Genomic DNA, 72,089 nt, shown 5'->3' on the forward strand with positions numbered 1-72,089 from the left:
TTTCATGTCTCAATTTTTTCCTACATTTTCTGAGAACACATTCTAGCTGCCTATGCTGTGTGTGTGTGTGTGTGTGTGTGTGTGCGTGCGCATACACAGGCCAGGCACTGGGAAAGTGGGGAGAAGAGGGTTGATCTGTACTACCATTTTATAAACAGTCCTTCAATTGTATCCTGTTTTTGTTTTTATTAACCTCATTCTAAGTTGTAACTTCTAACACAGCTGCTGACCTGAGTCCCTTTGCAGTTCCCTGAAAAGACTGACTTGCATTTCTTCAGAGGATTCCCTATGAGATACATAGGCTAGGGCTTTCCAACCTGTCTCATCTTTAAAATCAACCCTACATTCCCAGAAAGTTCTAATATCTTGCTTGTTTGACTCTTCCCAACCCCCTACTTTTTGCTAGTTATTAGTCTTATTATCTTCTCTCTCTCTCTCTCTTTCTCTCTCCTCTCTCTCTCTCACACACACACACACACAAAAAAAAAAAAAATCCATGCAGGAGGCAAATGACAATGTCCAGTGCTTAATCTGCTGTCTTTCCCATACCCTTAAATGATTTTGATGGAAAGACTATCATGGAAAGAAACAATCACACAAAAGTCCAGAGGAGACCATAATGAAATGTCATGTACTGATGCCTAAACTTCAAAAATAATTTTAAGCAAATAAAGTTTGTGGCCTCTATATTAATAAACTGAGCAAAGACCTCTATGACTGGCTTGTATGAATAAGAATTACAAAATATGGACACCCATTTATAAGATTTCACAGAACAACTGCCCTGAAGGGGCCACCAGGGCTCAAAGAGTGCAATCCTTTTCTTTAACACATGAAAGAGCTCAAGAGTGTTCACCGAGGACTAGCATTACTAAAAACAGTACTCAAAGCCACAGGCTCAGGCAATCCTACTCTGCCCAATAATTGAGCAGCAACTGTCCCTACCTTATTGACATCTTAATCACAAGTAACAATACAAGGTATGTTTAGCTGAATAGAAACATGCTGTCTAGGCCCGACTGTAAACTTTACAAAAAAAGTATAAAACACAATGACATTTTATAGAAACTATAATCATGCAGCAGAATGTATGCACACTCTGCATGTATTTCACTTTATGTGCACTTTGGTGGATTAGCACAAAGCTAATCAGGTTCAAACTTAATCTCCAGCACCATGATCCAGGTCTCCTGGTTTTCAGTCCAGAGAGCAGAAAAGGGAGTCTTAACTTCACCAACTGCAGCATTGCCCAAATTTACCATTGACAAGACACACTAAAAAGGTACCCTAGCTACAAATGCAAAACTCCGAGGGATAACTAGCATACATACAGTGCTCTATGAATTATAAAGCAGTTTTAAAATGTAGCAAGTACAATAAATCTTCAATAACTTTATAATAAAGGCATTATCACTTTCATTTTGCAGACAAAGAAAAGCTTAGAGAACTTGCCATGATAAGTAACCTACAATAAAATTAATACATTATCTAAATGCATTCTCCTCAACTCCCATCCCATCACGTAAGATGAGTCCATCTTTCACACAGACCATTCACTAGCTCCTTCCTCAGGATGTCTGGTTCTTGTTGAATGGCTTTAACAGCCAAGTAGATTATCTTGAGGTTTTCAAATTTATCTTTTCAGTTTTCTGAATATGCTGATCTGCTTGTCCCCTGGGAGAAACTAGCCATGAAGCACAAATTAACAGGGAGGGAGTACCCTTCTCCCTCAGTTGTGTCTGCACAACTGGAGAGCTAAGAGCAATCCAGCCCAATGCCCCAGCCTTGCTGGTAGTGGTTTAAGGGAGTCTAGTTCTAGCATATGGGGACATTTGTTGCAGAAAGAGCAAGAAAGGACTTTGTTTCCCTTTCCTATTCTCTTTTCTCCACTCTGAGCACTGCCTTTATCCTGAGGCCCCTACCACTTTTTCTATATGAGCTCTTGGAAGAAATATAATAGTGTAAATTTGCTGATTCTGGCCCCTCCATTCACAAATACTGTACTACTGCCTAGGCTCACTCCAGGTTCACATATCTGTCCCACTGACTTCCGACCTCAGCCGTGGGATGCCCTGGTCTTGAAACATTAACTCTACAGGGATGCCTTGAAGGAAGGCAAAATGAAGACCATATTAAAAGACTTGGCATCAACCTCCTCTTAAGAGCCAAAAAACATCATCATTCGAAATTCAACTTGCTTTTTACCATTATAAGTGTCTTTGCACAGAGGTACTGTTTTCTTTTATACTTGAAAGCAAAACTAAACTTTGGGTTAAATTAGGTTCTGGCACTATCTCATAGGCCTTCTCATTCTATAAAACATTTCTATAATGGGAACATACTCTGGGAGGTTAGAATAAACTCATTCCAACATCACTCATTCATTCCTATGCTGGGAAGGCACAAAATCTAAAGTGTATGTAAACCCTGCAAATGTGAAAAGAACATACACACACTGAAGAAAACATGACACCACATAGATATATTTCTTAAAACCCCAGTTTTAATGTTAATACATCAGGTGCTATTATTTCAGTATCTTCTTTTTAAAGTAATTTGATACCTACTCAATTGGGATGCATTTAAATATATTCAAGGATATGGTGTATACTAGAACATCTAGGCATATATTTAACAGACAAGAATAAAAACAAGCTGCTGTTATGACTAATCTATCATGGCGTAACCTATTGAGGTGCTATTATTCAGATAATTAACATTTTCTAAATATCTGAGAAACCATATTTCATGCACCTTCTCATAAAAGATGGACTAATTTACAGAAATGCTCTCTAGCAGACCAAGGTGAAAAGATGTGATAAAGACAGTGATCCAAAAGAAACACAATACAGTGACAGACCTAAATACAAATCCTCGAATTTTCCTTTTAATTACTTCATACTCAAGTCTGAAAAAATGTTTATTTTCTTTTTAATACATAATTCACTCAACAAAATTTTAATTTCAATAGAAAACAAATACCTCCAATGATAAAAGTATATTTTATTCTGTATAAGTGAATTTAAAAACCATTATAATGCTTGAACTTTAGTCATCTTATATACTTCGTACCCCATCACATTAAAAACAAAAGAGAAAAGGAAGTACTTATTTAGTTTACTTTCACAATGCATTACATAAAAATCCTGTGTAGGGAATGTTTTAGTTGGTCTACCCCTTCATATAAGACACTGTATCCAGTGACCAACCATGGCTTTAAACACTAGGGCCCTGGGAATCAGTGCTGACCCAAACCTGCACAAACCACATGTTCAACACCCACTACAAAGAGAACAAAGTGCCACCTGGCTGGGTCCACAGGCCCAGTGGAAGAACCAGCACCCACAGTGGAGTATAAACAGGCATCAAACTGTATCATGTGAGCCAGCAGGGGACAGTTTTACTAAGTTTCATTTTAGATTTTAAGGCTATACTTCTAGAGCCAATTAAAGTTCTTGTGAAGTTCATAAGGAACTCAAATCAACTCTGGTTAGCATGAGGAAAAAGAGATTTTCAGAAGATTCTCAGGCAGAATCACAGGGAAGCTCTAAAAGGTAACAGCTAACACAAGTAGCCTGTCAGTGCCCAAGGGAAGGGCCATAGTGTCCCCACAGAGACATCCTCCCACAGCTCCTGCCACCTCTACCTCCTACTAGAGGAAAGCTCTTCAGAAAGTATCAGATAGAGACAAGCAGGTCCCATCCAAGGGCAGAAGAGGCAGAAGGGGCTCTGGCCCACACCCCAGTAAGAACAATCCGTGGCTTCTTCTTGTAGAAACTGGGATGTTTTCAGGAAGGGAGACAAAAGCTGGGCTGCCAAACCCCAAAAAATGTCTACTGCAGATCCTCAACAGTCCAGCAATACTGAAATAACTTTAAACCACATTCATACTTTCTTGGCTCATGTCAGACTCAAATACATAATCCTTGTAGGGCAATAAACGAATAAACAACTTCTGCTTGGCCTTCAGAACATTCATTCAATTTGTACTGCAATCAACATGAAAAAGAATCAATATTTGACAGGCTGGTACAGCCTGCTTGATGCCATATGCAGTACCTATCAGATCAAACACTGTAGTTATTCAACCACCAAAATACACTTGTGCACAATCCAAGTAAACTCACAAACTGGTATTCATCACTTTGATGGAGGCTTTAAAAAAACAACACTAATATATAAATTGGAATCCCTGTATCTAGAATGAGTTAAATATTGTCCAAGAAAGGAAGCTATATAAATATTAATTACAAACATAGATAAAAAGTGCTTCTTTAGTTCGGGCACAGTGGTACATGCCTGCAATCACAGTGGCTTGGAAGGCTAAGGCAAGAGAATCAGTGTCAGCCTCAGCAACTTAGCAAGACCCTGCCTTAAAATAAAAAATTAAAAGGGGCTTGGGATATGACTCAGTGGTTAAGCATCCCTGGGTTCAATACTTGGTATCAAAGGTGAGCATGGGGGGAGGGGGGTCTTTAAAATAGTATTGTAATCTCCCCTCCTACGAATGTTCAGTATTGTGCAATTTAGAAATATCACTGTTAAATGAATATTCAGAATATAGCTGAAAGGAGTTTATATGTGTGTGTGTGTATATATATATACACACACAAATATGTACATATATATTTGCATTTATATATATATATGTTGTAGATGGACACAATATCTTTATTCATTTATTTTTATATGGTGCTGAGAATTGAACCCAGTGCCTCACACGTGTAAGGAAGGTGCCCTACCACTGAGCCGCAGCCACAGCCCCCTAAAAGGACTTTTGTCTGCTGGAAATGAAGCAAAAATAAATCTGAACTTACAGCAGCAATCATCCAAACTCAATCACAAAATACTTTACAACAAATTAAACAGAAAGAGCAAGCTTCCAAATGGTAACTGTGGTATGTGCATTTGCTTGCAGAGACAATTAATGCATGCAGCTGGTGTCAACCTTCAGTAAATTTCAATCAAAGCTTGACAGCTATCAGTTATATTTCACACAGAGTAATTATAGCAAATGGCATTCAGGCTTAATGTCTGCCATTTCTTTTTTTTTTTTTCTTTCTTGGAATGTAATCAACATGATATTAAGATTGCTTCTGTTTAGCTTTCCTTTAATATTCACACTGACAAAAATAAATATTCAGTCATAAGGCATTTAGTGAGAAGCATAGGTGAGGAAAGACCCAACTGATGCTCTGTAGGACTTTCTCTATGGCAATTACAACAAATATATGAATAGCTTTTGCATATAATAAAATATTAGTCCTTTGATAGTGAAATACAAAAATCTCCAATATGCTTCTAATTTTCTACAAAACCTAGACTTTCCAGCATATATCACAGCAGCATTAGTGCATATCAGGTATCAAATTCTTGTATGTGTTAAATAAGAAAATACAACAGCAGCTCCCCTGGAGATTAAATTATTCTAAAATCTAGTACTCTTACACATTCTTTGTATGTGGTATCACAACAAAATAGACATTAAGATAACTAAATATGGTCCAGATTTAAAGTTTTATAGTATGTACCATGTTAATTCTTATATTCTAATGTACCTTTAAACCTCATCCTACAGCAAATGCATGTTTAATTTTACTACTGGCCCCATGTTTCTCTGGCTATAGCTGTTGTTTTAAAATGCTCCTTCTACAGGTCCAGTCAGGGTCCTGCATCAATGACCTAAGGAGTCAGTGAGTGGGAGATAGAGGCCATGAGGACACTGGGTCAGCCTTGTTCCTTCCTTGGCCCCCAGACCCACTCAGAAGAAACAGGTGCAGGGCCCAGCACTCTACCACCTCTGTCTTGAGACTATTAGATCCTTCTAGGCCACCCCCCAATCTGAGGGCCTTTTGGTCCACACTCTTTCTCCCCTCCTTTTTTATCACCACAATTAGCACCATCTAGGATATTACGTAGATTATTTATCTGTCTGCCTCCTCAAATACAAGCTCCAAGAAGGCTTTTCAAAAGTTTCTGTCACTTTTGTTCACTGCCAAGTTTCTAGCCACTACAACAAGGGTCTGGGACAAAAATAACATACCCAAGAGAGATGTATCTCCCAGACCTACAAACCCAAAAGAATTCTTCACAGAAAAAAGATCTACTAAGCACAGAACACATTCCAAAGGAAAGCAAAATTCAAGTGTGTAACACTTGCACTTGAGTATCAATGTACTCACTGATGTCGAATCAGGACAACAGTCCATGACTCAGTCAGCCACTCTTCTGAGCTGCTAGTAATGGGAACAAACTTTGGCTGATTTACACAGAAAAGGAATTAACTAAAAGGGTTTTGGGTGGCAGCAAGAATGACCATAAATGCTGAAGAAATACATTATAAAAAACAGGCAGGAATATTAGATTGTTATATTGTGTGCATGTATGAATGTGTAACAACAAATCCCACCATTATGTACAATCAGCACCAAATAAAAGCAAAAAATGAAACCAGTCAGGAACCAAGAGACACCACAAACAAGGATCGTAGCTCCAAACCACACCAGAGAGGCCAACCTCTGGTGAGAAGCTTGCTGCAGACCAGCACTGCGGCAGAGCAGCTCCCCTGGACTGGGCAAAGGCTGCCAGAACCAGTGAGCAGCCACACAAACTGTACAACAGGGACTCAGAGACGTGAAAAGAGGACTCCCGATGACGGCAAGGCCGAAAATCAAAAAGGAAAATGATATGAGGGTTCATCATACCCTTCACCAAAGAGAAAGCCCTTCCTAGCATTGCCTGTAAAGCAGCTCTCTCCTGAAGGCAGCAGGACATAAAGACTCTACTACAACTGACTAGTACCAGAGTGTTGGTTAAGTAAGTGGATACTAATAAGCACTGTTTTTAAGAATTGTTGAAAAACTAATACGCTACATTTCACATATATTCATAGCAATTTGGAATTTCTGAAATATCAACTGGGCGTGGTAGTGTGTGACTGTAATCCCAGAAACTCCAGAGGCTGAGACAGGAAGATCACAATCTTGAGGCCGGACTCAGCAACTTAGCAAGACCCTGTCACAAAATAAAAAATTTAAAAAAGGGCTGGGGACATGGCTCACTGATAAGGTGCCCCTGAGTTAAATCCCCAGTACCCAAAACAATAACATCAACAACAACAACAGATTACACTTAAACTAAGGTTACACAGAATAAAGGTATCAAACTGAAATATTTTTAAACCTCCTCTATCTTTATGTGTTCTTGAGTCATGTGTACATTCATGAGTCAAATCAGCCAAATAATATTTACACAGAGACCCAAATAACAGGCACTGGGAGGGGGGTGGCTCTAGTTCCAGAGAAATCACTCACTCATGAAAATTCAGTGGTTTGCATTTTAAAAGGGTCTGAATTCTTATGAGTAATGCTTTTTGCCCCTTTAATTTTATGCAGCCACAAAAAAACTCCTGAATATTCATCTGTTTTCTTTCCTCTGTCTCAGAGCTTGTAAAAGGGCTGGCCAGGTGTGCTTGAGCTTAAGAAAGACAATCTGCTTCTTTCTTCAGCAAGGATCAATTGAGGACCACAAATGAAGGACTCTCTCAGGGTCTATGTTACAACAGGAAAACAGTTGCTACCAAATCCTAGGTCAATAAAGGGCATAGAAACCAGGCCTACTTAAAAACAATCAAACTACAACAAAAGCAACAAAATGTGCCTGTGTAAAACATACTTATTATAAGTAAAAAGAAATCCAAACATGTAAACATAATTTTTGGGTATGCCTCCGAAAAATCCTAGAAACTACAAAATTAAAAAGTAAAATCATCTCATTCCATTTAAGAAACATTTACTAAGCACCTATCATTTAACAAGCACTAAGCTAGATATTGCTGACACCAGAGTAAGTCCCTTCTCTTACACCAAGTGCCATGACAACACATCCTTGACATCACCAGACCAGCAAAGAGATGTAATTGCAAACTGCAGAAGGACAGGATGTCATGAGGTTCTTATTTCAAAAACCAAATGACTTGTTCTTAATGCACTTACACAAAAATTCTAAAACTTTCCAGATTTTATAATATTTATTTTCCACTGAATCCCCAAAAGTTGTTGTAAAGTTTATGAAAGAAAGAACCAGCAAAATATTTATAACTGAAAAAACCAAGTGTATAAAAATTAAGAGAACAAAATAAACATTAGATTGGCACTCAAAATAAATTTCTGGATAATTCAGGACCTGATTAACATTAGATAAATCGTTACAGAGGTTAACAATAATAAGATGAAAATGAACTTTAGACAAACAAGGAAGAAAAGTATCTATTAAACAAGAAAAGGAAATCCAGAAAAGGCCCAAATCTGTAATTTCCCTTACCAAGCTTTACCCTTTACTGTTAGTTTAGAAAAGTTCCTATTAATTATGTTCAGGTAAGGCTGACTGGAATTATATCTCCTGAATAGTTAAAAATTAGGCCAAATTTCTAAAAATTTATCCTCAGGGGAATTAACAAAACTAGGTATCCTAACCACACAGAAGACAGTAACAATTTATTAGACAAGAAAGGAACAGGCATAGCCAAAGGAGTAGGAGGTTGGGTGATATCCATAAAGGACTAACATGCTCACAGCAATAATAACAAGGACTACTACTACTGCCCCCAGAGTTAGTGGTAATTATCTACCAGAATCCTTTCAAAACTTTGTGCGTCCATTCATTCCCATCATCCTCACAGTACACTATAAATTACACAAGGCCACTCACACTTACAGATTTAAGAAACAAAACTCAAGAGAGTCAAGTCACTTTCCCAAGGCTACAGAGCAAGAAATGAGACCCAGAGAGCCCAGCTCCTGGTCCTCGAAACACCAAACGAGGCTAGTGGTTTTGAGTGATTCATATTTTCTTCATCTCTCTTTGAAACACTGAACTGATACATAACTAAATTAAAACAGTTTGTTTTAGATATTAAATATTATAGGACCTATAAATAATTAATTTTAGAGAAGCATTATGGTTATTTGTGTTTTTCAGGTACTTGTTTCTGGGTGGTGAGCAGAATAGAGAATTTCCCTGAGCATAAAGTTGCCCATAGGAAAATGTAATCCAACAAAACACTCAGGTGATTAGATGAGTATCTGCAGTCACTTGAGGCAACAAATACTATCACAGTGTCAAGTAGAAAGTTGTTCCTTGGTTTTCATAAAATTTCAACCACTTGGTTTTCAAATTTCAACCTAAACTGAACAGGAACTCCATAACTCATTACCTAACTCGGTAACAATGGCCACTTCCACTCGCTTTTTCCAACTCTGAAACAACAGTGATTAAGTAATTATTAACAGGTTGAAGAATAAATTAATTCAAGGCACTGGAAATTATGTTCATGAAATGAAAAATGGCCTTGCTGACACTGCATCACTATTTCTAGACAGCACCCTTGAACATCAAATAAATCTCACATTACGGAAATGTGCCCAAAACCAGTGACCTAGTTTATTAGGGTGGGAAAAGAATAGTAATCTGTCCTTTGAGGCTAGTACTGAAATAGCTTCCTAAAGCACCGTCATGCATTAAGAGTTTTAAATAATTTTTCCATGCAAGGACAAAAATAATATCCTGAGCCAATATCAAATTATGAATTTCCTTTTCACACCCCATAAGTTAGCGCTAGCTCTCATAAGGTTATTTATGTTTTCAATATTTGAAAAAAAAATTCAAGAATCAGTAGATTTACATAAAAAAATATTTCAACATTTTATTGCTTCACTTTCAAAAAATAGTTACTACTGAATGAAAGTGAATACTGCATATGTAAACTGTTATCAATTTGAGTTCTCATTACTGGGGCCTATCCTTATCTACACAGTAATGTGACTGTAATAAATTTGTTTTTGATTTGTTTTCCAAATGATAAAAAACCAGAAACATGTAACTGCAATTCAATATCATTTTTCAGAAACTCAATAAAGATTACTGGCTGACTCTGACAGTACCACATCTAAAGAAAAATTCAAATTATGAAACACAAGATGAGGATAAACTGGATAAAACCATAATAAATATATCATCTATCAGGCACCAAAATCTATGTAATCAAAAAGAATATTCCTTTTCAAAGTCCCCAAAAATATATTTATAAAAACTAGCCAATGCAATTATACAAAAATGAAACTGCAATCACTTCCTAAAAATAGTGCTCTAGAAAGCACAATCTAACATGTTCTAGTAACATAGAAATATTAAGAGGAAATACCAAAAGCACCTAAAGGTTACAAATTAAATAAGAATAAAAATGTGAATTGAAAAATAAAAAGTATCATATAAAAATGAAAGGAAAATAGCTGAAGCTGGCTTAAAATGCAGTCAAATGCCTTCATCAAAAAATGAATATAAACTAATTAAATATTTAAATTGCTAAGTTACTAAAAGGGGAATGAAAACACCAAGAAAAGAAAAGGCAGAATATATAAGTAAAAAATCATAAACTTGAAGAGAGAGAAAGAGTGCAATTTTTTTTAAAGAGAGAGTGAGAGAGGAGAGAGAGAGAATTTTTAATATTTATTTTTTAGTTCTCGGTAGACACAACATCTTTGTTGGTATGTGATACTGAGGATCGAACCCGGGCTGCATGCATGCCAGGCGAGCGCGCTACCGCTTGAGCCACATCCCCAGCCCCAAGAGTGCAATTTTTTAAAAAGGCAATATAAGAGCTATTTCTAGGAATTAGTGAAGACAGTCAAATATGAGAGGGAATCTCTAGAAATGTAAGAAAACAACTACAAGTCAATGTTAATACTTCTGGGAAATCTGTGCAAACCATATTTCCCAAGAAATACCAGTTATTAAAGGGAATTTTTAAATGTTAAAATGTACCAACATACACAGATAAATTTAATATAAAAATTTCAAGAAATGGTGATTCCAGTATTACTTTCTAGTATGCCAGAGAGGAGATAATAAGTCTTCTAAGTACTTTTTTAGATACTAATATTTAAAGGTTATGTTGCTAAGATAACATACAAAACAAAACTTCAATCTCATCTATAAAAATTAATCCATGAAATGCCATTCCAATATAGGTACAATACAGAATGCAGAATTAGAATTTAGTATGAAAGAATAACATATCATGACTAATTAATAGTTCATTCCAGGAAAGTCAAAATCTTTCAAAAGAAAATCTAAGGAATTCAGGTATCAAAATTTTAACATTATCAATATGTCATATTTCATTAACAATTAAGGAATTAAGGAAGCATATATCAAACTGAAAACCAGAAGATTTCATGTTGAAGCACTAAAAGTTTTCCATTAGTTACAAGTAAAACAGGAAGGAGAAATTTCTAAAATGTATCATTATTATCAAAAACATCAAATTGCAGAAGGGAATTATAATATAATTGTATTTCAGGAGAAAATTCATGTTTATATGTCTTAATATACTAGTGGACAAATTTTAAAAAAATTTTAAATGACAAGTTTCAAAACATTAATAATTACTACTTATTGGGTTTAATATTTCCTTACAATATGAATCAAAATAAAGTTACATAAGGCAACACAGCCAACTGGTTTTAAGAAATCCCTCAATTACTGATTAATTAAATTTTTAAATTTTCCCAAATAATCTTCCATTTCTGATATATACTTCTATTATTTATATATTTTCATTTTAAAAGAAAATAGCAACCTTACTTGTGCATTCAAATTCTCTAGGAGTGATTTTTACAGTAGCACCATTGCTTCCTTACTAAAGTTATCATAGCTGGCAAAAGAACTTCGGCTCTAGGAGTGGGTTGCTCAATATTACCCCACTGGAGGGGACACGGTAGATGGAGTAGGTGCATTCCAAATGAAAAGATGTCAGGAAAGAGAGGAAAAGGCATAAGTCAAAGGAAGGAAGCGCAGGAAAAGAAAAGAAGCAAAAACTGGTACAGAGTGGCCACAGAAGGTTTCCACGTTTAGTAACCACAACGTCGAAGCACAATTTGCAAAGTTCCAACTTCACATGAAAATATAAACAAAAGGGAAGGTAGGATACTTGAATATAAAAATACATTCTAATTTCACAGCATAATCATATAGGTAGCAAAAAGCCCATTTTATAAAATCCAATTTACAGACATGAAACCGGAACACTGATCCATTTCCATCTCTCTATATCTCTCTGTAATTTTGACAGATTGTACTCACTTCTGAGTGACAACTGTAAAAGCTGAAAAGTCTGTTTCAAAGGAAAGGTGGTGCTTTACTCATATCAAATTCCTGTTAAGATTATCACTCTTAAATTTAATTTCACCTTTGTGACACTGAAAGTAGTACCTGGTCTTAATAATAATAATAATAACAACAACAACAATAACAATGTTACCAATTAATAGTGGTAAGTCTAAGTGGTCACTTGGGAAAGAAAATGCAACTAAAAAGTAAAGTGTCTTTATTCAGTTAAGAAACCACAGCACTTCCTCTTCTAGCGAAGATGGGGTGGCAAAGGCTGGATTCACCTTCCTGCCTGAAAAACCAGACAACAGGTTTCAGGACTGTGAGGCAACAAAGGGCAGCCGAAAGGCCCCTGAAAGGCAGAAAACAAGGTGAGCCCTGTGAGTGTCTGCCCCTCGAGATGTGGACAGGACCCAGAGAAGAAAAAACTAAGCTAAGCCAGTGGACCTTTTCACTTCAAAAGAAGCTGAGAGTCAGAAGAGATCCATGTGACAGGAGTGTGCAGGGCAGGGATGAATAAAACTCTAGAAATCCTGAGGTTTCAGCAGAGCATTGAACCATTGAGTGTGTCAGCAAGCTGCTGAGGCCAGGGGAACCAACAGAAGCAGCAGAGATTCAGGAAGCTCAATGAACACCAGGCAAAAGAAACACGGCAACACCACACCAAAGCCCACTGTGATTCAGATTGCTCAAAACCAGTGAGAACTAAAACCTTAAAAGCAGTTACATACATAGAACAAGGAAGAGGATGACAGAAGATTTCTTGTCAGGAAATACTATGCAACAAAGAAGACAACAGAACATCTTTAAAACTAAAGGAAAAACAAATGACAACCTAGAATTCCATATCTATCAAAAAGATTTTCAAATACAGATGTAAAACAAAAACTTTTTCAGACATTCAAAAGCTGAGTCTAAGCCAGGCACAGTAGTGCACACCTGTAATCCCAGCTACTCAGGAGGCTGAGGCAGGAGGATTGCAAGTTCAAGGCCAGCTTGGGCAAAGAGTATTGAGTCTTTCTCTCAAAATAAAAATGTAAAAAGGCTAGGATACAGCTCAGTGGTGAAGCACCCAGATTCAATCCCCAGTATCAAAAAAAAAAGAAAGAAAGAAAGAAAGAACACTAAGTTTATCACCAGAAAACATACACTTCAGAAAAGAAGTTAACAGAGGGAAATATGGTCTACACAGAGAAATAAAAAGATCTGGCAATAATTATGTAGGTAAAAATATAAGATTTTTCCTAATTACTTAAATCTCTCAAGAATAATTAACTATGCAAACAAAGATATAACCGTGCAGTATACATGTAAGTCAAATGCAAAAAAACAGTAACATAAAGGTCAGAGAAAAAAATGAAATACTTACTATCATATGAAATGGTTTATCACTTGATGGCAGACTGTCATAATTAAAGATGTACAGTAAATACCCTAAAACAATAAAAAATAGCAAAATAAGAAAGAATAGTATAAAAAACAATGAAGATAACCCAGCATCATAAAAATATTTGATTAATCCAAATGACAGCAAAAAGAAAACAGGAACAAAAACAGACGGAATAGAAAAAAATAAGAAAATGAGAAATTTAAACAACAATGTGAATAATTAAATTAAACTTAAATGACTTGAATCTCCCAAATAAAAGGAAGTGGTTGTGAGATAGGATTAAAAAAACAAGGCTCACCGGTATGCTGACTAACAAACACACACAGACTAAGAATATAGGGAGGAGAGCCCAGAAATGAACTAGAAAGGGCTGCATCCGGCCATCCTAGTCAAACATACACTGCAGAAGCCATGTGAATATCAAACACCGATTTTCAAAAGCAAAGAACATTACTAAGGGGGAAAAAAGATGATTTTAAAAATAATACAAAGGTCAATTCACCAAGAGATGTGAGCAAACTAAATGTCTGTGCTCTTAACAGAACTTCAAAATACATATGCCAAATACAACAGAACTACAAAGAGAAAGGTGATGAGTTTACAATTACAGTTGGAAATTCAAATTCTGATCTCTCAACAATTGTCAGAATAAGTGGAAAGAAAACCAGGAAAGGCATAGAAAATCTGAATAACGTTGTCAACCAACTTAATTTGTATTTACAGAACAGTCTGCCAGACAAGAACTGAACATTAAAAAATGCTGAGAAGATCTAACAAAAATAGACACTGTGGTTCTAAAAAGTCAGGAAGATATCAAGTCTCCACAAACTGATCCAAAGACTGAATGTAACCTCAATCAAAATTCCAACAGGATTTTGTAGAAATTGACATGCTGGTTCCAAAATTCATACAGAAACACGTAGGATCCAGATTAGATAAAACAACTTTGACAAATAAGTAGAAAAACTAATACTACCTGATTTCAAGATTATAATGCTACAGTGCTCAACACAGTATAGTATTGGTATTAAAACAGACAAATAATTGGACAGAACTCTCCAGCTATAAACCACACCTATAAAAACACTTCATTTTTTTTTAAACAAAGGTACAACAAATGATGCTGGAACAAGCACTGTCTTTATGCACAAAGACTATTAATCCATACCTCACACCATATACAAAAAATGACAAATCCAATCCAGAATAATACTGAATGAATAAAAAACAAAAGCATTTCTTCTAAAATCAAGAACAAGGCAAGGATGTCCACTCTCACCACTCCAATTCAATTTAGTTCCTTGAAACCCTAACTAGGACAATCAGGCAAAAAGGAAATTAATGGAATTATAAATAGGAAAAGAAGTTAAATTAAATCAACAGCTTTCCTATACTCAAATAATGAGCCAACTGAGACAGAAAAAGAGCCTAATTTTTTAAAGACTAATAATTTAAATAATTTAAAACATTTTGCCACTTTTCCACCTGGAAAAATATGTTAAGGGCTCTCAGCCTTTCCTTAAGTAATGTTTCAGATGTATGTCATATTCTACTACTAAAATTCATACAGAGTCAGAAAACAATATATGTAAATTGTATAAAATTTTATCTAAAAAGAGAGACAAAGATCAACTTTAAAACTAAAACATTTTACCTAAGATTGTGAAGAACCCTGCCTTACCTGAGATAAGGCTCTGCCTCCCACCTTACAGCATGTCAAAGTAGGCCACATTTCAGTTAATTTAAAGTTATATTCAAAAATTAACTTTATTGGAAAAATTACTGTGATCTCAAATAAAAAATATAATGTATAACTCAGCCAAGGCTCAAAATTATATACAAGCTAAATATGTTTTTACTATTGTTAATTTCACTTTGTATTTTCATTATAACTAAAAAAATGTGACCACTACACTTAGAGCAACCAAGAGACCTTTACTGTGGCAGTGTCTGATTAACACAAAAGAGAGAGAGAAAGAAGAGAGAGAGAGAGAGAGAGAGAGAGAGAGAGAGAGAGAGAGAGAGAGAAGGAAAAAGAGAAAGGAAGGAAAAAGTGAGAGGGAGAATGAGAAACAGGGAAAGTGAGAGAAAAGGAGAGAGCAAGAGAGGAGGACCTGGCAAAAGAGAGTTTTTATAGCCAAAATCTAATGGGGTCTCTGGGTCTGCAAGCTGCCTTGTTGGCGTAGAGTGATTGGATCATACAGTAGATGCTAAGGTGTCATTTTCTCCTTCAGGCAGATCTTCAGCATTACATAAGTTAATAAATAAAATAAGGATATTGTGTTACGTAAAAATTAACTGTAAAAGTTATAAACATAAAAGTTAAAGCCCAGCATTATTACTTTAAAATGGGTAAAACTAACCTGCTGGATGTTTAAGGCGGCAGTGGGGGGGCGGGGCACAGTACCAGGAATTCAACTCAGGGACACTCGACCACTGGGCCACGTACCCAGCCCTTTTTTGTATTTTATTTAGAGACAGAGACTCACTGAGTTGCTTAGTGCCTCCCATTGCAGAGACTGGCTCTGAACTCACAATCCTCCTGCCTCAGCCTCCCGAGTCACTGGGATAACAGACATGTGCCATTGTGCCCAGCTAGAACCAGCTATTATAAATAAATGGGAAAATATTAAAGCACTATAATTTTTATGATAAAATTTATTTAATAAAAATTAGAAAAATAATCCCATTCATGAGAAAACATACGAACAAATTGATTCAAATCTACCAAAAAAAAAGTATTCTAATTAATGGATCCACTTAAAAAGAATGCTGAAGAACTTAAGTACACTGGGAGAAATTCTGATATCTAGAACTCACAAGGCATAGCACATTGCCACTCACAATGCCACTCATGAGGCATTCACAACAGAAGGAAGGAAGCCAATAAAGCTCACCCTCATTTCTGAAGTACAATCCATTTTTTACATTATAGAAGTGTTTTAACTTTTGGTTGTTTTAATACAAAACACTTCATCTTCAAGGCATGGTAAGTATTCAAATTATCAAGTTCAGTTTTCTCCCATCCCCAATCTCTTCCACCTACTAACCCCTGTCTAAACATATTACTTTAATATCATTGAAAAGTGACAGTATCAGTTTCCAAAGAGTGCTATAACAAAAAAATACCACATATTAACAACAGAAATTTATTCTCCCAGTTTTGGAGGGCAGAAATCCAAAATCAAGGTCTCTGTGAGGCTGGATCCTTCTGGAGACTCTGAAGGAGAAACTGTACCATGGTGCCTTCCCCCACACTTTGGTGACTGCAGACTATCCTTGGCATTGCCTGGCTTATGCGTGCATTATTCCCCTGTCTTCACATGATCTTCTCTTCTGCCTGTTTCTTTTCTTTCTTGTAAGGATACTTTCTCATTGAACTTTAGAGTCCCTCAGATATTATAGGATATGCTCATTTTGAGACCCTTTAATTACATCTTTAATGATCCTCTTTCCAAATAAGGTCACATTTATAGGCTCCTAGATTGCCATAGCTTGTGGGGAGGAACAAGGATGCACCATGCAAGCCACAATCTTTCTAGGATTAGTTATATCCTAATTACCCCTAAATGTTTATTTCTTAAAAGAAATTCCAAAATGTGCAATGTCACACTTTTTCTCCATTTCATTTTATTTCACAATTAGTTATCTGGTAATTTTTTTCAAATAGATTAATTCTCTTACAAACCCTTCTCTAGTGTTTTCATTTGTTACTATGGACAAGGTAGGCATGGTAGAACAGATAGATATTAAATGCTTCTTTGGGCTTAAAAAATAGCATTTTTGTGGATGACCAAAATAGAATACTCTTGTGCATGAACTGAGTAGTCTTCCCAATTTCACTATAACTTAAGTTTAAATTTCTACCTACCTTATGTTTTAATTCTTTACCCTAGCCAGGACACATACTCTTTAACATACAATTTAAACCTATTCATCTGCAGACATCTGTCATGTTCAACATTGTATTTAATTTTTACACGGTACAGTTATTTCATCCATAACACTGATAAGCTGTCATTTACGTGTGAAAGTTACCAAGGAAGGTTACTATACCATACACATACTTAAGTGAAAGCAACTGTTTCAAAGAAGGATATCATAAAATGGGAATATCTCCAAATTCTCTAGATCACAATAGCAAAAAATTCAGATTTATAAATGATGCAAAATTTCACTGTCAATGTTGAAATGGTGATTTCTTATATGACACTCACAAAAGCAGCAGCTCATCTATGTTCTTCATGGGAACAGAAGAAACAAAACCTCTTCAGCTCCAAATTCAGGCTACCCACTAACCCCAACCTTTGTCCTGCTGTACAAAAACAAAAAATATGGCCCAAAGCTTGGGAAGATGCTCATTTGGATCTGAAATGTTCCCTAAAGGCCCATGTATTCAAGGCCTGGTCCCAGCTTTGTTTTCTTGGCTGGTGGGGCCTGGTAGGAGGAAGCGGGGTCACTGTGGGCATGCCATTAAAGGTAGTTTTGGAACTTAGGCCCCTTTTTCCCTCTTTGCCTTCCAGCTGCCATGTAATTTCTCACCACAGGTCCAAAAGCAATGGAACCAACCATGGACTGAAACTTCCAAAACCATGAGCCAAGGTAAACCTGTCCTCCTCCTACATGGTCTACCTCAGGTATTTTGTGCCAGTGATACAAAGATGACCAACAGAGAAGCCATCTCTCCTCTTCTACTCAGGGTCTGACTGTGTGCAGGAAGCTCAGTTAGGGCACACACATTTAAATGCATGAATAAAAATTTCAAAACTGGAGCTGGGGTTATGGCTTAGTGTAGAGCACTTGCCTAGCATGTGTGAGGCACTGGGTTCAATTCTCAGCACCACATATAAATAAATGAACTAAATAAAGGCCCATCGACATCCAAAAAATACTAAAAAAAAAAAAAGTTTCAAAACTGCCAGGTAGTCCTTTAACAAAAGAGATCCAAGCAGTGATATCAATGTGGACTGTACAATAATTGAAAACTTAAAATAACATAGAAAAGCAAAGAAAACAGCACAAAAAGAAAGTAATAGCTAGTATATGACCACCATCTTCAGCTAAAAAGGAGCATATTTTGAATAGGGATTTCACTAAAATAGCCAACAATACAGTAGTCTCCTCTGCCTTTTCCATGAACAGAATTTTCCCTTAGACACTGTAACTGAGAACACAGTAAGAATACTGAGAGACAGGAGTGAACAACTCATACCTCCACCAGGAATAATTGCCAACTTTGTTTCAACCCGGCCCATTTTTGCAAAGGAAGCTAAAAAGAAAAAAAAAATAATTAAGAAACATACACATCATAGCATTAAAAAACCACAACTTGAAAGAGTTAGTAAACTAAGATACATTAAAACACTGTTTACTAATTTAACTGGTGTCACTTTTTTTAATCACTTCAAAAGATACTTAGAGAAACAAGAAAATACTCTAAATTACTTATATATAAGGAGAGTAACACAACATTTTCTGTTAAAAACTGCTTGGCAGTGAATTCGTTTTTGATGGTAAAAAACAAGAACTATATTATTAGAGCTAATACTACCAAGTCACATTTGAAGGCTTGGATCTCAGTAATTATTCAGGATCAGGAGAGAGACTGTGTCTGACAAGCACAAATTCTTTAGCTGCCTGAATTGTCCCCTCGATCAAACAGCTTAATATATCAGATATGGCGACTTCTCAAGACCATGTCTCTAGTTACTTTCAACAAATAGATTTACTGTTTGACAGTTGGGAAGCATTCCTTTTGTTATGTTTGTTTTCGCAAGTACCTTACAACATCTTGATCATTTCTTATTGTGCATATTCAAATGTACTCAGACTATTTTTCACATCCTCATTACAAGAGCCTGCATTCTTTCAAAATGGATTCCAGATACCTTAGCTTGTCAATTGAAAAGCAAACTGATCTCTAGCACCATAAAACAATAACTGAGTTCATCATTAAAAGAATATATAGGGACTTAAAGTAGAAAGAAGGAAAACATATATAAGGACAAGCAACCACTAGTCTCAAGACACAATCCAAATTATTTAAATGAATTATATTCACTCTACTTTTAATATGCAGCCATATCAGGTGACAATGGGAGCCAAAGGAAGAATAATGACTGCTGTCTGCTGTCTGATCAGTCCCAGAGCCCATGGAACAGCTACAGCTGAAACTCTCTGGAAGACATTGTCCAGAAACATCAACACAGAAGATTGGTATTCACACTTACTCCAGGGGGGTAATAGAACTGTGGCCTGTGATTCCAGTTCAGTCACCCCTTTGGCCTTGTTACTTCCCCTCTTTCTGTTCCCAGCGTCTTCCTGCACCAAAGCACTGTGCTTGCAGGGTTGCTAGGCACAGTGAGTGACTAAATATATGTCAAGTGTGTACCAGGCACCTGGGCAGCACTCAGTAACTAGTCAACACTAATTGTCTTCATTATTTTTATAACCATCTCTACATACTCAGAAAACCACTTAGGAATAGAATGAATTGCAAAGGGATTATGTTATTATTACTGCACTTAAGAGTTATTAAGTACTTGGTCTAAGCACTCCCACAGTGGTTTCCCCCATTTAGAGAGAGGGGGGAACTCATATGAAAAGGATAAGAACTACAGTTCAAACTCACATCTGTCTGACCTAACATCTCTTCCTACTGCCATAAAACAGCAAGAGACAACAGAAGATCCCTTTCTTCAGTGGGGTTCTAAATGCACCATGAGGCCCAACAGGTGACTTTTAAAATGTCTCACTCAAAAACAGCACCAGAACAAAATACTGGAATTAACTCAAAAGTAAATACAAAATCCATTTTTGAACATTACATTTTTAATAGGATCAATTCTCACCTACCTGCTACTCGTATATCACAGGCCAGAGCCAATTCAAGACCACCACCTAGCGCAAGGCCATCTATTGCTGCAATCGTTGGCACTGGAAGATTAGCTGAAACAGGATGACAAAGGTCATGCTTCTTCAATTAGTTAATTATCTCACTATGTAATTCCATTTTTTTGTGAATACATTTTTAAATGGGATATTGTATATAGACTCTATATCCATTTTACCTTTAGCAAACCATTTACATTTCCATCATTATTCTTCAAAAACTTTTATCTAATGATTGCATAGTGTTCCACCACTTGAACATATAATAATCATCTTTAAACCTTCCTACATTAATGAATTTTTCATAAATGCTTTTGGTCAAATTAATAGTTCTATGACTTTTTATAGTATAGTCTTTTACAAGTTGTTTGGTTCATAAAAATTTCAAGGTGAAATGACATGCATAACTCAAATTCATGATCATTTAAGGGCTGCTTTGAGGCTAAGAATGACAACCTCATTTAAAAAAATGGTATATGCCCTACAAAGAAAGAAGAAGCCCAACCAGTTGCTGTGGCAGCTCCACCATTTAGTGACAGGTGCTCAATGGGCTCCTCCCAAACTCACACCTCCTGGGGAGGAGACTTTGGAAGCTTGCCCAGAAGCATGACTGGAAAAAAGCCACCATTCACAGAACTCTAAACTACACTTCTGGAGTCTAGAGAAAGAATATTATTGTATAGAGATTTTTGTAAGTTACAATATACAGATTTGGCTAGGCATAGTGGCAGATGCCTATAATCCCAACAACTCGGGAGCTGAGGCAAGAGGATCACAATTTCAAGGCCAGCTTAGCAACTTAGTGCGACCCCTTATCGAGATAAAAAATAAAAAAGAGCTGAGGATATAGATATAGCTCATGGCACAGTGCCCCTGGCTTCTATCCCCAGTGCTGGGAGTGGGGGACATTTTACTTCTATAACTTGTCAAAAAATGACTGGTTATATTCATTGATTACTCTGTAAAACAGAAAAATTTCTATTAGTTTTATTTCTGACTATGGGAATATGAAGTTAAGCTGGCTAATCTTATTATATAAAGAGAATACAGGTTTTTAAAAGATGCCATTCCATGTAGCACAGTGGTAGAATGCTTGACCAACATGTGCAAAGCCCTGGGTTTAACCACTGAACCACAAAATAAGGTGGGGAGGCATTAGTCCCTAAAAGCTCTCTCTTTCATTGGTATGCTAACAGATGAAATTCCCCAAGAGAGGCAAATCATTTTATTTCTTTAGAAACATATGAATTTGCCCAGTGCAGTGGTGCATGCCTGTAATCCCAGCGGCTCAGGAGGCTGAGACAGGAGGATCGCAAGTTCAAAGCCAGCCTCAGCAAAAGCAAGGCACTAAGCAATTCAGTGAGACCCTGTCTCTAAATAAAATACAAATTAGGGCTGGGGACATGGATCAGTGCTCAAGTGCCCCTGAGTTCAAGCCTCAGTACCAAAAAACAAAAACAAAAATAAAAACATGAATTTGTGGACTGGGGATGTAGCTGAGCAGTTAGAGCACTTGTCTAACATGTGCCAATGCTCAATGATCAATCCACAATACAAAAAAAAAATCCCCAAACTTGAAGTATGCTGAATCTCACCCATTCGCACATCAAGAAATTTTCCAGTCTGACTCTGAGACTAAAGTCTGAAAAGGCAGAGAAAGAGCACACATGTGCAGCTGCCACCTAAGACAGAACACTCTAGCAAGAGCAGAGATGCATAGGGCTTTTGCACAGGGAAAACACCTAATGTTCTTTTCTAGCACACTTAGCAGGGGAAAGAAAGATTTATCAGTGTCGACAATCAGGAAATGAGTTTAATGTACAAACAATATCTAGTGAATTTTAACTTTAAAAGAAAAAATCAATAAAGTGATTAAATGGCAACTTAATCTCAATGGTCCCCCAAAGTCATCTTAAGCTCCTACAAATGAAATAGAATGACTTTGTCACTTGCTCATGACACTTCCTCCTTCCTAAGAACCTGGTTATAGAGTTTATCTATTTGTAGTTCCCTCAATCTTCAACCTCTCCAATCTCATGTCCCTCCCATCAAAACCTTTCCTGAGCCCTACCTTGGGCTCATCTCCCTTTACAAACTAGTTTCTGGGCAGAGTAGAATAAGTCCATGTCACCCATACCCATACACCTCCAAGGCCCCAAGATGTTTGCTCCAGGTCCCACAACCAGTGTACAATCTTCAGTCCCCATTAAACATACAGCCTTTAAGATCAGAGTAATCCTGATTACTGTCTCCTTGAATTACCTTCTCCATTTGCCTGCTGGGTCCCACATCCTTCCTGGTTAATTCTCAGTCTTGTACCTTCTTCAGTATAAGATTTACTCGTGAGTTCTCATTCCCACCCAGCTTTTATTATCTGTAATACCAAGAAGTCCACACTCCTCTACCTCAAACTCAAATTTCTTTCTATACTATGTCTGTATAGCCACCTGCCTACTGGACATCTCCACTTAAAGACTTTTTCATGTCCACAACAACTCTTCAATACTTCTACATTCTAACTCATAGTTAGGAGCAGATCCACTCACCAAGTCATCCAAGAAGCCATCCTGGATTCCTTTTCAATGCCCATATGCCCAGCTGTCTTGAGTCTTCTAACAGCTTGCTAATCTTCAAGGTCCCCTCCCTGTTCTGTTAGAGTTTTGGGTATCATCATTCCTCACCAGTAGGAAGCCTCAAAATGAATTTCTTTACCTAACCCTCTGATGCATATTCCACATTTCTACTGGGCTTTTCCCCTGTCTAAAATTGTACAATTATTGATTCCATCTCTGAGATAAAATGAAGTAAACTATAAGCATAGCACAAGAGGCACCTATTGTCTACCTATTCATCTTTTCTCCAGCCTCAGACAGATACTCTGTGTTCCAACCCCAAGCTAACAGAAGCACCTCTAGAAGTTACACCCATTCAAGAATCCACACCTATGCAAGAGTTGCATCTCCATCTAGAATACCTAGCTAGTCCTTATGTTCTTACATGTCTTTCAAAGCACTACTCAAATATCCCTCCCTTTGTTTCCATGATACTCTGGGCACCCTTCTCTGTCAAACCATCCCCTACTGCACTGCCCATCTGAAACAAAGACCTGATGTCAAATCAAGGCTACTCAATAACATTCTTAAACTGGGATATACCTCCAAGTTTTTCACTGCCTGTTCCCCATCCACTACTTTAAACTTGGTATTTTATCTCCTTTTCTATAATTGTTAATTCTTTTGTTTTTAATACCTTAAAAAACAATATGAACTTATGCAGTCACAGGGAGCTTCAGAAATAAAAATCCCCAAAGTGTTCCCAAGCTGGAGAGTGTCTCAGTAGAGAATGAATGCTCTCTCTCTGAAGCATGGAATGCCATGCACTGGTAAGTCGGAAAGGAACTCATGAAGAAGCTTCTGGAAAAGTGACACTGGGATGAATATGCATCTGGTCACCCTACCTGTTTCTAAACACACAGCTCCTAGAAACATTGGAATCTTTGGAGTGACAAGACTATACTTTGTATGCCAGCCAGATAACTGATGAAAAGCTTCAGCATGAGAGCTGATCACAGAAAAGACCAAGCCAGGATTAGATGGCTGGAACTTTCAGCCCCAGCCCCTCAAATCATTAGGGAGGGGAGAGGAGCTGAAGGTCAAGCTGATCACTCAGCCTCTGGACATGAGAAGTAAAGAAAATGTGGAGGGGCTGACCTGGGAGGGGCTCAAATCAATCAGCTCCTGATCAGGTGCTCTTGATCCTGATGTTAGAGAATATAACCTTTTCCCCAATATTTAATACTTTTGGAATTAATAAAAATTATTTTAAAATTTGATAGTTAACAATTTGAGAAACTAAGTTTCTCATGAAGGATAAAAAAATTAACATTGCGATTTATAAGAAATATATAATGCAAAATGACAAGAAATTTGGGGTCCTCGTACCAGAAAAAGGTGGGGGTGGAGGCGTGGTATGAGAGAGACTCTAATGCCAGTAACTCCAGAGGCTGAGTGGGGCATGAGGTCGCAGGATGGATGCCAGCCTGGGAGACTTAGAAAGGTCTTATCTCAAAATAAAAAATAAAAAGGGCTGATAGAACAGAAGGGAGGAAAGGACAAAGGAAATGAGGGAACCAGAAAGGTAATAAGAAAAAAAAAGAGGAAGAACAAGGAGAGGAGGAGGAATCACAGCATCTTCAAATCACTGAAAAGGTTAACTACTTGAGATTTCCAAAATTAATATTTTAGCATTGTGGAAAGCTGTCTATAAAATTTTCCTACTCAAAAATTATTTAGGTAAAATATCTTACTTATTATTCCATATTAGCTATTTCACATCTTGATAAATTTAAAACTATATATAATTCTTGTCCCCCGCCCCCAGCCCAAGACATTTGTCCTGCTTTTCAGGAAAATATGCATCATCTCAAAGAGAATGCCACTTTCACAGTTATCAGATATGCCTGTTTTTACATCTTATATTTCTTCTACCTGTGAGTACTTAATAAACACAGGGGAAACAATAAAACCCACCTTTAGAAAGGCAGGTTATCAGTTTAAAGATCTGAAGGAATATCACAATGGCAGTTGTACATGAGTACAAAGGAATGAAACAGGAACTGCAAATCCAGTGGGCACAAGCTATTCCCACAGCAACAGGATGCAATGATGACTCAATGCGTTATCCAACCATCAGCATCAGACACTATTTTGAGTGCAGTATCAGGAAATGAGCCAGGTATGACATAGAAGATAATAATGCTTTGAAATTCTCCTAAAAATATAATTAAAGCACACAATTACAGAGTGTAGCTATTTAAAGAGCAGTAAGGCAGGCCTCTGGTACCCTTCAGCAGCCTCCAGGCCACCATCCCCAAGGGCAACCAGAATGAGAGGAGGGCGAAAACACGGGAAACCATGTGTCTACTTTCAACTCTTAAGGAGATGTAATAAATGATGTCAATTCTTTACAAGGCTCTATATAAACACAAACAATCTGATTAAGGAGAAATGACAGTGTCAGTCATGTGGTTTTTAAATTTGGGTTTTGCCTGAAGACCAGTGTTGTCATGTAAAACAGAAATCCAAGTATTTCAACGGGAATGCCCATAAATTATGTGGAAACTCCAAACAGTGAAATCTTTCAAAGATAGAAATAAAATAAAAACAACTAAAAACCATAATAAATTACTAATTATCCTTTAAGTTCAACTAAAACTTTATCTCTAGTTTAAAGTGCATTCTCCCATTCCAATCAAGTATTAAGGAAATCAGAAAAACAACACAACACAAACCCCTGAGCAAAGCTTGCGGGCTGGCTGTACCTCAGTTCTCCTACAGGCTCACACCAGGGTCACTGCCAAAGAAGCATCCTGGGTACTAACATGCACACCAGAGGAGAGGGTTAGGGCCAGCAGGCAGGAGACAGGAGTTACAAGAGGGAGACGTCCCAGGTGCCACGGACCTTAGAGCAAAAGCCAAAAGGAAGAGTATTTATAACACTGCTGTTCTAGCACTAGGTTAAAATCCAAATAAAGTGGAGAAACTCAACAAACTCTTGTGATGAAAAACAGCTGAACAGCAGCTTACAAGAGGTAAGATATTCCTTACAAGAGGGTACCATTATGTTAATAACAGACTGCTAAAGAACAGCATTCCCTTCTACATGCATTGTATATACTGGCTCAACATAGTATCTCCAGGCTGTATTGATACACACAGAAAAAGAAAATAAACTTACTTTTTTACTAAGAAAATTGGAGAAAAATGCCTAGTAACAGTATGATAAAATAATTACTCCTGCCTTTAATAAAAATCAGAGGAACAAGGGCAAAAATGGCATGGGGCCAGCCTCTATCCTGCTATTGCTGCAGGACACGATGATCAGGTACAGGAACAAGATGAGGACCTGGCCACAGTACTTCAGATTTTACGCAGAGTGATTAAGGCCAAAGGTATCTTCCTTAATTCGTAATAGCATAGCTGTATCTAAAGCTTATATAAGTAAAGTTGGAAAAAGCAATACATTAATATAATACCACAAAAAGACATTATTTCCTCAGCATCTTTGTGGTTTTTTTTTTGTTGTTGTTGTTGTTGTTGTTGTTGTTGTTGTTTGTTTGGTGATTTGAGGTTTTTTTGTTTGGTTTGGTTTGGTTTAGTTTGGTACAAGGGATTGAACTAAGAGGCATTCAACCACTAAGACACATTCCCCAGCCCTATTTTGTATTTTATTTAGAAGGGTCTCACTGAGTTGCATAGTGCCTCGCTTTTGCTGAGGCTGGCTTTGAACTCGCCATCCTCCTGCCTCAGCCTCCTGAGCCACTAGGATTATAGGCCTGTGCCACTGTATCCTGTTTCCCTCAGCATCTTTAGAAAAACCTGATACAATGTTTATAAAACCACACAATATGACATAAATGGTAATTTCCTATAATTTTTTTAAAAAGCAATTCAGCTATTGAAAAGAACCCATTCTTTCCTATAAGTGAGTGTTGATGATATAGCTACAATGAGATCCACTGCTTTATTACTGACAATAGCCAAGCTGGAACATCAAAGATGGAGTCCTGGATGGGAGTTCAACAGTGGTTAAATTGGTACTGTAAGCTCATGCTCACTTTACATTGCTAACAAATGAGGAAACTGTCAAAGTCTAAACTCAGTCATCAACACAAATGCCAGGCAGCAAGCAGCAGAATGCAGCCATGAGTGGGGAGTTCATATGCTGAATTTCAGTCAATCTGTCACTGAGACAACTGTGAGACAGGAGAAATATTGCTTAATTTCTCTAAGCCTATCACTAACCCGCCTACTTTCCCCTTCTTTTCTATGTATGTACCTTTTAATCTACCAAATACATATAAAGTGCCTACTATGTTGTGGCCACTGTCCTAAAAACTTTACAAATAAAGTTTAAAGTTTATTTAAACCTCTCATCAGCTTTATGATGTAAGAACAAAGACCTTCAATTTGCAGATGAGGCCACCAAGGCACAGAGGAGCTGCTGTTACTCGCCTGGCATCACTAAAATTTGAGGACAGATAGTGCAGCTCTTCACCATTACTGCCTGTCACTACCTCTTACAGCCCAGACCCAGAGCCCCTGAAAAGCATCCACATCATATGCCATCTTTCCGCCCTCCTCTAAGGACCTCTTCCCTGAGAACAGGAAAATGCTGAGGCTGTGGGAAGTGACCAGTACACTGGCTCTGTAGGTACTAAGACCAAAATCTCTGTTCACCGGGTCCAACTGGGGAACATGGGAAACTGGCTAGTCAGCTGACTAATAGAGTTCTGCCTTGAGTTTTCTCTGGGTATCCCCAACAAGAGAACTGTGTCAGTGTCCCAGTATAGGCCTTCAAAGTAAGAAAGGTCAAGGCCAGAGCATCTCCCCCCTACCAAAATTCCCAAAAAGTAAAGCCTCTCTGGGGTAAATGCAGAGATGAGAGGCCAGGGTGGGGTTAAGTCACCACTCATTTCCACTTATCTTGACAGTTATTATTCAGTAATGTAACTGAGTAATATAATAACTTTACCTGTGGTTCCAACTCCTAGCATTTTTTAAAATGTTTCTTGACATGGCAAATGTAGTTATATCTATTTCTGATAAATATATACTTATACATACATACATACACACACACACTCACACACACACACACACACACACACACATACATACACACACACACACATAGAAATAAATAAAAACACTAACTTTGACCTAGCCAGAAAAAATACATATGCACAAACTTCTGCTTCAATACCTCTTGAGTTCTATTTTCCCTTGCTACCCAAAGAGTGGCACTGGCAACTCCTGTACACTTCTTAGAAATGTAGAACTCAGTCCCACTTCAGACCTGCTGAACCATGATCTGCATTTTAACAAGACCCTCAGGTGACTTTTAAGTGGATTAAAATTTAAGGAGCTCTGGGTGACTATGCAGAGAACCTGAACAGTCTCATAATCCCATAGGATAACATACTGTCTTCACTCAGATTAACACCAATAACAGGAGGAAGCCAGAAGCGCCCTAATTCTTGGGGTATGACTCATAAATATAAAGATGATGAACACTTAGGCACAAATGTCTATATAACAGCCCAGAATTGGTCACGACCTAAATATCTATCTGTACCATGAAACACTACTCAGTAAAAAAACTATCGACATGCTACAAAATCAATGAATTTAACCAAAAAAAAACCCTCTCTGCTAGTGAAAAAGACATATAGAAATGAACACTATCTTCCATTTTTATAAAATCTTAAAATATGGAAATTAATTGATAGAGACAAAGCAAATTCTATTAGACAGCTGGGGACACGTAGATAAAGGTAGAGAGGAGCAAGAGAAAGGGATTACGAAAGGTGATAAAATTTCTGCAGAAAATGTATATATTTTTTCATAAGTCAATGTATAATTCATGGCATGTCAATTATATCTAAATAAATATTTTTAAAAATTAATTGACCTACTTGATAAGAAAATGCTAATGCCAACAAAAGAAAAGTATACTGATTTCATAATCTTTTGTAAATAAGGGTTGATGGAAAGATGTAATTTCAGACGGATAAACCAAGTAACAGAGGTATGTGTAAGTTAAAAATTATTTTAAAAGCTAAGAAAAAATAATAGGAGAAAGAAAGGAGGAAAAAATTTAAAAATAGAAATATACTTATTTTGTCATCACTTGGAGTAGGAAGTCAAGAGAACTTTCTAAACAAAACAATGGATCAAGTATAATTCATAAAATGATGATAAGGTAGTACAAAAATACAAGTCTTTCACGTTATTGAAATAAAATCCATAAACAGAAAATATAGAACACAATTAAGATAATTTTCAAAATGTAAAGTAAGCAAAATCATAAACTACAGAAAATCATAATGACAGGAAGGTTAACACCACCCCATTTATACAAGTGAAGGACCTATATTCATCTAGCAAGAAAATGACTCCACCCAGATCACAGAGCAAACTCCAACTACAAGCAGAACATCACAAAAAGGAAGTAAGAGCCCTGCAACAGCCAGGTATGGAACCCCAGCCAAGTACAGAAAAAACAACTCCCAATCCTTACAAGGGTAACAGGAGGGAAAAGAGAGCCTCCTATCTACTGATATATACACATTTCATGCAAAAGTCAAGGAAAGGCCTAAAAATACACACATTAGCAATGATTACTTATGTGTAAGAGAAAGATGCAGGAAACGGCAATGAAGAATTTAAATGTTTATAATAAACATACATTCAAATATTACTAAGGAATTAAAAACTATCAACAGAAAAAAGGCTGGGCATGATGATGTGTGCCTGAAACTCCAGCTACTAAGGAGGGTGAGACAGGAAAAGGATGCAAGTTCAAGGTCAGCCTGGGCAACTTGACAAGATCCTGTCTCAAAATAAAAAATACAAGGTTAGGGAAGTAGCTCAATGATAGGGCATCCCTGGGTTCCATATCCAATAACTAAAAAAGAAAAAGAGATAGGGGGCAGGGAGGGAAGGAGAGGGGGAGTAGGGAGAGAGGGAAAGGAAGAGAGGGAGAGAGGGAAGGAAGAGAGAGAGGGGGAGGGTGGGAGGGAGGGAGAAGAAAAAAAGGAAAAAGAACCAAAAATAATTAGTGAATTCCTTTTTTGGTCTTGTCCAATTCTAGAGTAATTTTCTGGAACAACACAGCTTGCTTAAGCCATTGCTCCTACTTAAAAAGTACAATTTTTCCCCAAACTGGCAAAAGTCACAACATGAGTAAATTGCAAACAAGGAAGGACTGTCATAAATCATAAATTGTCAAGTTTAAATATAAACTTAGCTATGATTCAACAAGGCAGAGATGTTAACAACTCAGAAAATAATTGACTTCTAGACACTTGCTCTCATTTTCCAACATTCTTGGCAAGAGGATAAAGAAAACTACAATCGAGATCTGTAACTCACTATATGGAAAACAAATCAAGGCAATTAGCTGGCGTGTTCTATTAACCAATCTTTCAAACACCATAATTCAGCACTTTGCATTTCCAGTCTTTACTTCAAATTAGGAAAATGAAGAAGTAAAATATATGCTGTACTGCACATAATTTAACTACATTACTTAATATTTTAAAACTTTTTCTTGACCCTCAAACAAATGCAAAATTCACAGTAAATATAAATATACTGTCTATCTTACATATGGTTCAATTTTGCAATCTCTAAAATTAAGTAATTCTTAATAAAATATACGCAAAATAAAAGTCAATCACTTAGAGAAAGAAAATATAATATATATAAATATAAAATACAACCTCCCAAATGATATGACAACAGTTACTGTGGTACTAATTATTTTCAGAATAAGCTACACTTTATTTCAGATAAAGTGAAATAAAAATGAAATGCTTGAAAAAACTTATGACTTATATAAAATGGTGATAATCACCAAAATCTAAAAAAAAATCAGTCATCTCTATATCTTCTGTTTAGTATTAGATACACTAAATCAAATGAACAGTTTAAAAGGGATATACCTCAAATTTGTGCACACTCTTCAGTATTCACTATTCATAAACCTCTAAATACTAATAAGTAGGAAAATTTTTAAGTAGATTTATACTTTACAAGTATATTTCCTAGTAACTTTTTATATAATTAAAGTGATTACAACTACTAAATGTGTTAAGTGACAAATACAACACTTGAAACTTCAGTCAAAAATTATTCATGCCTTATTCATGCTGAAATACTGGATCTTATGTCAGAAACTATTATTTCTAAGCCACAATAAATCAGATATTATACTTTATAGAAATGTACACACATATCTTTTAGAGAAAACTTATCAAATAATTTTATTTATATAATACTTAAATACTTCATGGGAAATATTCATCTATAACAAGATATTTAAAAAATAACTAGGATTTTTGTTTTTTCTTAATAGGACCTAGAACAACCAAAGAAAAAAGCAATAATCAAACTACAGTGTCAGGGAGAGGGGAGTACACTCCCAAAACTGCCCAAGAAATGCAGCTTGTTTATAATTTCCCAGGTAAGAAAGCAGCTGTCCCAAACTCCTAACAACTTTGTACAAAAAAACATAAATAAATAAAATTAAATGCTTGTTAATGTCACTGAAAACAATGATGCAAATTCTAGCAGCAATTCTTATCAGTCATCTAGTTTGACCTTTCAGGGGCATTTGAGTTAACTCCCCTTAAAACATTTTCTTTCAAATAAATGGATTCTTCCTCCCTCTATACTCTGGTGGGACTATCTTTCTGGTTCTCCTCTTTCTACAGTAACCCTCAAGTGCCTTAACCAGTGCCACAGTTCTGCATAGCATCAACATTCTGATGACTCCCAAATGTGCCTCTCAAATCTGACTACTTGTCTAAAATCTCCACTTGGATGTAAACTTTAACTCTTAAGTTACACCTGCTACCCCCATCTAGATAAGGAGCAGTTTGTCCCAATTTCCAACAGCAGACCCCATCCAAAAACTGCTTCATCCATGTTCATTCTATCATCCTCGTTCACATAACAGGATTAAAAGGGAGCGGGGGTAGAAAGAGAAATTAAGATGCAGGCAAATTTTAGCATGATTCTTAGAATATTAGTTAAAGGCAAACTGAAAGAAACTCCAGGAGAAAGTCCAATATGAAGACAGGAAGAAAGAATTATCCTTTGGCTCCCATGTCTGCCCCAGCTGGATCCCAGCCCATTTGCCGTTGTATTTGGGTCTGCCTACCATGTACCGGTTACCATACTAGTTACCAGGCAGGGTTGCAAAAAATGAAGTCCACTTATTTCTTACAACAGGGAGGAGATATGGAAAGTACTAGATGGCAGAAGATTAGAATCCATATGAAGAGATTCAGTTCAACCAGTATGCCTCTGTAAACTTACAACAAAACAATTCAGAGGAGTTCAGTTTAATAATGTGTAAAATGCAATTTTTCTACAAGAAAATAAACATCTTACACATTCGTGAAAAATGTTAAGCGCAGGGGATCTTTTGACATCCTGAGAGTCCCATTATATTGTGAGATATAATGTAACTACAAGCTTAATATAAATATAGTAGGAGGAAAGATCATATAGATAACAAAACCTTAAAGAAATTTTTCTTGCACAAACACAGCTAGGCTTAGGCATAAGCAGAGTGTGATTCCAGTAAAAAATCTCTGCCAGGGGCAGCCCAGATAAGTTTGATATGTGTGTGCATCTACTATACTAATGTAAATTTGTTTTAAGTTGTTAGTGACTTACTTCATGCTACTTTAAGCCTTTCAATTCTAAACTTCAAATATATCCCAATTCTAAAATTCAAAAACACAGTAACAAAAATAAAATGAAAAGCACTCCTTGAGATTTATCCCATAAAATTTACATCAGATTTTTCATACAGAATTTTTAATCTATTGCACAAAAATATCTTTTTTGTATTTGACAAAGAAATACAACTTTTTCTGATAGGAAAAAAAAGTACATGAATTGTAGAATTTCAATCACAAGAAGAAAATATAACCAGAGAATACAAAATTTTCAAAAATTATTTCTTTTTATAAAACCTTTTACCAAAATCTTTAGAAAAAAAGACTTTAGTTAGGTAGAGGATTCAAAATCTGCCCCTTTTAAGGTAATTATCTGCATTTTAAAGCAAATTCAGCCTACATTTACAAAGCTAAATGAAAGTTTCTGCAATTTTATTTCATCAGAGAAAGGAATAGGAAGCTGGAAATTCCTGACATTTTGAAGGAGTACTGGGCAAGATCACTCAGAAAAAAAACATTTTACCTCACATTAGAATCTACAATGTAATATTTGAGTGAAAAACTATTTTAAATATATCTTCATTACTAAGTACTAATTGTTGAAGGCCTCAAAAAGAGAGAATTGGGCCCAACTCCTCAGAGTTTGTATCTAAGACAGAATTTCAAACATGTTTCTTAGCTCTGCATGAACTGTCAACTAATCTAAATCCTTGCTAAAGATAAGAAGGAGGACCAGGATGTAGCTCAGTGATAGAGGGTGCATGCCTAACACAGATTAGAGTGTTACAAAAAAGAAGTAAATACATAAGAATGGCCATCAGTGGACACACAAGTAACATGTCGACTCTCTATACTCTATACTGGTAATCTGCATAATTTTGGTCCCCATTGTGATGCACATCCTGCCACAACCAGGAAAACCTGCAAGGAAGGTGTACACCAGGAAGCCCTGGAAACTACAATGTTTGTAGACTCTAATCATTCTATGTCTGTGTTTCCTTGCTGAGGCCTAATACTTCAAAATAATGGATTTGTTACTTTCAACAGAGATACTTCATACTTGAAGAGGGGAAGAGACTTGTAACAATAATCAATGTCTTAGGAATCTGATAACTCTCCATTTCCTCTGAATGAAGCATGTCAAAAAAGCCACATCACTTTTCTTTTTAAAAACAAATGAATTTTTTTTCCTAAGATTTTGGAGTTACTGTTTAGAAAGAACAGACTTTCTAAGAAGTTAGGAACACTAACATAAAAAATGTAAGTGAAAATAAGGAACTTCTTTCTGATCTGTATTTTAATAAACTAGTTTTCACGTAAGTTCAGCAGCTTTAAGTTCCTCAGAATCTTTCACTAAAAACAAGCAGAGCACAGGAAATGACAATGGCTATTTGCCCCTCAGACCCACAGAGAGAGTCTCCAGTTGTGGGAAATGTAAACTTCACAGGACAAGAGGGGGAAGTGATGTCCAAAAGGCAGGTAAACCCTGACTTGTCCCATAACTGATACTATAATTGCAAAATAAAATTATAGCTTCACAGCCTGAAATTTTAACACCCACCTTGAGGCAGAGTGGGCAAGCCCCAGCAACACATACTCAGGGTACTTAACCACTGGGTCTTAATATGAAGGAGCCCCATAAGAATAGGCAGGATCTTCTGCCACCAAATCCATGACCATCCACCAGCCAAACCACCTTCTCCCAAGAAAAAAATTAATCTAGCAAGCTCTAATCTCAGAAAATGAACAAATATTATGAGAAGAATTAGTGAAATAAGGACCAAGAAATAAGAAGTGTATCAAATTTTCTTCCTGCAATGTCTGGTCTGTTAGTCCACTTTATTAAGCTTGAAAATGGATTTTTTTCTCTCCCTTGAAAAGCCTTAAAACTAGAAAATATTTTTGAAAATGTAGAATTTTGGCTTTCTTTGAAAATAAGAAAAAAGAAAAATAAAACTATTCAATAAATAAGAAATGTCTTCAGGACTCAATATATACGAATCTTAAAAAATTGTTTGATCTAACTTGGCACATATGAAGAATATATTCACATACACACAATGAAGCATAATAACAACAACTCCCATATAATTAATACTCCAAGTACATCTAGGTCAGAACTAATACTTTTTTGTCCATTTGCTCTCTTCACCTGCCTTCCCAAACCCAAAGGAAACCAACACTTGCCAAACCCGTGTTCATCTTTTTCGAATTTTTCTTATGTACAAGTGTGATTTCATTTACACATCCACAAACTATAAACTGTTTAATTTTCCATGCTGTTTATAAAAAAGATCATATTGCTTCAAATATTCATCCATACTCTTACATGGGTATATTATTCATTTATATGCAATGCTGACTAGTATATAATTGTACAAATATACAAAAAACATTCACTCATTCTCCAGTCATGGAGATTTGGATGTTGTCATCTTTCTGCTATTAACAATGTAAGCATCCCTAGGACACATATACAAAAATGTCTATAGACCAATGTATTTTCAAATCCAAATACCAAGCCTTCATTAGTAGATCAAAATTAGGCTTTAAAAAAAATAGCATAGGGTAGCATCAACTGTAGTACACAAAGAAAAGAACATGAGTTTTGATACTCACCCAGCACTATGTGTTCAACGGGCCAAACTGTAGATTTCTTTCTTACTGTGGGGTTAGCAAAAAGGCTTAAAGTCACCCCTCTAGGTAAATGCCCCCTAAAAAGTAAACTACAAAGTTTCATGAAATGTGGACATTCTAATATGTAAGGCAATATCAACCTGGTTCCCTAAGCAACTTGACCAATTTATCTCCCTTTGGAAGTGTATCAAATGTTCTTCCTGGTGATCTGCTTCCTCATGAGCTCTTAGCAGTACCAAGTTTAAACATTTCTGGATAATGCTATGGAAAGAACAGCCTTCCACTGTGTCTTACTTTGTACTTCCACAATTACTAATGAGGCTAATCATCATTCCAGGTTCACCCCCTTCTCCTGCTCTAGTGTGAAGTCCTTTCTGTGGTGCCCTCTTACTGACCACAAGGCTGTGGTCTCATTGAGTGTCCATTCCTCTGTGCAAATGTATATACACAAATCCTTTAGCACCTGTTTCAAGTATTTTCTCCCAGTTTGTGACTCTATTTTATGTACAGTAATTTTTGAAGAACAGGTTACTTAAGTTTAATTTGGTAGAATTTATCAATCTTTCCTTTTATGTGTTTTTTCATAATTAATTATTTATTTAATAACTTTGCCATTAATTACTTAATAAGTCTGCCATTCTCTAGCAATCCACATTGCTACCTCTGTCATATCTAAGTTTCCCTACTTGGGTGGATCTGTTTTGGAGTTCTATGTTTGTGGGTCAGGTCCAAGATGGCTACACAGTTAGGCTTCTTTACTGAGATTTCTGACCAGCTATGTTTTAGTATACAGTCCAGGTCATAAACACCTCCATTCAGCAATATGGACCCAAGGTCACAAACATCTGCTCATGAGCATGCAGATGTAACCTGTTGGCGCTGTGTCTTCTTTGTTTGGCCTGCATATAATAAAGGCCTATGCAAAGACTCAGGCTGGGGGTGGCTGCTGCCTCTGAATAAAGCATGTCTACAATCCCAACTGTGCCTCTCATCTTCTTTTACCTGCACAGATCCCAAATTTGATCCCCAGAGCCACCTGTCTATCACAATGCAAATAATGTGTCACCTTAATTTCTATGTCATTAAAATAAGTCTTGAGTACTAATAAGATAAGACCTCCTCATTTCCTCCTACTTTAGTAGAAGTAGTTGGCTATTTGGGATTGCTTTTTGCTCATGTTCCTCACTAAATCAATGATGAGAATTTGCAGGGTTTTTTGTTTTTGTTTTTGCGACATCAAAGATTGAACCCAGAACCTCACATTCCTAGTTCTTTTTTTAAAAACTAAATTTGGAGGCAGGGTCTCACTAAGTCTCCTAGGCTGGCCTCAAACTTACAATCCTCCTGCCAAAGCTTTCTGAGTAAGGAGAATGCAGGTGTGTCCCACTGTACCCAGTTGATCCTTTTAGCTTTTTGATGTAGAGGACTCAGGACAGTGTCACTTCTTCATTTTCAGTCTTTACTTACCTTTCTATACAGACAGGACTTCAGAACAGAACTGGACAGAGATGGTGATGGGAGTGGTCTCCTACCTCATTACTGATTTTAGAAAATGGCCTCTAACATTTCACAGATGCTTTTCACAGGGCTAATGAGTTTCCTTCTATTTCTAATTAATTGTGAGCTTTTTTTCATGAATACCTGTTGATATTTCTCAAATGTTTTTTCTCAATCTATGCTTTATCTTAATTGCTAAATATCATAAATAAAATTAATTCTTTCAAATAGAAACCACCCTTACATTCCTTGGTCTTTTTTGACTACCACCTAGATTTCATCTATACTCATATAGATGAGTTCCTCATATTCCTTTCTTTCACTGTTTCTTTTATACTTAGGTATAAAGGGTACACAGGTATAAAATGATGTGAAAAGATGAGTTTAGAAGTAAATTCTCACTAGACTTGACTGTAGAATCATTTATATAAGATTGTAATGATCTGTTCTTTGCAAGTTCAGCAAAATGCCTGAAATGTACATCTTCAACATTTAAAACTATTCTAGCCCAAGATTTCTTCCTTTTGTTGTTGTTGTTGTTGTTGTTTGCTTTTGTTCTGTTTTGGTTTGGTTTTCTGGTGCTGGTTGAACCCAGAGACTTGTGCATGCTAGGTAAACACTCTACCAACTGAGCTATATACCCAACCCACTGAAACCAAAATTTCATGTTTACTGGCACAATTTTCTCAAGACATTTTCTTTTTATCTTCACAGTCTCTACAGTGTCTATAATCTTGTCTTTTTTCATATGCAGTGTATGTATTATTAAGTGCACTGTACTCCCTTGAAAGGGCTTGGCTGAGAATTTGTTCCTCTCTAATATATATCTGTCTTCTTGCCTCTGAAAGATCCCTGAACTTTCTTGGGTTTACAACTTTTCAAGATAACTTTTTAAGGTAAAGCTTAGTTATTTATTGTCACTGATTTTTCTCTTACTAACATATGAATTCAAGATTGTGAATTTCCCTCAAGTAACTCTTTGGCCAAATCTCATGTATTGAATATACAACAATCAATCCTCTTCTTCCCCTTCTTCTTTTTTCTCTCAGTAGTGGGGATTTAACCCAGGATCCTTTGCCACTGAACTATACCCCAGTTGTTTTTATTTTTATTTTGAGACACGGTATCACTAAGATGCTACAGCTTTCCTCAAACTTGCATCCCTCTTGCCTCTGCCTCCAGAGTCAATGGGATTACAAGATGCATTACCATGTTCGGCCTACTGATTTATGCTTAGAATTCTTTTTCCCCCTCTACAGTTCCTCCTCTGGCTCATGAGCTAATTAATAGTTTCTTTTAAATTGACAAATATTTGGTTTTGTATGTTGGCATATTTTGTTTCTAACTTGCCTATATTGTGAACAGCAAACGTGGTCTCTGTATATCAATTTTCTGAAATTTAACAAACTTTGGGGGCTGGATAACACATTTTTTGTATTCATGAGAACAATAGTTTTCTCTGATCTGGGGTTAAGAGTTCATTAAACCAAACTTGGCAACCATGTTTAAATCATTATCTTTATTAACTTTGTAGTATTAACCTCATGATAAATTAAAGGAGATGAGTTGAAATTATCCACAATGATTATAATTTCACTGATGATAATAAATTAGCCAATTTTTCCGTATCATTTTATCTGTATATACACAGGCTTAGGGTTATGCTTCCTGAAAAATAACCTTTCATCATATATAGTAACTCATTAATAATGACTTTTTTTACCTATCCCTTTCTTTTGGTTAGCAATCTTCTGGTACAAAAATAGCTACACAAGATGTTGCCATTATTAACAACACATAACTGGGGATTTTAACTTTAATAGCAAGTTTAACTGACTGATATTAATGGTAACCATTAGCCATATTTCAACAGCATCTTACTTAGTTTGTTCTTAATTTGTATGCTTCTTTTTTCTCTTTTTTTTTGTTTTTGTTTTTGTTTTTTGGTGGCACTGGGGATTGAACCCAGGTCCTTGTCATGGCAGGCAAACATTCTACCAACTGAACTATATCCCCAGCCCTGTCCTTTCATTTTTTAAGACTATAGGAACTTGTTGTTTTGTTTTTTCTTCCTACTTCTTCTATCCATCTACTCATTAGGAAGTTTTATGCTCCATTCTGGTTCCTAAATTTTACCAAGAATGCAAATACCTAAGTGTAATATCTTAAGCTCCCTACCACAGAATATAAAGGACTTAAAACCCTTAAGTCTCCAAATAACAATGAAAATTTCCTGAGCTAACCATGAAGCAAGCTGTCCAAGTTAGAACTGGAAACCGATCAATTTTAAAACTAAACAAATTAAAAGAATGGAAGGTAGAATTAATTTCAAATGAGGAAAAATAAAGAAATTAGAAGAAAACTGAGATTTGGGCTGGGGATATGGCTTAAGTGGTAGCGCGCTCGCCTAGCATGTGCAGGGCACTGGGTTTGATCCTCAGCACCACATAAAAATAAAATAAAGATATTGTATCCACCAAAAACTAAAAAATAAATATTAAACAGTTCTCTCTCTCTCTCTCTCTCTCTCCCTCCCTCCCTCCCTCCCTCCCTCCCTCCGTCTCCCTCTCCCTTTAAAAAAAAAGAAGAAGAAAACTGAGATTTAAAAAGGGAGGGTGGTCAGTGCTTAATTTCATTCTAGTACACACTATGAGCTATAAATGCTTTTTATATTTTAAATAGCTAACAAAAAATTTAAATACTATTTCATGACACACGAAAATTTTATGAAATTAAAACTTCAGTATGCATAAAACTTTACTGCAAAAAGAGCCATGTACATTTGCTTATACAAATGTTCAAACATGATCTGAGCTACCTTTTACACTGTAATGTCAAAGTTGAGTAGCTTCAAAAGAATCACGTTGCCTGCAGAGCCTATCGTTTAACTTCTTTTAAGAAAGTTCGCCTGCCTCTAGTTTTCACATATTATGCTGAGCACAGTGGCCACTTGCCTGTAATCCCAGTGGCTCAAGAGGCTAGGGCAGAAGGATCACAAGTTCAAAGCCAGACTCAGCAACTTAGTAAGGCCCTAAGAAACTTAGTGAGACTCTAAATAAAATATAAAAGGGGCTAGGGGGAAAAAAGGTAGGGGGGCAGCCCTAGGGATATGTCTCAGTAGTTAAGAGCCCCTAGATTCAATTCCCAGTATCAAAAAAAGTAGGTTAGAGCAAGGTACTTAAGTTTCTACATGCCTTTCAAAATCTCACTGAACATCACAACAGATACCTTAAAATTTTTAAATCTACCAAAATGTGGCAATAATGAAATATTATTAAGAAATACTGAAGAGCTCTTGGAGAATAAAAGGAGACTAGATCAAGAAGTAGAGGAGAAAAGCTATATTATATCACAGAAAAAAAATGCTGCTGCAAAGATGAGTTCCAAGTTCAGAAACCATAAATGGAGATTCTGGAAAAAACATTAGGGTGACTTAAACAATGAGACCAATCTTAATTTAAAATCCAATATTTAAAAAGTTACAGGGAACATGAAATTTTACTTCCAAGACTGAGCTCTCTGATCGACATTAAACTAAATTCATTATCTGTCTCAGGAGAATCTGAACCTGAGGTTTAAGCTGGAAAAAGAAGCAGGGAGGGGCCTAAGACCAAACCAGCACAGGACACAGATAAGGAGGAAGAGGCAATTAAGTCCATGACCACTATGCAAATCAACACAAAAAACTTTAAATTTTAGCCAAAAAAAGAGGGGTAGAGAGTAACGATACTAATAAAACCACACTGGGCCCCAAGAGGAAATAAATTCCACCAGCCAGTTAAGTAAGAAAGTACTTCTCTACACCACACAGGAAAAGATGGAAAGCTTTACCATGCTCTATGAACAAAATAAACTTTTTTAACAAACCAGAAAAGAGTAACCAAAAAAACAAAATTAAAACAATCTCATTTGTGATTACACCAGAAATATTCAAAATTGAATCCATATTAAAAACCACTTCCACCCCTAATCACAATGATCAGGTAGGGCTTATTCTAGTCATACCAGGACAGCGTAGCCTTGGTAAGTCAATTATTAAGATAACTCTGTATATTAAAGGCTAGTTGAGCTAAATTCTAATAAATACTAACTGACATTTTAAAAGAATTTGGCAAACTTTGACATTTTTTCCTCAACTAAAAAACATTAACAATCTCATCAAAATTAAAACAGATAAGGTTGCAACAAATGAATATTATAAAGGGTCTTAGTCAATGTAAAAATATATATGTATTAAAATATGTAAGATTAAATTATTGGGATCATGTGCATGTACAAATATGTAACAATGACTCTCACTATTACGTATAATTATAAGGCACTAATAAAAATGTGGGAAAATAAAAGATAAAAATGCTTTATTCATTGATAATGATTGATAAGGCAATGAACACTTCATGTGGAAAATACAAATTAAGGAAGAGCAATAATGCAAGTTATTACTAAGCTGGACTGATATAAAATAACTACATAGAAATTCAGTAACTGTCCTATGGACCTATGATAATAAGATTGCTATAAAAGTAGGAGGAAGATCACATTTAAAGGCATAAATGCTTAAGAAAATAACTAGAAATAAATACTAGGGGTGAGGGGGAGAAGAACAAGACCAATGTAAAAAAAAAAAAACAACATTAAACTTCCTTGAAGTCATTTAAAAATGAATGAGAGCACCACCCCAAATGAATGAACCTCCAAAACAGGAGCCATGCATACCATGTTTGGAAAGGTTTCAGTATCATAAAAATGTCCGAGTTTTGTGGCATTCCAATCAAAGACCCAATGGAATATTTTTTCCCTCTTTGCTTTGCTTTAAAAAAATTTTTTTAAGTACTAAATTCATCTGGAAAAACTAAAGTATGAGAATCAACAAAGAAAATCTTCAAGGAAAAAGAATAAAGATGGGAACCTTGAATTGTCCACATACTAAAAGTTTTAAATTTAAAGCTAATAAACTCAATTTAGGGTGGTACATTAAAAGACATTATCTGTAACACACTGAACAAAAGATTAACACACAAAATTCTTTTAGGGCTTGAGTTATAACTCAGTGGTAGCACACTTGCCTGTCACACCAGAGGACCCAGTTTGATCCCCAGCAACGTAGCCTGAAAAGTCTTTAAAATAAATATTTATTAAATAATCCTACAAAAGGATGAAGGATGTGAAAAGACAACTTACAGAGGGGGAAAGCATGTCTTAGTTGAAAAATTTCAAATTAATATGTTTGGCTGACCTTTTCTCTTGACAAAGAGAAGGGAGCGGGAGGAGTGGAACACAAGGGAAGATTAGGGAGGATGAGACTGATCAAATCATGCATATATAAGAATATGGCATAATGAATCCTACTATTATATATAATTATAATGTACCAATAAATTTGTAATAAATAAATTATTATATTTGTGGGATACAATTTGATAGGACTTACAAAATAAAAAATGAACAAATGATACTTGGAATAGCAACTTCATGTTTAAGACTCTGTGTCTATGCAAAAATATCTCTTATGTAAAAGCTCTCTCTTGTCTAGCGAGGAGGTCCACAGAAAAGAGTAGAGGAGAGAGTGGCTATGAAGTCCCTGATCAAGACCTCCAGAGACCAAGCAGGAAGCAGGTCTGATTTTATTGCGCAGTTACCATGTATATATACTCAGACAGTAGCTAAGCAGATTACAGGCAGCCACCAATACAAGTTTTTGGGTTTTTTTTAAGAGAGAAGAGAGGAGAGAGAGAGAGAGAGAGAGAATTTTTAATATTTATTTTTTAGTTCTCAGTGGACACAACATCTTTGTTTTGCATGCGGTGCTGAGGATCGAACCCAGGCCGCACGCATGCCAGGCAAGTGCGCTACCGCTTGAGCCACATCCCCAGCCCACCAATACAATTTTTGCTAACTGTCCTTACAGCAACTAATCAAGGAGCAGGCTGTGGAACAAGCATAGGGACCGCAACACAGTTTCACACCCAGAGATGTGCCTAGTGAGTAAGCAGTCTGCCACTCACATGCCCAGCACCAGAAGAGTGGCCTGCCACTCCAATGCCCTTAACATATGGCATGTATGCAGTACTTGATGCACTTGTCCCCACATTAAAGGTCATTCACTGATTGAGTGTAAATAACAAAAACAGTGAAAAAAATTTTAAAACCTACAATGTTCATTAAATGAAGAAATGATTAAAAATCTTAGCTAACATTACATTAATATGTAATAGTAAAATTGAAAATTGATAACAATAAAGTACACTGCTACATGTACTATAATTCTAAGGAAATAGTATGACCATATTTATATAAAAAACAAAAAAATACAAATCCCTAAATTTTTTGTGTAGGCAGTTATTTAAAAGATATACATATGAGGTATCTGTAATTATAAAATATTTCACATAATTTTTTAAATTAAACATGACATATATGAATATGTCAAAATGAACCTCACCATTATGCATAACTATAATGCACTAATCAGATTTTTTTAGAACTGATTTTGTTCATTTCTTTCTGTCAGTAACCAATTCCCTTAGATATAACCAGCATTTTGATTTAAGAGTAAAATGTTTCACAAGCCTTTGAATTTCTTATGCATATAGTCATATTGTATGCAGTCTTTTGTATCTAGCTCATTTTGCTCAACATACTGTCTGACAGTCATCCATGTTGTTGCACATATCAGTTTATTCTTTTCAACTGCTAAGGATGCTGTGTTAGTATGGATATATAGTTTGTGTGTCTGTTCAATCATTTATTTCCAATTTTTGGCAATTATGAATAAAGCTGCTATCAACATTAAAAGTAAATAAATAACAAATAAATTAGCCAGTTATTAGCCATGAGTAATAATATAAGTATATGACCAAAGTTTATACATAAAGACAATATGCAACTATTTATGTCTGACATTGAAGATCATCTTTGGCATGCTAAAAGGAAAATTTAATTATGCTTACCTATGTCATTAATCACCACTCTTATTTTGGAGACAAAAGGTCCAACTTCACTGGCATGCATTTTGGCTCTTTCTTTAAGATCAGCACCTGCAAAGTATTTTATTTACAAATATAATCTTGTTTTAAACAAATTTTAAGGCAAAGAATGGAAAATTTATTTAAAATTAATACGAAACTTTAGAAGTCAACTAATTTTTTCATCTATTAAAGGAACTAAATTACCTTTGTTTTCCTTCCTGATGACTACTCTCAACAAGAATAAAATATTGGTTTTTTGTACAGCTATTACATGTTTAAAGCAACACTTTTCAAGCTTTCTAGCTTCAGGACCCCTTCACATTCTTAAAGTAAGAGACCGTGTTTGGATGATACCAGCAGTTATTCTAGTAGATAGGAAAACTAAGAAATTTGAACGTAATTATTCACTAAAAATACAAATAAACACAGTCATATAAGCATAAATGACTACAGTGTGGTGCCAGCACCTTTGTTCTCACATTCATTCTACCTTCCCACCACCACCTTAGACTCATAAATGAGGGGGTATACAAGGCATACATGTGGCTATCTACTCTCTTTTTAATCCATTATAGATTAATTATGACCACATATGATATCAAGTATGGCTAGAGCTGGGGCACATGAACTCACCCACTTCCCAGGGGAGTGAGAACTGGAGCTAACAAGTCACATATCATACAGTCCATCAGTTCTCAGGTATACAGAAAATCTCTATCATGTAACAAAAAAATACTCAAGATAGCATTCAAAAGAGCATATGCAGAACAGCAAATAACTAAAAGTAATCTAAATATACATCAAAAAGAAAAAATAAAATTAGGCAACAGTTATTCAACAAAGTCACACACACAACACACACACACACACACACACACACACAAGAAAGAAAAGAATTAAGAGTATAAATACAGATAAATCCACTGAATGAAACATGTATTTACAGAAAGATACACAGAATAATAACCACTTACTAAGTTTTTAAAACAAGAATATTACCTAAAGGAAAAATAGACAAATGGAATTACTTCAAACTAACAGCTTCTACATAACAAAGAAAATAATCAAAAGAGTAAAGAGACAACCTGCAAAATGGGCAAAAATATGTGTAAACTATATAACCAGTAAGGGGTTAATGTGCAAAATATATAGAGACACAAACAATGGCAAAAGAATAAATAATCTGACTAAAAAAATGGCAAAGGATGTTAACAAAAGCTTCTCATAAAAAGATGTATAAAATGTTAACAAGTATATGAAAAAATTTTCAGTATCACTAATCATCAGGGAAAATACAAAATTATAATTTTTGTATCACCTCACACCAGTTAAAATGGCTATTATCAAAAATAAATGATGGGCTGGGGATGTGGCTCAAGTGGTAGTGCGCTCGCCTGGCTTGCGTGCGGCCCGGGTTTGCTCCTCAGCACCACATACAAACAAAGATGTTGTGTCTGCTGACAACTAAAAAAATAAATAAATAAAATCTTTTAAAAAAAATTAAAAAATAAATGATAGCAAATGAAGAAAAGGGAATTCTTGAGCTCTATGAATAAGAATGCAAATTAGTACAGACATCATGGAGAAGTACAGGGAGGTTCCTCAAAACAACTAACAAGGCCCAGCAATCCCACTACTGGGCAGGTGCATAGCTCCTGATCCACACTTTCATTTTGCACTGTTTGTTACCCACAGTCATGACAGTCCAAAAATATTAAGTAGAAAATTCCAGAAATAAACAAGAATTCTTAAGTTTTAAATTATGCACTACTTGAGTTGTATGATGAAACCTTGCTTTGTCCTGTTCCATCTCACCCCAGACATGAAGACCTAACTCTGGTTCTAACACATTTCCTTTTTCCCCAGAGTAACCACACTGTATACACAACACAATATTAGTCACTTAGGGGCTCAGTTTTGAGATGAACTGTTACAGACAAGCTGTTAATGTTCAAGTAGCCCCTATTTTACTTAACAATGGCCACAAACTATAAGAGAAGTGATGCTGACAATTCAGATATGCCACAGAAAAGCCATAAAGTACTCCCTTTAAGTGAAAGGTAAAAGTTCTCAATTAAAAAAAAATCATATACTGAGGTTCCTAAGATCCACAGTATGAATAAATAGGAAAAAATATACATGTATTTGTTTTTATATATTCATATATATTTACATATAGTATTATTTAATTGTCTCACTGTTTTATTTAATAAATAACACACTTTTTCCAAATTGAAGGTTTGTAACAACTTGTGCCAAAAAGTCTTATCGGTGCCATTTTCTCAAATGCATATGCTCACTATGGGTCTCTGTGCCACCTTTTGGTAATTATCACATTTTGAACCTTCTCAGCACTTATATCTGTTAAGCTGATCTGTGATCAGTGATTTCAGATGTTATTATTTTGGGTCACCACAAAACAAGCTTTTATAAGACAAGCAAACTTAACTGGGACACAAATTGAAATTAGGCCAATTAATAATCCTACAATGCCCTCTAAGCATTCAAATGAAAATACGAATCATGCACACATTGCTTACACTGAAGCACAGCTTAGGAAGGCATGTTGAAAACTAAGAAAAACCAGAAGTTAGGTCTCTTGGACAAAAGTTGTGGATGCAAAGAGAAAATTCTTAAAGGAAATTCACAGTACTACTCCAATGAATAAACAAACGATATGAAAGTCAAAGAGCCTCATTACTGACATAGATAAAGTTCTAGTTGTCTGGATAAGAAAAAAAATTCAAGCCAGCTACAACAATCCTTAATCCTAATCCAGAGCAAGGCCCTATCTCTCTTCAATCCACTGAAAGCTGAGGGATTAGGAAGCTCTGGAAGAAAAGTCTGAAACTAGCCCAGAATGGTTCATAAGGTTTAAGGAAAGAAGACATCTCCACAGCATGAAGGTGAGACAGCAAGTGTTGATGAAGAAGCTGCTGCAAGTTACCCAGAAGATCCAGCTCCGACCCCTCAGAAAGGTGGCTACACTGCCAGCAGGTCTCCAAACACAGATGAAACACCCTTCTCCTGAAAGAAGTGGTCATCTAGGATTTTCATAGAAAAGCAAAGTCATTTTCTGACTTCAAAGATTCAAAGGACAGGCTGACTCTCTTGTTAGGGAATAATGCAATTGGTGGTCGAATCCAATGCTCACTTTTGACCACTTCAAAACTCCTAGGGCCCTTGAAGAATTATATTAAATCTCTGCCTGTGCTTTATAAATAGAACAACAAAGTCTGAATGACAACACATCTGTCTACAACATCATTAAACCCAATCTACTGTTAAGAACTATTGCTCAGGATTAAAAACAAAAAAGATTCCTACTCACTGACAATGTACATGGTCACCCAAGAGCTCTGATGGAAATGTACAGTGATGCTGATGCCTGCTAACCAAACATTTATTATGCAGCCCAAGGAGGATACAGTAGGCTGAGGCAAAAAGATTGTGAGTTCAAAGCCAGTCTCTGCAATGGTGAGGTGCTAAGCAACTCAGAGAGACCCTGTCTCTAAATAAAACACAAAAAATAGAGCTAGGGATGTGGCTTAGTGGTAAAGTGCCCTGAGGTCAATCACCAGAACAGCCCCACACAAAAATAATTTCTCCAAGACACGTTATAATTAAAATGACTAACATACAGAGCAAGAATAAAATATTGAAAGCCTCGGGGCTGGGGCTGGGGCTCAGTGGTACAGTGGTTGCCTAGCATGTGTGAGGCACTGGGTTCAATCTCTGGCACCACATAAAAAAATAAAAACAAATAAAATAAAGGTATTGTGTTCATCTACAAATAAAAAAAAAACTATTAAAAAAATATATTGAAAGCCTCAGAGGAAAATGTCACCTTTAGAGGAAAGCCAATCATAATTATTCTAATTTTTCAGCAAATTCTAAAATCAAGGAGAGTGTGGAATGAATGTGAAATAAAATAACCATCAACCATGATTACTATATCCTGCAGAGCTATGCTTCAGAGTTGAAGATGAAGTATTTGAGCAAAATTAAAAGAATCCATGACTACTAAGCCACCACTACAGAAAATTCTTACATACTACAAACAAAAGAAATAAAAAACAGACCCCAAAGCACTCAAATAGTCAAATCTCACTTGAAAAACATCTAAGCAAATTAGAAACATGACCAAATTAAACATCAAAAATAAATCAAAATGGCAGAAATTAATAAACCTTTCTATATAATAACAATGAAGATAAATGGTCTCAACTTTCCAATTAGGAGGCATAGGGTGGCATAATGGCTGAAACAACAAGATCCAATTACATGTTCTTTGCAAGACTCACCTTATAGGCAGACATACATATATTACAAATGAAGCCTGAAAACAAGCAGGAATAGCTACTTTTATATTTGACAAAGCAGACTCCAAGCCAAAATTAATCAGAAGAGACAAATAAGGTCACTTCATACTGGTAAAGGGAACAATCCAACAAAGTCTAATGATAGTAAATATTTATGCACATGATTACATAAAACAGATACAACTCAACTTAAGGATTCAGAGACTCCAGTACGATAATACCAGGTAATTTCAACACACTTCTCCCACCAACAGATAGGTCATCCAGACAAGCTCAGTAAAGACTCATCAGACTTAAAATTATTATAAATCAAATGAATAGACATATATAGAATAATGCATCCAATAATGGCAGTATTCACTTCTTCTCAGCTACTCATGAAACCTCCAAAACAGATCACATTTTAGGTTACAAAGCAACTCTAAGAAAATAAATAATATATATATATATATATATATATATATATATATATATATACATATATATATATATATATATATATAAAATTCCTTGCATCTCATCTGATCATAATGGAATAAAGTTAGAAATCAACACACACATACACACACACACACACACACACACACACAAAAGGCACCAAAACTATTTAAACACATGCACAGAGATTGAACAATACACTTCTAAATGATGAATAGGTGATAAAAGTCAGGGGAGACCATTAAAACTTGTTAGAAAGAAATGAGATCAGTGATAAAACATACCAAAACCTCTGGGACACTATGAAGGCAAGTCTAAGAGGAAAGTTTATTCCCATGAGTACCTGCATGAGAGAATCCAAAAGATCCTTAAATAGACAACCTAATGATGGTCCTCAAGACCACAGGGGAAAAAAAAGAACAAAAGAATTCCAAAATCAGTGGAAGAAAGGAAATAATTAAAATCAAGCCAGAATCAATGACATGCTGAATTTCTTAAAAAGCATGGGATCAATAGAGTTATTTAAAGAGACAAGCAAAATAGATAAACCCTTAGCCAAACTGATCCAAAGAAAAAGGGAGAAGATCCAAATTAATAAAATTAGAGATGAAAAAGGAGAAATCACCACGGGCATCAGAGAAATCTGAAGAATCATAAAAGACTACTTTGAAAACTTATATGCCAATAAATTGGAAAACCTAAAAGAAATGGATACATTTCTAGACACAAATGACCTGCCTAAATGGAACCAGGAAGATATAGAAAACCTAAACAGACCAAAACCAATCAATGAAACAGAAGCAGAAATTAAAAGGTTTCCAATAGATAAAAAGCCCAGAGCCAAATGGATCTCCACTATATTCTACCAGACCTTCAGAGAACTAATGATAATGCTCCTCAAATTATTTCATGAAACAGAGTGAAACATTTCCAATTTCATTCAAAGAAGCCAGTTTTTATATCAAAACCAGATAAGAACAAATCAAGCAAGGAAAACTACAGACTAATATCCCTCATGAGCGCAGATGTAAAAATCATTAAAAATGTATTAGCAAATCATATTTAACAACACATTAAGAAGATTACACATCATAACCAAGACGGTTTCATTCCAGAGATGCAAGGCTTAACATATGCAAATGAAGAGATATGATTTACCACATGAATAAAATTAAGGACAAAAATCACAGTCATTTTCAAAAGATGTAAAGAAAGCCTTTGACAAAATTCAGCACCCATTCATGATGAAAACACTGAAAAAAAAAACTAAGGATAGAAGGAACTTACCTCAACATCATAAGACTACATACAATAAACTCAAATCCAGCACCACAGTGAACAGGTAAAAACTGAAAGCTCTTCCTCTAAAATCTAGAATGAGACAAGGATCTCCACTCTTACCATTCTTATTCAATATAGTACCAGAAGTTCTAGCCAGAGCAATTAGACAAGAGAAAGAAATAAAAGAAATGCAAATGAGAAAGAAATAAGTCAAATCATCACTGTTTACACATAATATGATCCTAAGCTTAGGAGATCTGATAGGTTCCACCAGAAGACTTACAGATTAATAAACAAATGCAGCAAAGTAGCAGGATACAAAATCAACACAGAAAAACAAGTAAGAGCTTTTCTATACAACAATTAGCTGAAAAAGAAATCAGGAAAACAATTCCATTCACAATAACCTAAAAAAATAAATAAATATCTAGGAATAATCTAAGCAACATGGAGAAAGACCTCTACACTGAAAATTTTAGAATACTGAAGAAAGAAATTGAAGAAGATAGTAAACCATGAAAAGAACTCCCATGTTTGTGGGTAGGCAGATTAATATTGATAAAAGGCCATATTACCAAAAGCAATCTAGAGTTCAATGCAATCCCCACCAAAACACCAGTGACTTTCTTTACAGAACTAGGGAAAAAAACTACTAAAATTTATTGAAAGACAAAATAGCCAAAGTAATTCTAAGAAAACCATACTGGAAGCATCACAATACCTGGCATCAAATTACACTACAGAGGTATATGCATGGTACTGGCATAAAAACAGACACACTGACCAATGGGACAAAGTAGAAGACACAGAGACAAACCCATATAGATACAGTCAACCAATTATTGACAAAGGCATGAAAAAATATGTTGGAGAAAAGACAGCATTTTTAACAAATGTTGATGTGGGAACTGGTTATCCATACTAGGAAGAATAAGACTAGATCCCTATCTCTAATCCTGCACAAAAGTCAACTTAAAATGGATCAAAGACATAGATGTTAAAACAGATAACTTCACAATTCCTAGAATAAGACATAAGATCAACAGTCCCTACATACAGGTACAAGCAATGACTTCCTCAACAGGATTCCTACAGCTCAGGAAATAATTCCAAGGATTAATAATGAGATAGCAAAAATTAAAAAGCTTCTGCATAGCAAAGGAAATAATTCAGAGCATGAACTGGGAGGCTACAGAACAGGAGGAAATCTTTGCCAGCTATTCTGCTAAAAGATTAACATCCAAAATGTGTAAAGAACTCAAAAACTTTACCACCAGAAAAAGAAGTAACCCAATCAATTACTGGGCAAATGAACTAAACAGATACTTCTCAAAAAGAGGAAATACAAATGGCCAACAAATAAATGAGAAAATGTACAACATCTTTGGTATGCAAATCAAAACTACACTGAGATTTCATCTCACTCCAGTTAGAATCTCAGCCATCCAGAACATAAGCAATAATAAATGCTGGAAAGGATTTGGGCAGGAAAGGAACATTTTTACATTATAAATGGGACTGTAAATTAGTACAATCACTACAGAAATCAGTATGGAGGTTCTTGAAAAGAATAAAAATGGAACTACCACATGACCCAGCTATAACAGTCCTTGGTATCTGTCCCAAAGAACTAAAGTCATCATACTATAATAATGCATGCATACCAATGTTTATAGAAGCACAAGTCACAATAGCCAAATAATCGAACCAGCCTAATGTCCATCAATGTTTGAATGGACAAAATAAATGTGGCATATACATCACAACAGAGTTCTATTCATCCATAAAGAATGAAATTATATCATTTACAGGAAAACAGATGTAACTTAAAAATATTATGTTAAGTGAAATAAGCCAAACTCAGAAAGGCAAAAGTCATATGGAGATCATATATGGAACTTAGACAGAATAAAAAAAGAAGGAGGGTGCCAGTCTCATGAAAATAAGAGATCAGTAAAGTATATGAAAGGGACTGGGGAGGGAGAAGGACAGGGAAAGAGGAAATACTGGAGAAGGATACTGATCAAATTACATTTTTATATCATGTACATTTGCAAATATGTAATAACAAATCACACTATTAGATATAATTATAACACATCGATAAAAAATGGGAAATGGGGGAAGAAAGCACACCAAGAATAAATGCTGAAAGACAAAGAAAAAAAATCGCAGAGGCTTACAAAGAAAACAAATATCTTTAAAAAGAATAAGACTGCTGACTTCTTAATGGAAAATGGATGGCATTTTTAACATGAGTAAAGAGAATATAGTAGTTTCTCTTTCCCACAACTGCTTTCTATACTTTTAGTTACATGCAGTTGGCCTCAATCTAACTTGAACAAAATCAGAGAAAAAAGAAAATACTTCCTCCATTTTAAATTGCACACTATTTTGAGTACCAAGACGAAATCTCACATCATCCTACTTCATCTCACCCAGAATGTGAATCATCCCTTTGTCCATCATATCCACACTGTATGCCTGTTAGTCACTCAGTAGCCATCTCCATCATCAGATCAACTGTCTTGGTATCGCAGTGCTTGTGTTTAAATAACCCTTATTTTACTTCATAATGGTCCCAAAGTACAAAAATTGTGAGACTAGCAACTGAAATATTCCAAAGAGAAGTTGTAAGCTATGAGGGCTACATTTAAGTGAAAAAGTGAGAGGTTTCAATAGGGAAAAAAACAGTAAACATAGGGTTCAATACTGTCCACAGCTTCAGGCCTCCAGTGAGGATCTGGAAATGATTCTTCTTTGGATAAGAAGAAATACTAAAATTAGGCTTCTCAACTAAGCAAACATCCTTCAAAAATGATAGTTTGCCAGCATGGTGGTAGCAAACCTGTAATCCCAGCAGCTCTGGAGGCTGAGACAGGAGGACTGTGAGTTCAAAGCCAACCTCAGCAAAAGCAAGGTGCTAAGCAACTCAGTGAGACCCCGTCTCTAAATAAAACATAAAAATAGGGCTGGGGATGTGGCTCAGTGGTCGAGTGCCCGAGTTCAATCCTTAGTACCAAAACAAAATACCAATAGTGAAAGGCACCAAAAAACAGACATGGTAGAAAAGATAGCTTTTTCAACAAATGGTGCTGGGAAAACTGGAAATCCACATGTAGCAAAATGAAATTAAACCCCTCTGTCTCACCCTGCACAAAACCAACTCAAAGTTTATCAAAGACTTAGACACTAAAACACAGACCCTGTGTCTAACAGAAGAAAAGGCCCAAATCTCTACCATGTCGGCTTAGGAACCAGCTTCCTTAACAGGACTCTTGAAGCACAAGAAGTGAAATCAAGAATCAATAAACAGGATGGGATCAAACTAAACAGCTTCTTCACAGCAAAGGAAACATAACGTGAAGAGACAGCCTACAGAATAGGAGAAATCTTTACCAATCTCCAGGATATATAAAGAGCTTGCAGGCTAGAATTGTGGCTCAGTGGTAGAACACTTGCTTAGCATGTTTGAGGCAATGGATTCAATTCTCAGCACAGCATACAAATAAATGAATAAAATAAAGGTCCATTAACATCTAAAAAAAATGTTTAAGAGAAAATAATTCAAAAAACTCAACACCAAAAAAGCAAACAACCCTATCAATAAATGGGCTAAGGAAGTGAACAGACCCTTCACAGAAGATACACAATTGATGGACAAATATATTTTAAAAAATCAATATCTCTAGTAATTATAGAAATGAAAATCAAAACTGCTATAAGATTTCATCTCCAGTCAGAATGGTAATTATCAGGAATACGAGCAACAGTAAGTGTTGGGGAGGATGGGGGAAGGGGAGAGGCACACTCTCGAACATTGCTAGAGGGACTGCAAATTGGTGCAGCCAATCTAGAAAGCAGTATGAAGAATCCTTGGGAAACTGGGAATGGAACCACCACCACTTTACCCAGTTATCCTACTCCTTGTTATACACAAAGGACTTGAAATCAGCATACGACAGTGACACAACCACATTGACGTTTCTACCAGCTCAATTTACATTAGCTAAACTAAAGAACCAACCTAGGTGCCCTTCAACAGATGAATGGATTAAAAAATGTGATCACACATACAGTGATATATTACTCAGCCTTAAATAAGAATGAAATTATGGCATTTTCAGGTAAATGGGTGGAGTTGGAGAATATCATGTGAAGCAAAATAAGCCAGTCCCAAAGAACCAAAGGCTAAATGTTTTCTCTGATATGCAGATGCTAATCCACAATAAGGGGTTGGGGTAGGGAAGAATAGAGGTACTTTGGATTAGGCTGAGGGGAATTAATGAATTGGACATTATCACCCTATGTGCAGAGATGATTACACGACCTGTGTAACTCGACATCATGTACAACCAGAAGAACGAGAAGTGATACTTCATTTATGTATGATGTGGATTCTGTCATGTATAACTAATTAGAATTTTTAAAAAGAAAAAAAATAATAATGAAATAAAGACATTTACACACACATAATTTTTCACCATAGGACCACTATTTTTAAGAGCTGTAGCTTAAAATGCAAGGTAAAGGGATAAAAAAATATGCAAACACTAACCAAATGGAAACCTGTAAAGATATCCTAATTTTGAAAAAGTAAATCTAAGGTTAGAAACATAACTCAAGCTAGAGGGTCACTATATAGTAATAAGTAAGATTATCTACTAAAAGTCATAAAAATTCTAAGTTAGCAATAGACAAGAGACAGCCCCCAATATACATAAATCAAAGACTTATAGAACCTGAAATAAAAAGTGACAAATCACTATCACAGTAGATTTCTAACAGACTCTCTTAGTAACTGACAAAACAAACAGGCAAATATCCTTATCAAATATTAAGAAATAAAAAATAGGGAAGAAAGAAATAGAGAAAACTAGGAAGTCCAAGACCATGGCACTATCAAGGGCTTCATGCTACTTCAACTCATGCAGGGAAGAGGAAAAGCAAGGGGAGAGTCAGGGAAGAGAACACAAGAGGAGAAGCTTCAGTGTATAAAAACCCACTCTCAAGGCAGTTAACTGAGCCCTGGGTTACTACCACAAGAATTAACCCAGTCCTAAAAGAAAGGCATAATTTAACCAAGCAGAGGGTGGATACTGGTACTCTCAACAACTCGAGAGGCTTAAGTAGAAGGGTACCAAGTTCAAGGCTGCATGGACAACTTAGAGAGACTCTCTCAGCACCCTGGGTTCAAGCCCCAATACTGAAAAAAACAAAAATAGTATAATCTCTTATTGACTTAATCATTTCTTAAAGACCAAATCCCAAAATCACCACAAAGAAAATCAAATTTCAATGTTATGTTTAGAATAAATCATATTCAAACCACAACAACTTTCCTGTAACTTTTTTCCTCATATAACCAGTGTTGATATCTTAAAATTGTTTGTTAACCTTGTCAGTTTCCTGCATCTATATATGTATATAACTGAATTAGTTTTTATTCAATTTCCTGTAACTATAAAGTGGTAGATTTTTCCAGACTGAACTTTCATTACAAGCATTACTAGCACAGAGTTGACTAAAGCATAAATATATTGTGAAACTGCTATTAAATGCTGAGTGTAAACATTTACCAATAATGCATTGGAATTAAGAACCATCTCCTCTCTTCCCATTACTTCATATACCCATGGATAATGATGCCACTAATACCAAATTGTTTTCCAAAGTGGTCTTCTCTGTACACTGCCACCAGCAGTGCACTGCTCCACCTTGTCTCCAGTACGTGGCCCTGCCATACTTACTGTGATGGTTACCTTCATGTGTTAACATGATTAAGCAGATCAAAGGGTGCATCTAGGAGGGCATTTCAGGATGAGATGAGCATTTCAATTTGGGGTTTGAAGAACCGTGCTCCCAATGTGGTTGAACATCGTCTAATCTATTGAGGGCCTGAAAAGGCAGAGGAAGAAGGAATTCAGCCCTCTTTCCCCCTGCTTTATTGCTTGAACTCATTTCATCTTTTTCTGCCTTTGGACTGGAATTTACATTGTTGGCTCCCCTGGTTCTCAGGCATTTAGACTTGGACTAACTATAGCCCTGGCTTTCCAAGGTCTCCACCTTGCAGGTGTAGATTTTGGAACTTCTCCATCTGCATAATTGGATGAGCAATGCCTCATAATAAATCTCCTTTTATATCCTATTGGTTCTGTTTCTCTTGAACCCTGACTTATTAAACTGGGCCAACCTAGTGGATGAGAAATTAGCTACATTTTCCACAGTAGCAAAAGATGAAACTGCTCCCAAGTTTGTAAGCCTTATAGTGCTGTGAGTGAAGTCGTCACTTCTCAATCATTCCAGTGTTCGTATACATCTGGTACTAATTCGAGCACCCTGGTCTTTCCTGAGCCCACTCCACAAGGGTTTTTATTCCCTCCATTCAAACCAAAGATCAAGATAAGATGACCAATGACTTTCACACGGCTAAATTTCCAACTAGATAGAGCACTAGATAGAGCATATGCTCTGTGTATCCCGGGATGAGCCCACCTAAGATCAGGAAAGTAGTATGTTGTTTTCCTTTCCTGTGCTGCTCCTAAGGGGTGATTGTATCAGGGCTTTCCTGGTATCATAAAATGAGCTGGGAAAGTGTCCTCTTCTGTATGTATAAAAAAGTGCAATCTCTTCCGTGAACATTTGGGTAACACCGTTATGGTTTAGAAATGAGATGTCCCCCAAAAGTTCACGTGTGAGAACATTCAGAAGTGAAATAATTAGACTATGAGTTGGATTAATACACTGATATGAATTAACTGTGGCAACGGTAGACAGATAGGTTGCAGCTGAAGGAAGTAGACTACTGGGAGCACAAACTGGGATTTATAGTTTGTCCCCGGTGAGTTGAGCTCTCTCTCCGCACTTCCTCGATGCCAAGCTCAGCTCGGAACTGCTTTCCTCTGCCACATGCTTCCACCATATTCTGCTTCACTTGAGGCTCAGAGACATGGAGTCGGTCAACCATGGACATAAGCTCTGAAACCGTGAGCTTTTCAAAAGAAACTTCACCTCCTCTAAGTTGTTCTTATCAGGTCTTTTGGTCAGACCAGTGAAAGGCTGACTAAAACAGTTCTCAAAGCCAGGTGCTTTTTGTGTGGAAAGATGTTTAACCACAGCATACTGTTCTGGGATTACTAAAACTTTCTACTAAGTCAGTTTGGGGCAAGTTTTATTTTCTAGCAATTTATACATCCCACCTAAAATCCTGAATATTTACTGGAATAATTTTGTTCTCAATATTATCTTACCTATTTTGTATTTGTTACCTCACCCATGATTAATCTTGCCAAATGTTTATTTGACTTTTCAAAGAATCAGATAGACTTTATTCTCCTGATTACTGAATTTGTGTTTTCCATGTCATTAGTTTAGACTCACTTCACTTCCTTCTACACTATCTTAAGTTTATTCTGTAGTTATTTCTGTCACTGAAATTGGATGCTTAGTTTATTCATGTAAGCCATTCTTCTTTCCTAAAACACAGTGTATCACACCTGTAACTGTATTCCACAACTTTTAAAGTGTTTCTGTAGGCAACTGGTTCTAAATATTTTCTAATTTACATTTAGATTCCTTTGCCGAGCTGCAAGTTATTTCCAAGTTATCTTAAAATTTCCTAACGTAAGAGACTGTACTTAATTATCTTTTTTTAAACGAGTTATACTATAACTGCCTAGGGTGACAGAATGTGCTCCAATGATTGCAGTTCTTTGAAATCTGTGGATGTTTGTTTCATGGCCTAGCAGACAATTAATTTCATAAATATTCCATGTGTACTTGAAAAGAATTTCTTGTCATCAACCACTACGAAAAATGATCCATATATGTGCCTAACATTAACCCTCAGCAGACTAGGCAAAATAGCCAACACTCTAGAAGAAGGGGCCAATGGACTCTTGATTTTGTTTAATATTTAGTCATTTTACAAATAATTTAATGAAAAGTAAAAAGAAGGTGAAAATTATTAGTAAACATAACAAAAAATTAAACACAGCAAAACTGTATTTTATTATACATCTTCCTGGTATATGCATGTAAATCTATATTCACACACCCTACATATACACACACAAATGCAAATATACACATAAATGCTCACAAATATACCCAAACACACATAAAGGGATGAGTCATTTGAATCAAACTGTTTAATTCATGCATGAACCTGGAATACACAGGTTTATAAAGACTGACTTTATAAATATTTCAATAGATATATTTCAAATATATCTCTAATAGATATATATTTACTCTTGGTTCATCTTGCACTTGCAATGTAGAAATGCAGTGCTTTTGAAATGATGGTGGCTCAATTTTGTTGAGAAGACAGTGGAAGACTTTGATCCCTGACTTCAAAATATTTTCACTGTTAGATTTATAAAGTCAGAATAATCAAGCCAATGATTAGTTTTTATTTCTGTGCCATCTATTTCTTTCCCATCCCCTTTGTACACACATTTGCCTTCCTATACGTAAGTTACAAACTACATGACGTAAATGTTCGTGCAGACACCACAGAAGATTTAGGAATACTATTGTACACATCCTCTTAGCAAAACCATGAGGTCCTTCCCATTGCCTTTGGAGGCTCCACAAAAGCAGAGGTTATTTCTGACTTATTTATGGCTACATCCCCAGATCCTAGAACTGTACCTGACATGTAGAAGGCACTTCAAAAAAAGTAAAGAATGAATGAAATACATGTTTTCTTGTTAATTGGGCCCCAATGAAAACAGGTGAGAGCAGAAATTTTTAAAATCCGTAAATACTAACCATCTATTAAATATGACCTTCAACTTAGCATCTATGCCTCTCATTATGTTTCCTAATGTTGCCTTATTTTTGTTCTGGTGTCTGGCCTCATTATTTCCCCATTCCACATATTGGAAAAATTAACCTACTCCCCACCCCTAGGGGTGGGCCCCAGTTGACTTGAGCTAATCAGGATAGTCCATTCTCCTAAGCAGTCAGACCAAGATCTGCCTGAGAGCTACAGGTTTTAGATTGGAAGTATTCTCTTCCCATCAACAAGGTCATATGTGCATGTAAAGCCCAGAACTACAGAAGCTTCAGGCTACCAAGCTGAGGATAAAGCTCAAATACAGAGGAAAGACAAAGGAATTACAGAAAAATTCAGACTCTCTGGATTCAGGCAATCCTAGCAGCCTTACAGTTTAAGTCAATTTTGATCATTTTTTCTGTTATGACAATGAGAACTCACCATCTCCTAGATGATGATTTATGAATGATAAATTGGTTCTGCTTCAGTTCTTATCTCTTCTCAATAAACGGATCTTGATTGGTAGAGACTGTTATTAGTCTCAATTATTACAGGAAATTTCGAGATAAAATTTGGACTAGGAGAAAGCAAGTGATGTTAAAGAGCATTGCCTTCTTGGTAAGACATGACTACCCTCACAGCTTCTCGAGCACTAAATTAACACACACCTCCTCATCTAGGATCCGAAGTCACATTTAACTCCCATTCAATATAAAACTTGAATCTTTAAAAATTATCAAGTAAATTTTTTATACTACCTCCACAGTTGGTATAAAGAACACTGTCATCGAATTCTATCAGAATTTAAGATGCTAATAAACAGGACTTCATTTTTTTTCCTTAAAATAAAGTATCCTTTTACCAACCAAAACCAAAACCTCCCACTCTGTCCAGCACCCCAGCCTCACTGGCATACTTCAAAGCTTCTCTACCAAAAGTGACATCAGTTCTCCCTCTCCATAAGGACAGGATCAATTCCATACACATGCAAACTGTGGTAACCTCTTCATCTTGAAAATGCCTCAATAACCACTCATACACACCTAGGTATCATCACATTTCTATGAATATGAAATGATGCCCAGGAGGTACCGCTAACTACAAAACACATATACACACACACTGCAACTTATGTAAGAAAGAATGTAAGTAGGTTAATAAGTGGATATATCCTTAATTTTGCAAAAGGAAGCATATGAAGTATAATCTAGAAACTAATGACATCCATTAACTCCCTTAAGGATGAGAACTAGAGGAAAGGGATTGGAAAGAGCAAGATACTTCTCTTATCTCTAACTAGTTTTGACTTTTGAAACCAAAGTTAATATTTTATGTATTGAAAATAAAATTAACAAGAGTACATACACCTAACTTTAATTTCAATAAATTAAACAACTACAATGAAGGAGAAATAACATAAGTAACTTTCAAAACAATACTGCTAGTATCACCTATGATTACAGATCATATACTCTCAGTCTAAATAAATAAATAATAAGCTCTGGTTAGAGGGTTTTGGATCAGCAATTTGTTTGTCAGAGTGGTTTGGATCAGCAATTCTGAAACTCCTTATGAGTATGACAGGACTGAGCTGGCAACACAAATATGGAACGGGAGAAGAGAAGATGCGAACTCTGCGGTGTTGAACTAGAAACACAGGTGTCATATGAACTCATGGTTTTCAATGTATAAATAAGGAATTGATTTAAATACATGTGTATGTATATAATATAGAATTTATCTATTTCTTAGCTCTGTCTCAGGAAAGGGCCTAGTAGCAAAGACAATGAAACAATAATGAGCACATGGAGCTCCCAGACCTTGATTCCTCAAACCCCATTCCCCACTAAACAAAACCAGACACCCGCAACTTGGACTGAGATGGAGTAATGGTACTGGACCATCTCCTCCAAACACATGAAAGGATTGCTTTTAACGTGAGTAAGTTAGATTGACATTTTTTAAAAAATATTTTTTCAGTTATACATGGGCAGAATATCTTTATTTTGTTTATTTATTTTTATGTGGTGCTGAGGATTGTACCCAGGATCTCATGTGTGTGAGGCGAGCGCTCTACTGTTGAGCCACAACCCCAGTTCTAGATTGGCATTTATTAACCATGTTGCCTTTACTTTTACAGAGAATATAAAAATACTGACTACCTTCATCTATCTCAATCTTATTTTGTCCCCAAAAGTCCAAAGTTACTCACATGGAAATTCTCCTCAGGGGGGATTTGGAAACCATAAACCTCAAGATCATTCTAATTGGTACTCACTTTCCAATCTAACATTCATCCACATGAGCTGTCACTCAACAAAATATTTCTTGAACTATGAGTAGTCCAGCTGTTTGCAGATCAGTGAACACTTTTACTACAGGCCAAGACATAACACCTCCACAGCCAGGCCTCTCTGGCTTCTTCCCTCCACCCAATGTCTCTCACCCTGGTTCCTGCAGCTGCAGAGGGGCCAGGTTCCAGGGAATGGACTGGTTTAAGCAAAGAGGAGAGAAAATAACTGAGTCAGGACCATGGGTCAGTAAACAGCAGCCGAGACAGGCCAGTCTTACCCAAGTGTGAGGTATGAAAAGAGTGAAAATTTAATCTAACTTAAGGTTCAGAGACTGGACCTCTGGGATGTGAATAGGATTAGATAAGGTCATCAGGGTGCAGCCAATTAATGAATCCGATAATTTTACATGAAGATGGAGAAAGACCAGAAGATACATACACACACATATTCCCTGCCTCTTGCCATGAGATGCTCTGCACTACCTCAGGACTCTGTTAGCAAGAAGACCATCATTGAAAGAGGCTCCTAGACCCTGCACCTCTGGAACTGTTAGCCAAAATAAATCTCTTTTCTTTATAAAGTATCCTGACCCAAGTGTTTTGTTACAATAACACAAAATGGACTACTAATACAGCCCTCAAGAATGGTCTTCACTTTTCTAAAGGGTTTTAAAAGTAAAATAAGGAATATGTGATGAAGTTTGTAAGGTGGCCAAAAGCCTAAAATATCTGGCCTATGACTGAAAAATGTTTGCTGATAGCCAGAATAATGCCACTTCCCACAGAAACCCCTAAGAAAGCAAATGCCGCTGCTCAAGATCAACTGCCAAGAATCGACTAATAAAGTTGTTTAACTCTGCTTTTTTCTAAGTTGTTTAACTCTGCTTTTCTAGCTGGAGCTCTCTCAATCCTGACCCAGCTCAAGAGCTGACTCAGCCTGCTTCTCGGAAGACCCTCTTGCTCCTCGCTGCCCCAAGGCCCTCCTTACAACCCAGCCAGTCAGCTTGGAGTGAGGAAACTAAGGGAAAATAGCTCAGGTCTTCTGATCATCTGTCCACCTTCCAGAGCAGCCTATTCTCTGCTCACCCCCAAGCAACTCTGCTCTTCCAAAGCATCTCTGTTATTGGAGGCAGTGAAAGAACTGAGAATCCATTTGGACCTGTGTCTAAATCACATTTCCAAATCGTTTTAACAGTAAGTAATTAAACTGATACTTTAATCCACACCAGTCCCCACTTCAAATTCATGAGGGGAAGAGAGGGGTCAGCTTTTACTGGTACCCTAGTTATAATCTCCCATCTGTGAGACTCTCACACTATCTCAAGAACAAGTCATTCTTCTTAACCACACAAGCCACCTACACATGTCCTGTGTAACAAAGCTCATTTTATTTAATCATGACACTTTGCCAATGTTACTTCCTCACCATTCAAAACTGTTGACACAGCCGTCCTGTGAACTACTTGCTAAACTACCTTCTACGGTCCACGCACTGTTCTGGCAATAGGCCTTCCCCTGAAGTCAGGGAAGAAGCCTAACTATGGGTGAGGGTTATAAATAAGTAGTGATAATAATAGTGATAATAAACCGTGAAAAATAAATTGAGGAACTGAAAAGTTCAAAGATGAAGTTCTAAAAACACGACAGAAGTGGGGGAAGCAGGGAGGTCTGCTTCAGTAAAAGTGATGAGAACCACTTTCTATGACATTTGAGCAGAGGCTTTTCCAAGCAGAGGGAACACAGAGCAATGAGCCCAGGAGGAGAATGAGCTCTGGCTGGAACAGAGTAAGAAGGGAAGTGGACAGGAGGAGACAGCAAGCAGCGAGAGCCTGAGAAGAAGGTGAAGGCCGCAGTAGAAGACACCTCACACATTTGGCATCATTTTCCCCCGCTGCTGGACCACAACCACAGACTCAGAGGGACGACTCGGCAGCTCTAGGCAGAAGTCTGAAATGGGCTGGCGTGGCTGCCTTCCTCCCAGAAGCTCCGGATGTGCGTCTCTGCCTCTTGGGCTTCTCCAGGCTGTCTGTATTCCTTGGCCCAGGGCCCTTTCTTTGCATCCCTATAATTTCTGCTTCTCTCGTCATTTCTCCTTCTCAGCTTCCTTCTGTCTCCTCTCATGTAGACCCTTGATTTTACACTGGGTCCTTTCGGTAAATCAAGAAAACTCCTCTCTGCCAAGTCCCCTTTAGCATGTAAGGTCACATGTTCACAAGCTCCTGGATTCAGACACAGCAGCTCTGTGAGCCTTGGATTCTGCCTCCTGCACACTGTATTCCTGGGGACTGAATAGGAGAATGAGGTGATCCATTATTATTTACTTTTTTACAGGCAATATTTAGTTCTTCCTTACTTTTAGCCAGTGGATAAACTAGAAATGATAACAAGCTAAGTAGAGCACTCTTCTGACTTCTGTGAGTCCATCTAGCAAACTCCATGCCAGACACCAATCATGGTACTGCAACAGTGTCCACTTTATGTTTTGAATATACACGTTGCTGCTCTAATACTACAATTTATTGTTTAAATGGACATTGTTTCTTTCTCTTCCTCTCTCCCTGCTCCTTCCTAATCTCTCTCTCCATCCCTAATATCAAGGGAAACAGGATTACCTTTCTTCCCATCCTGGGCAGAGTTATCTGTCCGCAGTAGACATCCACCATAGGAACAAAGTCATCTAGGCTTTGAGGATGGCACCAAAAGATCTCAGAAATGACTATCTCCCAAATTAACAAGTGAATTACGACTCTAGACATCTAGACAGAACCTGTGGAATGTAGCCTTTGAGTCACCTCTTTAAACACCCCCTGTTCCTGCTGATGGGGAGAACTGCAGCCTTTGGGACAGGAGTACCTGTGTTTCTCCTCTGATAACAAAGCAATAAACCTTCTTTCTCCTTTTTTTTTTTTCAAAACCGTGTCCACGTTATTGGATTGGCATCAGGGACAAGGACTGAGCTTTCACCAACAATATTATTTTTTCTAATACTATTTCTAATACCAAATTGGGGGGGTCATCTATCCCAATTCTCCAATACCAACTGGGTATACAACAATCCAATTAAATTCTAATACTAACTCCCAAAGTTAGTACAAACCCCAGAAGCTAAGGGCTCAGTTGTACCAAACTGTCCTCACTTCAGATAACAACCACAAATCTCAAGGGCAACTGATACTTCTGACTAACTTATGGAAACCAATTGGGGGTTTCCATAAGCCCCTCCTCAGATTCATTAATTCACTATAACTCTTAGAATTCAGGAAAATCCTTTACTTGCTTTTATAGCTGTATTATAAAAAAACAGATTCATAGGGCAAGGGATGCGGCACTCCCCCGACTTCTCCAGCACATCAATGTGTTTCCCGACTTGGAAGCTCTCTGAATCCCACTATTTTTAACATAGGTTTCTTACACAGGCCTGACTAATTAGATCATTGGTCACTGGTGACTGAACTCAAATCTCTGGCCCCTCGCTATAACCCAGTGGTTGAGAGCAAGGATGCTAGAATTTCTAACCCTCTGATCCCACAATTGTTTTCCTAACTAGAAATCTCCATCCTGAAGCCAGCTGGCGGCCATACCTTATATCATCTCTATCAAAGAGAAGGCCTTCTCACCATTCAAGAAATTTTCAGGGTTTTTAGGACTCTTTGCTTTGATGGTAGGACAAAGTTTGAGAGGTAGAGACTTTGGGAGGTCCCTAATACATTTTTTAATCATACTATCATATCTCAATCTCTATCTCATGATATATGCAAAAATCAACTTATAATACATCACATCCTCAATGTAAAATATAAAACCTACGGAAGTACTAGAAGAGAACACAGAGAAAATTTTTCTGAGTTTGAGATAGACTAACATTCCTTAATTCATAAGAAAGTTATCAATCATAAAGAAAAAGAATTGATAAGAAAGTCTCCAAATGAAAAATCTTTGTTCTTAAACTATAAAGAAAAGGGCAAGCCAATCAGCAGGAAGAAAAATCTGCAAACATTCTATAAAAGACCTGTGCCAAGAATAATATAAATAACCCTTACAATTCTAGAAGATGCAATAAAGACCTGAACACACAAATCACAAAAAATATATGCAGATGACAAACAGGTACAAAAAAAGATGCTCAAAGTTCACATCATTAGATAAATGCAAATTGGATCCACAGTGACATCTGACTACATATCTATTAGGAGGCTCACAATTAAAAAGACTGATAATATAAAGTGTGGGAATACATGTGGAACTCCTAGAACTCTAATACACTGCTGATGAAAATGAAAAATTATACAGAAAAGAGCTAGAAGTTTCTTGGGTTTTATTTGTTTGGGTTTTTGGTGTTAGGGATCAAACCCAGGGCCTTGTTCACAGTTGCCATTTTCCTACAAAATTAAACACACGGTTAAGATAAAACTGAGTCAGTCCACTCCTATTTACCCAAGAGAAATAAAAACACACAATCACAAAAAGATTTGTACACGAATGGTCACGGAAGCTGGAACAGTTTGAATACTGAAAGCTCCCCCAAGGTCCATGTGTTAAAGAATGGTCCCCAGGGTAGCAGTATTGGTAGACGGTAGTTTGAGAGTTAGAGGATTTGGGAGGTCCCTAATCCAACTGAGGCCTGCTCTAGAAAAGAACCTTGGACCTTTCTCTCCTTTTCCTTGGCTCTCTGGCTCCTGATGTGCGTGGTTTTGCTCCTCCACACACTCTCTCTATGATATGCTACCCAAATCAATGGGGCTAATAGATCATGGACTGGAACCTGAAAAACTATGGGTCAAAATAACCTTTTTTCCTCTTTTTAAGTTAACTCAAGTATTTTGTTATAGTAAATAAAAGCTAACACAGAAGTAATGAAGACAAAAGCCAAAAAAAATGAAAACTATCAACAACTATCAACTGGTGAACAGAAGAAAAAAAATAAGCTCATACAATGGACTACTCAGCATATAAAATAAATATTCAGCAAGGAAATAAAAAGCACACTCAGCAAATAAATGAAACTGCTGAAACATAAAACATGGGTGAAGTTCAAAGCATTTTACACTAAGTGAAAGAGGACAAACACAAAAGACCACCTAGAATATGAATTCATTTATAAGAAATTCTAAAAAAGACGAAAGTACAGCAGCAGCACAAAGACCTAGATTTTAATAAGAGTTCAGAGTAAGGGAAAGAGACTGAAAGTTTTTAAAGTTATGAACATGATCTTTAAAATGAGTGTAATCTTGGTTCAAACATTGGTCAAGACTCATTAATACCCTTAAAAATGGTAAATTTCATTGCAAGTAAGTTATATCTCAATAATTTTTAATCATATACAACAATAAAAACTCTATGCTGACATACTGAACTAACATATATCCATGGTGTATGTCCCTTTTACATTACTTATCAAACTCTCAAAATGACTACTAGGCAAATATATAACAATTAAGAATCTGAAACAATATTTAACAGATCACAGGCTCCTACATAACTATTCCTGTCATGACATCTGTATTCATTTAAACAATACACAAGTATTCAATAATGCATGTTGACAATTTTAGTGAGAAGTCTTTAGTCATAACACAATTTACTAGAATTCAAAAGCAGAAGCAAAACGACCTTTACTTTATTTGAGAGGGGAAAAAAAAGCCTACACTGATATAATTCAGTGAAACACTCAATTTAGAGTTCTAAATACAGTAATCAATTACCAAGAATTATTTATCAGTTATTTGAGGAATTTCAAACAAAAAAACCTCTCAATCTCAGTAATTTCCCATAAAATTTCATTTTAAATGTTATGGTAAAAACAATGCACATGCACTCTGATAGGAAGTATTAGAAGAGTTGAACAAAAATAAACAGATGACTGTGATTACAGTTTCCATCTAAGGCAATAGCATAAGCAAAAGAATTCTCTCCTAATTTCATTATAGGTAAAATACATTAAAATTTTGAGTGTCTAAACATTTCAAAGTGACAATTATTTTATCTTTTGTGTACATAAAAAATAAAGTAAACTTTTTTAAAGTGAAGAAATAAATAATTTCTACAACATACAGGGGTAGCAGCACACATTCAAGTCAATCTCTCATCATTATGTAGCCAATGCTTCACAAGAAGGTTGACTATCAAAATGCTATTTCTCAATATCTGAGAGAAGTAAAGGCAGGCCATGAACCCAGAAGCAGTCTTCTAATCTACAAGTAGGTATACAAAAGTGATTCCCAAGCCACAGGGCCACTAAGATAGGTAAGTGCATAAAATTTTAATTGCAAAAATGTCTTTAAAAATAAGTCTTCATACTTCTTTTATTTTAGATTGAAAACACATAAAGGAAACTGACAGGCAGGGCCAAGGGGGATGATTTTGCAGCAGAGTGCTTGCCCTGCCTTTGGAATCAAGAGAAGTAACTAAGCTAAGGGTCTTTAATCAGGTCCTTCACCTCACAGAGATTCTACAAACTGAAATTCTACAACTTGAAAGGATCAGAATTGTTCTTTGACATCTCTTTTCAGTCTAAAATTCTGCCTCTCAAATTTTTAATAATAATTCTGGAACTCAGCTGATGTTACAATTTAAGTTACCAAAACAGAAAAATAGATGAACATACTTTATAATTTTTTGAAGTTATTACTTTATATGTAGTTGCCTAACATAATTTGTTAATATAATTTATCATTTCAGAAACGTTTCAAGAAAATGAAATACCACCCTAAATCATGATTTTATTTATAGACATTTCACACAATTAGAGTAACAATGGGCATAACATTCTGTATACAACTGTCTACTCTTAGGTGTTTTCCACACCATCATACATAACCTTAATATGTATTGCTTTAAAGAGTTGCTTAACATTCCGATAAGCGCATGTCTATATTCATCCATAGACATATATATTAACACAATAAAATACTAAAGGATAAAAATTATTAAATTATTATTCTTAGGGAAATAATGGAGATTTCTCAGTATAATTTTCTATACATTTTGATCTAATGGTTTTTTAATGTAAAATTTGATTAAAAATTAAAAATGTAAGTGAAATATAGTTATGAATTCTAAATAAATGGAAATTAGAATTAAATTAAATGGAAATTAGAAATCATGTGATCCAACCTCCAATACAATGCAGGAATCTTATCTATTTTCCTACCATTTTAGGAAAAGGATGTAGGGAAATGAATCTAGTCAGCAATCAAAACACTATCAGTGAAAAGAAAAGTGGTCTGTGACTACTCAAAGAAGCTACTTAAAACTCATCCCAACAACACTACAACAGCATCAGCAAATCAATGCTTTATTTAAAGGATTAGGTGTTAGGTTCTGAGGAGACAAAAGATGATTCTCAAAGAATGAGAGCAGCTCATATGTTCAAGAAATGTGAGGCAATCCGGGTGCAGTGGTGCACACCTGTAATCCCAGAGGCTCAGGAGGCTGAGATGGGAGGATGCCAAGTTCAAAGCTAGCCTCAGCAACTTACCGAGGCCCCAAGCAACTTAGTGAGGCCCTGTCTCTAAATAAAATACAAGAAAGGGCTAGGAGTGTGGCTCAGTGGCTAAGCACCCCCTGAGTTCAATCCCCAATACGAAAAAAAGAAATGTGAGGCACAACTACTTCACACACTTTAGGTTTTTAGAAATGAACAAGGTACCACTGGAATGCTGATGTATACAGAAATCTTTGTGAAAGCCAAGAGGGAAGAGGGAAAATGAGTGACTTTGTGGGGACAGGGAAGGTTATTCTTCTTCCACAAGAATAACCAATAAATGAATATACAGTTTCTGAGGATGTTGTAGTCAAGAGACTATTACTGCTACTTCAGAAAAGAAATTACAGATTTTATAACGTGAAAGATTGAATTCTTCAACAATAACAAATAAATGCAGCCTGATTAAAATTAAGATATTTATGACAAATATAGGCTATGATGAGTTTAAATACTCTTTTAATGGTAAAGAGACTTTATTTACCAGGAATTATATTTCATGCACACAAATATATACAGACAGACCCCAGTGGCCTACCTATTTCAAGTACATGTAAGAGAAGAAAACCTTTCAGAGAAATCTGATTGAATGGTTCAATTAGATACACTAACTAAAATAAATGACTTGGCCCAATACAAATCGAACACTGATTTGGGGCAGAATATAGTAAAAAATGTCATAAGTTAAAATATGAAAGATGACCCTGATCATGTAAAAATTTTAAAGTACATAAAGCAAAGATAGTAGATGGGATGGTACTCAAAAGCTCTTACTCAACTGATAAACAGCATCTGGTACATTACTTAATGTGCCCTTTGGGGGGAAAGGGCAACCTCTAACAGTTTCAAACTGTACTGAAGTATTAAGCCTTTTTCAAGCAATATTACTAATGTAGAGATGAAGAACAAATGAGTTACCAAGACCAAGAAATAGATTTTAAAAATTTTTAAATTCTACCAGTAATTACAGGGTGATAATTACAAACTATTACCAATAGAGAGAGAACAGTTAGATGAATGTTAACACTTCTATTTTTTTTCTTCTTCTTCCTTTTGGTACCAGGGATTGAACCCAGGGGCATTTAACCACTAAGCTACATCCCCATCCTTTTTTATGTTTTACTTTGAGACAGGGTCTCAATAAATTGCTGAGGCTGGCTTTGAACATGCATCCACTGCCTCAGCCTCCCAAGCTGCTAGGATTACAGGGGTGCACCACTATATCCGACAACACTTATTTTTATTTTTTTAGGTGCTGTTCTTCCCTCACAATATCACCATTACTCCTCAGAGATTCATGTATATTCACATATTTGAGCCTGCCTTAAAACTTAACACTATACCTTTTATTTTAGGCTGCATTAAAAATCCTAACACTACAACTTTCTAATAAGCTACCCTGCAGCCCCTAAAGAACCTCACAGCCACCAGTCATGGTATGAGAGCCTTTTACCTCAAAACCATGTTAACCCTGTCCTAAAAGTTACACATATAAGAATCCTAATTCTCTTGGTCTAAATTCCTCACACTGCTCAAGAAAAAGAATTGAAAATAAATGTAAAGCCTTTATAAGAAACATACAGCTATCACTTATTGGATACAGTTGGCTCTCTGTATCCATGGATTTCATCCTCAGATTCAACCAATCACAGACAGAAAATACTTGCGGGGGGTGGGGCAGGGGGGATTCATAAGTACTGAACATGTACAGACTTGTATCCTTGTTATTATTCCTTAAGCAATATAGTATTACAACTATTTACATAGCATTTACATTGTATTCGGCATTTTGAAGAGCGGTGCCAAGTAGATGGGAGAGCAGTGTCTGAAATTGGGGTCCCTGATGTCTTCATGGCTGTGGCATGCTTAGTACCTAGGAAAGTTAATCTGCAAAGGTGCAAGATGCCTAGTTTCTATGGTAATGCATTCCATGAGGAAGCTCTGTGCAAGAGTCTTATCAGTCTAGACCTTGATCTCAGGCACCCAGTTCCTGGGACAACCACAATGTTTCACCAGCTCTGCTGCTCCTGAACCTGCCTGCATTAACAGTAATTTTAGACAATGGACTTTCTTGAGGGACACACAAACCTCCTAAGGTTGCACATTGCAAATTTAGAATGTAACCGAGGAATAAGCTGCATAAAGTTGCTAACTTTCATGAATACAAAGAATAATGCTTGCAAAGAATATCTTGAATCTGAATGAACCATATATAATAAAGATTGCTAGCATGATTCTTTAGACCTCCTTCTCCTTCAGAGAGCAGTGTTCCACCCAATCCCAGCTGTTATCTTCAAAAATCTGCATATTTGAGTCTTTATTTTTCTAATCTCCCATCGCCCCTTGCCGGAACTGCTAGTTTGGCCACACTGGTTGCAGCAGGGTAACATAAGTAATACAGAGATGTTTTAAAGTATATGGAAAGATGTGGGTAGGTTATGCAAACACCACACCATTTTACATAAGGGACTTGAGCACCTGCTGATCTGTGTACTCATGGAAATTGGGAGCACGAAGAGAATTGAGGGCGAAGGTTCAGGGAGTCCTGAAACCAATCCCCTAAGGGTAGAAAGGGACAAATATGGTGCACTGTGCTTTCTCTACACTGCCACATCAAAGTCTCCACCAACCCTACTAGGCAGATAGCACTAACTTTGACAAATGTGAAAACAGAAGCCTGAATGCCTAACATCATCACCCAAGCATCTGAGGACAGTGATTCTATGTTCTTCGATGAAACAAATGGAGTTAAAGCAATCCTTTTTTAGGTATGCTACATTACATTATAACAAAACAATAAAACCTTACCACAGCCAAAACTTTTGCAATGAATATTTCTTAATACTTTAAAATTCTATGTTTTACAGTGGAAGCTATAGATTAAAACCTAAAAATACTGAGTAACTAAAGAATACAGGCCATAATTAGGCACCTCTAAAAACATCTGTCTACAAATATACCCTCATGTTCTAAGAACTGTTCCAAATATAGAATTCTAAGCACTCAATAAAAATTTGTTCAATGAATAAAACACTGCACTGACTTGAATGTCTGATTACTTCAAGAAAATTACCCTATTTATATTTTTGTTGAAATAAAATAGTTTTATGCTTCAATCAACTTCTGTCTCTATTTGATTATTAGTAAATAAATAAATTAATAATAATGATGCTGCATGTTATCAGCTTTTTTATTTTGATCACACACATTTTTCACTTGTTGAAACAGATTCATTTAATATCTTGGCTTAGAAATACTAGGAAATAGGGAAAATGCAAAATAACTTGATGTTTAGCTTTGAGAAATGCAACACAAACACAAAAATGTATATATGAATTAGTTATCTTTTGCTACCACAGATAGCACAGACACATCCAGGCCCCACCTGGATACTACCATAAACACCCATCTTCAAAGCAAATTATCTATACTTGGCACTCTGAGATGAGGCAGCAACTGCCAGTCAATTCGCGCATCTTCTGAACAACTAACATACAGGGAATAATGTTTTGTTGGACACCTAATTTTTTCTTCCCAATTGATGTTTCATAAATATGATTTATGTATGCACCACAAGCAAATTTTAATGACTCAAAATATTTTTTTGGTAAATACAGAATTTACCAAACCCACATGTTGCAAAAGATTCTAATGCTGACAGAGTAAACATGTTATTTTTCTCATGA

At 36.2% G+C, this 72,089-nt stretch overlaps 1 protein-coding gene across 1 annotated transcript; it reads right to left on the minus strand.

Moving 5' to 3' along the window:
- Positions 1 to 12,389: 12,389 nt before the first annotated feature.
- On the minus strand, positions 12,390 to 55,878 carry LOC144369694 (methylglutaconyl-CoA hydratase, mitochondrial-like). The gene is made up of 5 exons (XM_078029828.1): positions 55,596 to 55,878; positions 43,787 to 43,873; positions 20,414 to 20,506; positions 18,771 to 18,827; positions 12,390 to 12,460 (listed from the first exon to the last, which is right to left on the minus strand). The coding sequence occupies exons 1-5, from the start codon at positions 55,645 to 55,647 to the stop codon at positions 12,390 to 12,392; spliced, it is 360 nt and encodes a 119-aa protein (XP_077885954.1). The 5' UTR covers positions 55,648 to 55,878.
- Between the last annotated feature and the right edge of the window lie 16,211 nt (positions 55,879 to 72,089).

This window comes from Ictidomys tridecemlineatus, chromosome 13, assembly GCF_052094955.1.
Source record: "Ictidomys tridecemlineatus isolate mIctTri1 chromosome 13, mIctTri1.hap1, whole genome shotgun sequence".
In the NCBI taxonomy this organism is placed as follows: Eukaryota; Metazoa; Chordata; class Mammalia; order Rodentia; family Sciuridae; genus Ictidomys; species Ictidomys tridecemlineatus.

Coding starts and splice junctions, on each gene's coding strand:
- LOC144369694 (XM_078029828.1), bottom strand. CDS start 55,647: ATGCACCCTTTGATCTGCTTAATCATGTTAACACATGAAGGTAACCAT. Junction 18,828..20,413: donor CTGTGATATACGAGTAGCAG/GTAGGTGAGAAT, acceptor TTTTCTTTTTAG/CTTCCTTTGCAAAAATGGGC. Junction 12,461..18,770: donor GGCAATTATTCCTGGTGGAG/GTATGAGTTGTT, acceptor CTGGTTTTTCAG/GCAGGAAGGTGAATCCAGCC.